We start from the raw sequence: 72,089 nt of genomic DNA, 5'->3' as shown, positions 1-72,089 counted from the left end.
ATATCTCATCTTTGTCCTACAGAATGCATGTGAACAAAGACAATGTTTGCAAAGTGAGTGAGTGGCCATATATTGATAAACCTGAACGTATAGCTTATTTAACACCTAATTAGTTGGAGTAATGTTCTTACAGCGGCGTAAATCCAAGAACAAAGGATTACACTGTTGATTTTATTGGCCCCTTTCCTTTTCAAGTAGACTAAGAGCAAATCCAAGTTGATAAGAATTAGTAACCATTTATGTAGGAGGAACTGACCACCATTGTCTATTGCAGAGCAGCAGCAGAAGAGAAGCTTCAAACATATATCTTAGATTTATCTTGGTCTCACATGATATCTTTCCAAGGGATGTGGGCGATCTTAGGGCCAGTCCTCACCGTTTGGACTTCGGCACTGCTCCTTCAAGACTGGGCACCCAGATATTCTAATATCGGTCAGTGACTTAGGAAGATCCGGCGGTGACAAGATGCCAGGGCAATTCACAAGTAGTAGATTGTTGAGAGACTTGGATAAATGTACGGGTAATGATTAGATACCATGGCAATTTCGAAGCTCTAGGTTGATGAGAGACTTTGGTAGACGCTCCGGCAATGACGAGATACCAGGGCAATTCCAAAGTCGTAGGTTGCTGAGCGACTCAGGTAGATGTATTGGCAATGATGAGATCCTAGGGCATTGCCAAAGCTTTAGGTTGTGGAGAGACTCAGGTAGATGCTTTTGCAACGATGAGATATTGGGGCAATTCCAAATATGTAAGTTGTTGAGCGACTCAGGCAGACACTCCAGCAACAACGAGATATTAGGAGAATGTGTAAGCTCTAGGTTGCTAAGCGACTCAGGTAGATGCTCTGGCAATGATGAGATACCACGACAATTTACAACCACTAGGTTGTTGAGCGACTCAGGTAGATGCTCCGATAATGATAAAATACCAGGGCAATTCAAAAGCTCTAGCTTGCTGAGTGACTTTGGCAGATGCACAGGCAATAATGAGATACTAGGGCAAGGAATGATGCCTAGTATATTAAGCGACTTACAATTACTTATCACTAACTCCTTAAGACTTTGAGGAAGCAAAGAAAATGTTCTGAGGTTGGGGAGATTCAAAATTTGTAGCTTGCGGCAATAAGGAAACAAGTTGCTCACGGGTGGAAGAACTTCCAAGGAGGTGCACCGATCAAGCGTGAGAGACTGTAGATTTTGTAGGTATCCTTCTTGTAGCAACCAATTGGGGAACTTGCAAGACTGGCAGCCATGGATAGTCAGTTCTATTAGATTAGGACATGGTTGAAGGCTTTCAAGCACCTCCATATCCAAATCCCTTCGGTGGTCACTCGCGTCGTTGTAGCCCCACTCCGAATGCAAATTCTAGAGATGTTTCTTATCTTTGAGATTGGCTTCAAGAGCCTTGCCCTTGCCTTCGACGTTCTGCAAATAAGAAATAGTTAGCGATCCTTGGAGCTCATTCAGGTCCATCAGCTGACCTATATCATACCCTTTGGCCTTCTTTACATGAAATTACGGTAATTTTTGGAGGGAAGTTAAGCGCTCTATATCGGGCAATGTTGTTAGCACTTTATCATCTCCCTCAAAATGTCGCAAATTGATAAGATTTTTCATACTTCTTGGTAAGCTTACATTACCAGAAAGACTAAGAAGTTGTAAATGGTAAAGCTTACCAAATGTCATAGGCAATTCAACAGCCTTACTCTGAGAAAAAGCTAGGAATCGTAGATGCTTTAGATTTGCTATAAGCTTCATTGTTTCTTTGCTCACATCAGGTAGCATCAAAACACGTAGTTTCTTAAGCTTCCCAATTGCTGCAATAAGATGATCAATGGCACTGGGGCTAAGTGAATCATCCATGATAAGAGTATGTAGGTTTTCCAATTTATTGAAGCCCATGTTGTTTTTCCTTGAACTTTCATATGAGATATACATATGACGAATTGTTGGAGAGATTTCTTTTACTTGATCATTTTCTATTCTCAAGCAATCTTCTTTTGAAAGATTTTCAGCCAAATCATGAAATAAATCATGCATATAATATTGTGTATTATCCTCACCATGTTGTAAGAAAGAACCAGATACCAACTCATGAAAGTAATCCATTCCTATGTCCTCCATTCTCTTACTATCCTTCAATGAGCTGATAAAACCTTCAGCCATCCATAGGTGAATCATCTCTTCGACTTTGAAACTGTGACCTTTAGGGAATTAGACTAAAATAACTGCAAGGGAGCATCTAGATGTTGATAACTCCATAGTAGAGCTTGGTGAGTATGATGCAAATTATCTTCCTTAAGAGCATTTCTCCAAAATTTGACCTCCAACCTTTTACTCAGTTGACCACCCACTGCTTTTGCTGCCAAAGGAGATCTATGCAGTTCTTGTACAATCTGCTTTCCTATATTCTCTAGCTCCTCCTGTAGATTTGAGTCATTTAATTTGGTGCCACCAAAAGCATGAAGCATGAAAAGAGAAATAATATTACTCTCTTCAAGATCCCCTAACACCATATTATATTGGGAGCGCCACTGGCAAATTATCTGTTCTTGTAGTCACAAGAATCTTGCTTCCCCTCTTCATAGATGTAGCTAGAGGAGCAAGAAATTTCTGGTCTCATTCATTGATTTGTCGAACCAAATATCATCTAATACAAGCAATACTTTCTTTGATTTTAGCATATCAAAAAGATTACTTTGTAGTGTGTCCAGAAACTCAAGAGGGGGCATTCGAGCTTACTTTGTAGTGCAATAGACTCTATCATCTCCTTTGTTTGCCTAATAATGTCGAGCTTGCGATACACGCAGACCCACATCTTGATATCAAAATGGTTGACTACCCTCTGATCATTGTAGATGATTTGTGCAAGAGTAGTCTTGCCAACCCCTCCGATTCCCACAATATCAATAGCTGAGTAACTCTCTCCAGGTTTAGAAGCTTCAAATGGATCCAATAAATACTTATCTATTATCTCGTCTCGCTCTTTGTCTCGACCGAACACTTTGTGCAAAATGAAGGAAGTGGTGATATTTGGTTGTCCTCCATTCCTCAAATCAGGAGTGATTGTGCCATCTTTAATTGGTATTCCTAAAAGTTCACGGAAAATCTTGGCTTCGTCAATAATTTTCTCTAACTTATTAAGACTTCTCCATAGCCCAATCTTTTGAAGGGACAAGATCCATAATCTAGTGTTTACCTTTCGTACAACTTTCTTGAATTGTTTGAGTGCAGGATGAGTGTTGAGATCGGACACCTTCTCTTTAAGGAGTTGGTATTTGTTCAAGTCCAGCACATCCTCCGCCTCATAAAGAGAATCCTTGAACTTTCTTAGCCACTTCTCCATCATGTTTTTGTGCTCGCTGCTCCTCTCCACAGCTTGGATCATGAGCTGGAGCTGGGGAAGGATGATAGTCTCTAGATCTTGTAGAGTAGTTGAGACACTGACGCCAAGGTAGGAGGAGGCGTAGTTGAGTAGGCTACTAACGATGGGAGAAGCCACCAATTTCATTTCCTCAACTATTAATTTCTCAGCCATAATATTTGGTAAATACTACAATGAACAAAGTGGGAAGATGGAAACACGGAGAAAAGATGGAGAGAACCAAGCAAAAGAAGGTGGTGGATTTAAAGAGAGGGAAATGGTGAGTAGAGCATGAAAAGTATAAGGAATATTCATTGCCAATGATGCTTGAATTAGTGAGGAATAACGTTTTTATATACTTTGCTTCTTTCTTTCTCAAGGAATTAATTGCAACAGTAAGAGTTAGTAAGGATCAGAGGTGTTAGAGGTTTTAAAAAGAATAAAGTTGTGCACATGTGTTCTTTTTTCTTACGTGAGTTACTTCTTAGTAAGGGATAGAATTTTGTTTGCTTCTTTCTTATGTAAAGTTACTCCTTAGTAAGAAATAAGTTGTTAAAGAGGATAAAGTTGTCTACTTGTTTGCTTCTTTCTTCTTGATCAAGGATATAATAGGAATTAGTAAGGATAAAGTTGTTTCACAGAATAAACTGTAATTCCATTAATATGAAATTCTAACGTTTTTGTGTGCTAAATCCTCTATTTGAAACCATAAAGATTTGAAATTTGAAATCGATTTCTTTGAACTTAGAAAAATTGAATAGGTATAATATATTAGATTTTGTAGTTGGCAAATTAAAAATTAAACAAAGTTAGTCATAATGTACTTCTATCTAATTTTTACTGTATGAGTTGTGGCATAACGTCCTATAGAGTTTGAAAGATAAATAAAGTTGGTGCAGCAAGGATTGAAGTTCATTTGAAGTTTGTTCAAAGTAAACAAACTTGTTTGAAGTTCATATGAAGCTTATTTGACCAACTTCAAACGAATTTTGTCCAAGAGTTCTAGAAGATAAAACTGAGTAGTTTGTTCGAACAAACTTCAATTATTCTAACAAGACTTGCTCAAGAGCTCCAAAAAATAACATTATATAGTTTGTCTGAAGGCAAATAAACTTTGAAACCCTGAGAGCTTCAAAAGTCATTCAAAGCAATTTTTAATAGGCTTGTTCGAACATGTTCAAATATGTCGAGAAAAGTTTTCTATTTTTGTCTAGATTAGGGTTTGAAAAGTCTTAACTTTTGGGGGGCTATAAATGGAAAAGTCTTGAAGAATAAAAGATACCACTCGTAAAGGTCAAAAAATCTCATTGGAGATCATTCAAATGAGGAGTTAAAGAGATTAATGTTTCATCTTGTTAAAGTTTCATTATATTGAAGATTTCATTAAACATTGTCTCAAGTGCTAAAGAGGCAAGACTATAACTTTAAAAGTTACCAATGTTCGATACCAAGCATAGGAAGCGGTGCATTGAGGGCGGAGTCAAGTAAAGAACGGTCAAAAAGGCTGTGGATAGTAATAATTGTTCTAGTGCTTGGTTTGCTCATATATTAGATTCATGGTTTTTATTACACTTGATTGATAAAGGGGTTTTCACGTTAAAATCGTTATGTTTGCTTATGCTATTGTGTTTCGTATTTTTTTTTTGTCTCTTATTATTCTAAGTGAAATAGATCTTCTAAAATAATTAAATATTTTTATAATAAAATTCAATGATTTGAGATTGGCTTGAGCAGAATGTATTTCTCACTTAAATTTACCTTTTGTTACATCTTTATTCTTACTGATGGTGAAAAATAAAGTATAAAATAGAACATATTGAAATAAATTTAAAAACCTCTTTCTAGACAACAAGATTGGATGAGTTTCATTTTTATTCCATTATTTGACATATTCATTTCCTAGGGAATCAACTAAATTTTTATTTGAATTAAGTAAAAGAAACGAGGGGTGAAAATAAAACGGATGCGGATCAGATTGTTGTAGCATCATGTTTATATCCAAATTATTTTTTCTGAATTCATATATGGATAGTGAATTTAATCACTATATCTATTAAATACAAAAAACAACATTTGTAGGATATCAGACCTATCCATATTTATTTTTGAATCTGTAAGAACTTTTAGTATTACTAAAATCTATAGCATGATTGATAAATATACAAGAAAAGTAAAGTAGAGATTCACAAAAATAGCGCTTTGATTTGGCTATCAACTATCCATCCAAACTTGATTGCAGACGATTTTAGTAGTTTATGAATATACAGTAGATGCATGAAGTAAATCTACAATTCTAGAACTCAAAATACTTATAATAAGTGTATGAGGTTTTCCATAACTTAATTTGGAGCTACCAAAAGAATAATACACAAAAAGTGAAACAATAATATTCTCTTCAAGATCCCTCAAAGTAATACTATATTAACAAACTATGTTCTTGTAGTCTCCAAGATCTTGCTCGCCTTCTTTTCGGTAGCAACTAAAAATAGCAAGAAGATTCTCATATTCTAACTAATTCATCAATTGGTCGGGGCAAATGTCATCCAAGCATTACTTTCTTAGATTTTATCAAATCTATAAGCATACCTTGTAGCACGTCAAGATTCTTGTAATGGACGCGTTCGTCGGTTGCAGCAGGTTTCTACCATCTTACTTGTGTGGTTAATGATGCCGAGCTTGCAAAACATGGAGACCCACCTCTTAATATTATCGTCGATTACTCTTTGATCATTGCAGAGCTGTGCAAGAGTAATCTTGCAGGAGTAATGGACGAGTAGCTCTTTCTAGTTTGAGAATCTTAAGCTCTTGGTCACACCTAAACACTTCATCTAGAGGTAGGAAGGTGATGACATTTGGTCATCCATCATTCCTCAAATCATTGATTGTTACAGACCGAATATAGGAGATCCACAACAAGAGAGTGTAGGCTTCAATTAGGGTGAATGATGGTAAATTGAGAGGGTGGAAGAAGGGATGATGGCGATGGTGATGTTGAGGAAGATGATGGGCAGCAATGGCGATGATGAAAGGAAATTAATTTACTTCTACTCCTAGATTATCTTACTCTTACTCTTAAAATAAACTCTAGGTTAGAATAATTTCTTAATGCTTGGATGCTTAACAAAATAGCCCAATCTCTCTATAAGAGGTCAGATATAATGAGTCCTACTAAGAATAGCCCTAAAGGCTGACATGACTCGAATTAAAATTTATCTTAAATACTTACATGACTTAATTGGACTTACCTTAAAAGCTTACTTGACTTAACTAGACTTGTCTTAAGAGCTATCATGACTTATTTGGACTTGCCTTAATGACTCTTATGACTAAACTAGACTTCTCTAAAATACTTATATTATAAAATAATTAAAGGATAAATAGATTTGATCAATTCAAAATGTCTTCGTGAATCGATCCTATTAGATTCGGATCACATCATTGATGGTTGTGTCATTTCCTCGCATTCTTAAGAGTTCACACAAGAGTCTTTGTTTTGGCAATAATCCTCTCTAACTTATTCAAACTCTCATTAGCTTAATTTTTGGTGGGGACAAAATGCAAAGCCTAGGGTTACCTTTCATAAATTGTTTGAGCTCAAAAGGACTTATAAGATCCAACACCTTCTCCTTAAGGAGTTGGTATTTGTACAAATCCATCACGCTCTCCACCTTGTAAAGGACATTCTTAAGCTTTCTTAGCCATTTGTAACTCTCCATCGAAATTTTGGTTGAAACCAAAGTGTCAAGAATGTCCAAAGGCCGAAGTAGCATCGTATCGAAGATAGACACAAGAGATACTACGATAATTTGGCATGACTTGAGCTTATCTGTTGTTGAATAAGACTTGAGTTTATCTATTGTTGGACTGATAAGGATAAGTGATAGCTAATAATCTTCAGCTTATATAAGGGCCTAAGCACTTTACTTGTATAATAATTGAAAGTTAGTGAAACGAGATAGAAGTGAGGACTTCACAAAAAAGCGCATCTTCTCTAAGTTATTGAAATCATTTCCTTTTTTTATTTCTACAATATCTTTACTTTGAGACTTATTTCATCTTGTGGAAAAGGTGGAGTGCCGTGTAGACTAGCAAATTGATCAAAAATATTATGTTTATAATAAATAGTATTAGAGACATCTGTGATCCGTTGAAGTGTTGCTGCAATGTTTTCCTCTAAATTTGTTTCATTGATGTCGTGCCCAAGAAGAAGAAGCACCCCAAGCAAGACAAAAGCAAGAAGCTTCTAAGGGAGTTTATACCCACAAAGGATCGTATGTTCACACTTGAGGGCTACTTTTGGCTCGTTGACAATCGGCTAAAGCTATTGGAGAATCTTGACTTTAGCTTCAAAGAAAACATGTAAAGAAAGCCTCGAAGCTGTAGCAACTATCTATGAAGAGCTTTGGTCCAAAGTCAATGAGGTCGGTGATCTCAAGTTGAAAGTAAGTCTTCTTGATGGGGCTATCGCACGTGGAGGTGATGTTGCAAAGAGCACATCTAAAGCCATGTATCTTGGAGCTGTGAGGATTCAAAGGCATGGGCAACATGAAGGAGGTTAACAACTTCCTTTGGGGTATAAAATAGTAACTAAAGGCATTGAGGATAAAGGCGAGGAGATCCAAATTGCATTCATGTACTTTATTGACGACGCCATGATGTGGTGGCGTCGATGACCAATGGAGGTCAAGAAAGGTCTTTGCCATATCGACTCTTGGGTGGACTTGAAGCACAAGCTAAATGCTCAATTCTACCACGAAATATTCCGTTCTTGGCTCAAAAGGACTTGTGGAGGTTGAAGCATAGGGGGACTCTTGCCGATTACGTTGAGGAGTTCACTTGTTTAATGTTGTCCATCTAAAATATGTCAAAAGATGATCATGTATTATTTTTCCTTAATGGATTCAAAAGAGTAGGTGGCTAGAGGTATTAATGACCTCAACTCCTCCATCTCCACTATTGAAAAAATTGCTTGAGTATGAGCAGAGAAACAACCACGTTGCCATGCCAAAATCGTTGATGTTTACTGATGGCAATGGAAATGGCAGCTAGGAAGTCAAGGAAGGTGCCAAAGAGATCTTCAAAAGATGCGACTGAGGGTTGATGCCTTAGCCCCAAAATGAAAAGATTTTCTTCGATGCTTGAGAATAAAAAATTGGGCACGCGATTGCCAAACTAAAAAATTGCATGCTATCCAAGTAACGAGAAAGAGGACATTGGAGAAGACATGATAAAGGAGCTATTTGACTCATCAATGCCATCCAAGGATAGATGATATTAACTGATCTCAGCTACCGACTCAAGATCGGGTGTAGGAGCATAGTCTGTGCTAGTCAGTGAATAATATTCATCAAATATTTGTTTGATGCTGGAAAATTATGAAACTAGTTCATTTTGTAACCTTCTGATCTACTTTTTATTTATTTATATTCAAGCAGTTCTTAGATTCAAACTGTATCTATGTCTAATATCGATGGAGTTATGGTAGTGCTGTTTGGAGGCGGTGGAGATGACCTTGGTTTAGATGGCTAAAAGTGGAGTTACAGGTCTTTAATGGAGTCAAGAACCTAGTGGAGCTGTGGTGGATGGTTTAGATGGTAATGATAGTGATCTATGGTAAGCGAGTGGTGGTGGACGAGGGAGGAAGGTCTAGGGATAAAATTGAGGCAGCGGTGATGCTTACTGCTCGGTGGTGGTGCTTGGCTTGATGGAGGTGGTGGCGGTGCAGACCTGGACGTGGTGGTTCCAAGTAGGGGGTAGCACATGATAAGTAAAGAAGTTTTATGAACCATATATAGACAAATCTGGACTTAAGAAAATTAAAAAATTTAGGTGGTGGTAGCCTCGTGAGCTAGAGTTCTAATGGCTTTAGTTTCACCTAAATCGGAGGTCGAGATGAAAAGATATAAATAAAATAGTAGAGCATTGTCAATGGGGCATAACATAAATATCCGATGTTGCGGTAGTCATCGGAGTGTGGTGGATGGCCATGTAGTAAGGTGGCCGTTGGAGGGAGATGGTGGCTAGGGTTTGAAAGATTGAAAATGGTTACAATCTACTCATAGAAAGATAAGGACATTCTAACGACTATATACAAAGATGAAGACGAAAAAGATAATTTGGCTAAATACAAATTCATTCTATGATTCTAATCAACACATGCCTATTCATATAGGAGTAAAAACCCTAGCGGATCGAATTCATATACAGATTATTTGATTTATTTAAAATTCAAAATAATAAGAAAAAGCTAACTAACTAATATGACTTAACTTAACCAATGTAGTCAAATCGTAACAATCCACCACACTTCTAACACTTTCTTCTTAAGGTGACTAGTATGTGAGTTGGATCTTTCAGTTTACATTATGCTCGTAGGCCCACGGGGTCTGCATGCAGATACGACTCAATTGGTTAACGCATGTCACTAGATTTTTCCACCAATCGTCCTTGGGCTTGAGGTCACGCACATCACATGAGGTGGTTGAATCGGATCACAAAAATTTAGCACGCATCAAGATACATGCACTTCGTCTCTCCTTCTCAATAGCCAAAAACCTAACCTTATGGGTGGCAAAAGATGTCTAGTATATGTAGAGATATTTATCTTTTAGCAATCATACAACTACTAAAGATGTCTAGTATATGTAGAGATATTTATCTTTTAGCAATTATACAACTACTAAATTAGCAGCATCATTATCGGTCATAATTTTAAGAACATTCTCCTCTCCAACTTCTGTGATACCATCAACAATAATATAATAGATGTATTCATTTGTATGTGAGACTTTAGAGCAATCAACAAAATGCAGAAAACAAACTCTCAACTCACAAATAACACATAAATTTATAACGCTTCTTTTTTTGGATATGTTCGAGCATAAGTCAAAATCGAGCAATCATTTCTTTTTCAAATGAAACCCTATGATTCTCTAAATTATCATTTGTTTTAGCCATTTGCTTCTTCAAAAGTGGATCACACAATTCATGCATAGTGCTAGTTTATACCCTTTGCCATACTGACCAACTACTTCTATCAATATATAAAATGATTTACTGTTGTTAGCATTAAAAGAGATGCCATGTTTGTAAACTTAGTGAGCTAAGTAGTTGCTCACTTTATCTCTTTCTTCTTTTGCAAAGGAATCGTTTATATTCGTCTATACCATCTTTTCCCTCTCTAACTACAACATCTGGATCTATAGAGGTGAATTTTTTTCCATATGACCTCTACTCCTTGGTCTGTTACTGTCAACGTTTGTACTTTCTAAATCTTCATTCTACATATGTTTACTTCTGCTTTTAATTCTGCTATCTCTCTTGATTTCTCTTCCTTTTTCATTTGACTCTCGTGTAGATGATCTTTGATAATTTTTTTTAGCCTCATCACTAGCTTTTGGACAAGGCACAACATCATCTCTAATGTGAGCAGTATGCTTCTTAAATTTAGTAATTTCTCCCTTAGTAACCTTCCCACAGGATCTACATTCACTAGTTTGGTATCATTTTTATTAAAAAGGTATCCATATTTCCACCCTGGATCATTGGAGCCAATAAGCACAAAATTCTCAGATGAGTAGACCCAGCCATAGATATTGTTTAAGTGAAATTAGTTGTCATATCTGATTATTTTTACTCTACATATAAAATTGAGGCCACTAGGCAATTCACAAACTAATTAGCAAAATAATATATAATTGAATAATTAATTATTTCACAAACTAACTAGCATATTAGATTAACAAACTAACTAGCATATCTATAATATTCCCCCTCCCCCGCCCTCCCAAAAAAAAAAAGAAATGGTGCACACGTTCACTGAGCCTAAGGGCACGGGGCACATGCGCTTCTTTTCCTCTCTTCCCCTATTTTTTTCCTTCCCCGCCTATAGCCTTTTCCTCCTTTCTTCTTCTTGTCGCGCCGAAGCACCATAAGAACAGTCGACCCCCTAGATCGAAGCGACGTAGCTCCATCATCCTCCAAGTAAGTTTGATTTGCAATTTGTTATTTAATAATGTCACGACCCAAATTAGGAATCATGACCGGCCATGCATCTCAATATGCTTGAGATGCACGAAGCCTTAACAATACTCTCTACGTATACGATGATAAGATAAATAAATAAAATGAGAATTTGCTTATTAAAAAAATACTTTATTACTAAATGCAAAAAAATAAAGTAAACAATGTTAATGTTTTTAAGTCTCTAAACTAAAATAAACTAAAATAAAAATTCTATATCTAAAGCACAAAATCTAAAAGAGCGGAAAGGTAAATGGGTGGATCCTAAGTGGAGGTGGAATCTGGGTACATCACGCTCAGGCGCCCCGCTGACTATTACCTGAAATAAATAAACAAATACAAAAAAAAAACAATAGAACTCGTGAGCCAACAACTATAGCTCAGTGAGTGGAATCCACTCGAACCAAATAAATTTTACTGAGTCTAAAATGCTGAGTAAATTAAACAAAAAGTAACAATATCATAATATACAATAGGCATGCTCTCTAAATAATAACAAGATAACAATAGAGAAATGTCACAATTTGTAACCTTGCATGTTTTCCACATATCAACATCCTTTTGATATTTAAAATGTCATATGTCTCAATGGGTCTAAACCCTGTGGATCCACATCAACTAGAAGTCACCTCGAGATGACGCTCGGGACTTTTCTTCATAGCTGATCCGGGTAGGGTCATCAGAGGGTATCACCCTGTGATCAACACACTCTGCCTTTTCCTCTAACCGTTGAGAGAAGTTAGAGTCACCTAGGAAATTTTCTCATTTTTTCTAGGACTGTTCCCTAACCCCGCCAGAGTCACCTAAGAAAGTCACCGCAGTGATCTAATTTAGGACTTTCCCCTGGACTTCCAAATAGACTTGAGTCACCACGGAAAAACCGGGACTGTTCTCATAGTCATATCAATACTAGTCTCATTTTCTTTTCAAAATTCTCAATATTAGCACGAAGTATGGTGACGCACTGAATATAATAAATTAAATGCACATAGAAAATAAAGCAATTAGATTTTCGCACGTACGGATGAAATAAATATACTTGCACACAGAAATTGCAACGGTGGTCTGCATGTTTTTGTATCAATTGCTCATATCAGAAAATTAATACATATCTATGTAGGAAAATGATAGTAAGCAAGTTGCATTATTTAATGAAGCTTCTTAATTAAATGTTGTCTATGCGATCTCTAGTAATTTTGATAATGGTGATTTAGGCAATAATTTGAGGAGAATATTTTTATTACATTTAATAACACATTAGGCCTTGATATAGTTGTGTCAGCTCTACCTGATTAATAAAGGTAGAAATTGTGAGATGGATCTACCTAAGCCTATAGTGAATGTCATTAAGATTATTCAACTAATTAGTGATATGAATATTGTGCTTATGCTTTTTATTTACTTTTGTTATCAAGGAGGACTCTGTACCCTATGGTGTAGTTGCAGCTAGTATTAGGAAAGTAGTCCAGGCAAGTGAAACTTCTATAATTTAGGAGTAGTGTAGAGAATGAAATAACTTACCTTATGACATCATCACATTTATAGCATACACATATGTACGTTTTTTTTACTGTTATTATTGCACGTCATGCATATTAATCTTATTTTGTTGTTTGGTAAGATTTCACATATCATGATTTCTACCATATTTATCGGGCATGAAGTCTTTAGTCTGCGGCAGTAGACAATTGGTCATTCTGTTCGCCAAATGATGGGCTTGCCATTTTACTACTAGGATCCACCTTCTCTTGGGGGTATGCGTGTGGTCGGGTGTGAGATGATGATGTAGCCTATGGGCGTAGCTCTACAAGAGCCTAAGTTACAGACATGATAGTCTGAGAGGACGATGCATGTTATATGGTGTAGCATTAACATGGCCTCTAGGCGGAGCTTAGTGTGAGCTCAAGTTTGAGGACTGGAAAGTCCGAATTGATGCATGGTAGCTTATCAATTGCTAATGTATGTGCACATCGGATGAGCATGACAAGTATGTGGTACTAATGCATTCTATTTGATCATGATGCACATATTCATATTTACTTATTGTTGTATCTTTTGCACTACTTTTAGACTATAGTAGTGGATACTTGCTGGGCTTTATGCTCATTATCATTTGGTGGAATTATTTTTTAGATTAGTAGCTGACCCCGGGCTTGTGGAGGATCTGGCGAAGACTGGCTTCTAGTCTTCTAATTCTTATCTTTATTCTATTCATGTAAATTAAGTTAGATGGCTTATAACTCCTGCGTGAGCTTTGACTTATTTTTTTATGGATATATATTTTGGGCTTGTTGTGGCCTTAGTATTATGTGCTTCTTTTGTCTGTATTATTTGTGAAAATATGAGCTTTTCGTTTGTATATTGTGTTGAAATATTGACCAGCAGGTCACGTGGTAATCATGTGGATTCTACCCACGTGATGAGAACGTGTTTGGTGGTGGGTGTTACAATATCATATTAACCGTAAAAAAATTTATTAAGGGTAGAAGTAATTTTTTTGAATTAAGATTCAAAAATGTTCAAGACAATTCAAGCTAATTAATTTCTCTAGCAAACTAACTAGCAAGTGATTCCTCTAGCATAATAGATTAACAATAATTACTAATTAAGTAATTAGAAAACTAAAACAGTGATAGTCAGAGTGTCCGATAGTGAAAGAATTCAAAGAAATCTACATTTAAAATACTTATAGTAATTAGAAAACTAACACTATCGACTTTCTTCTCTAGCAATTAGCATATAGCAAACTAATTAGCTCAATAATCATTATTCATTAATCAACTATCACTAAGGAGTAACGAATCGATCACAGTGAATTAGTGAAATTATGAAAAAAATTAAAGAAAACTAAAGGAGAGAAGCAAAGCATTCCTTGTGTCTTTAGTTAATTAAACAAACCCTTTCGCTGCTACAATAATTAAGGTTAATTACGATAGCAGTTAAGAAAGCTAGCGTTGAAAGGGAGAAAGAGAAGGAGAAAGGGAAGAAGAAGAGAATAAAAAAACCTCGACGGCTACCGAAAGTGAAAAAGGAAGAAAGAGAAGAAGAAGAAAATAGGGATACTTCAGTTTGCTCGCTTGTCGATGAGTTAAACTTAACCAAATATCTTGGTTAAAATAATTATACCAAAAAAATTACAAAAATACCCACAACCAAGTCAATATTAAGGGTATTTAAGTTATTTAAAAAATAAGGACATTTTAATTATTTTAGAAATAAAATATTTCTCATGGTATTAGTTCAAATATAATCTAGGGTGTTTTCTACACATTCACCAAATCATAGGTTCGATTTACAAATAGTGAAAATGTAGGGTGTAAACCGTAATTTCATTAAAAAATAGGGTGTTATACACAAATTTCCCTTTCTATTTTTTAAAAGAATATCTATAGACCGATAATCATATTTAATTCAATTATATTTTATAATGCACAAAGAAAAGGGAAGATATTTTAAAGAGATAAGAAAATAACATCAAGCCCTAAGGGCACACAAGGTTTAAATAAAGAACACCCAACATATTCAACCACATAGTAAACAAGCTAACTTAAGCTTATTTTCAATCTCGAATGGATCTTAAAGTGGTGTAGCTACAACCTGCACAAAGATAAAATAACCATCACCGAGGAAACTATGTGACCCGATGGCCACCAAAAACCATGGCAATCAACCTCTTTGTGAGGAAAGAGAGAGGTAGGCAGCATGCCAATAGTAGAGGTGGTAGCGAAGGCGGCAACGACGAATAGTGACGAATTGAGTGGAGGTGGTGGAGGAAACTTCTAGAAGAACGCGGAGTTGACAAAGTGGAGTCACTCGCAAGGGCATTACAACAAGGAGGTGGGTACAAATAGAGAAAGAGGAAAGAAAATGAGAGAGAAGGAAAGAGATGAGGGGATGGAGGGAGGGAGGGAGGGAGGGAGAAAAAGGACCGTAACCCATCCGGAGCAACTCTGGCCTCAACGTACATGGTTGCGGTGGCCCCAACAGTGGTGACCTTGACTTTCTCCATATGCACTCCAAACTCTTCAAAATCTACCATGATCACTTCCCAAAATCTTCCTTTTTATACCTCATTTTTGGTTCAATGACGTAGAATTGTGACCGGGCAAAGATGTAGTTTTTTTTCTTAGGAACATTTCTTCTTGAACTAGACATGATATCTGAACAATAATCCCCATAAAATACCATGATTTTACAACAAAAAGAAAATCTAAGAAAATCCCAAATAGAATTCAGGCAAAATCATTATGAAAGAAACAAAAAATGTGAGTGAAATGCGCTAAAACTTGTGTAGATTACCTCAAATATGAGTGGTGAGAACTCGGAATTTTAGATTGGGAGTTTGGATGAAAAGAAACATAGTTCTCAGACTAAGGATTTTAAGTGCAGTTTCTGCGATCGATTCGAACCAAATTGAGGGCGATTCAAACTGATTTCAGAAAATTTAAATTCTAAAATTAGTTTTCAAATAGATTTCCAAGTAAAATTCTGAAAGCCTCATTAGTGTAGATGACTCCAGATGATGAACACTAACATGAACAGCTTCATAGATCACAGAAAATATCACATAGTATCAATTCAAGGAAAATTTAATAAGAGGCTTCAAAATTTGCAACAAAAAAAAACCCACAATTTACTTATGTGCCAAAATTTTGATCTATGATACTTTGACTCAAATAGAAACATATTAAACTCATGACATAGGTGTCAAAATCCATCTAAGCATTAAAAAATCTACCACATACCAAAAAAAAATGCAGGATTTTAAGTATAAATTTTCGCATAAAATCCAACCATACACAAATTGATTTACATAGGTAAAAGATAATCAACACTAGATGTTAAACCAAATTATGCAATGAAGATATTCTTCATATGGTAATTTTTGAATGGTAACAACCCAAAATTTATAACAAATAAATAAGAAATTAGAGATAATCATTTAGATAATGAGAGATTTAATTTTATCCTATATATTTTTAAGATTTGGATTAAATAAGAAAATAAGAAATTTTCTTATACGGGGTGAACGTAACTAAACAATAATTTAACTTCTTCTATATACTAATTTATCATTCCCTCTCCTCTTATTTCATACAATTTTTAAAAATTAATTCAATAATTTATATTTTGCTCCTAGATTAGATAACACATAATCACCACTATTACTGTATATCTAATCAAAAGTATTTTCATTATTTAGTTTAAAATGTATTTCTAATACAAATTCACTATTTTTCGTTACTTTAATATCAACTTTATATCACATTAAATTTAATTATTACTTCTTATATTAGTATTCAAGAATAGCTTACTATTAGCTTTCTTGTTCTTGTATTAAAAGTTAAAAAAATATTTTTAAATTGGCCATATTCTGCAAATGAATAGGGCTTTATATAATATATCCCAAATACGATAATATTCATATTTATTATCTATTTATTATTTGTATCCATATTTGTTTTCGGATTTGTTACTGCCGTCTGATCTATTTCTGGCATCCTCAAGATTAATATCTTTGTATGGACCAACTATACCTCTTATTAATATATCATAATATTATTAATTTTTAAATAAAAATAAATTAAAATAGTAGACATCTTATATTTTTTTCTCTCTTTCGTCGGGAGGGCGACAACTGCAAGCATGTGCCACCCTGGTCTTTATCAACTATCCAGCATGATTATATGACTTTATCTAGAGATGATTATAGACAAACATATTTTTATCATGCATGTGATTAGACTGATCTTGGATATAAGTATGATAATGATAAATAGAGATGATTAGAGATAATTATACTGTTATGATTTTATATCAAGATAATCTTTAGTATGGGTGTGCATGTGATAGACTAGCAGGAGTATGCATATGTTAGATACATAGTTGAGTCTGCATTACATCATTTTTATTTTGATTCTTGTTCTTCCTAAATTCTTAATGTGCATTGACTTATTATCGTACTGGATATATGCATGTGATATGTTATTTAGAAGGAAAGCATGCAATGTAATTAATAAGATAGTTGATAGAAAGTGTGAGGATACTCGAGTGGGCGCGAGGGTTAGGATGCGCTTGGTGGATGATTAATCGTTCGACATAGTCGTGATCTGTGGCCTTACGTTCGAGGTCGTTAGTCTGTGTGCGCAGTAGACATTCGGACACATGCCGTTCGCTAGTGCATATGTGGCGAGTTATCCTCACGAGATTTATATTAGCTAGAAGGGTGTTCGGTTTGCCTGGATGTTAATACCCTTAGCGGATGACAGGGTATGATTATATTTGAGATACTCCTTGTAGATGGCAGAGTATGCTCTGAGCCTTCGAGCATGATGTTGAGATCGGGTACCGGGTGTTGATTGTGAACAGTTGTCTAGTATGATGATATACAGAGAGACATTGATGACTGATATGTTAAGAAATGTATATGATTTTATTTTCATCTGATTATCTAAGTATCAAGTGGTCAATATACATCATATATGATTGCATTTGATATCATAGCATGGTCGTAGCTAGCATGCATCATGTGTCATATTTGAGAGAGAGTTATGATAATAGTATAACATGGAGATTTGTTTATTCATTATCAATGACTATATACTTTTATCAGTTATGACATATTATTTACCTTTCATTTATGTATTATTGAAGACACAAATATATACTCATTCATGACATGATGCTCTTTCTGATTTATATTATTTAGTACATGATTTACTCTCTGTTTGGCATCACTGATTTGGAGTAAGGTCTATTCACTAAGTCTTTTGCTCATGACTCTCTTTATTGTTTTTCTAACTTTCTCAGATATGTGATATGTAATAGCGACTCTCGAGAAGATATTTTAGATTGATGAGGTGAGTTATAGGTGTGAGATGGTATAGATGATAGTTTGTATAGAAATTGAATTGTATCGTTGTTTGTTCTATTTGTACTTTATTGTATCAGATGATGATTTGTATAATACATGTCAAATTATAGTGTACTCGGGTATCAGTTGTTTAATAATATCTTGATAGTTTGTTGTGACCTATGTGGGTCCTACCAGATTAGGTAGTAATCTAGTGTATATTATTGTGGACTTGGATATTCATATGTTAACAGATTTATTTGGTTGATAATATGATTTATTTGGTGTTATATTACGTGAACATGAATATATTAGCAGATATTATTTGATGATGTCATGATTATATGTGCACAGGAGTATATCTGTGCGTGACGGGCCCTGCCCGTCCTGTCGCGTGAGCCGCACGTGCCGTGTGGGCGCGTAGGGGTGCATGTACCCGTGCCGGGTGGGGGCGTTACAATTCAGGGGGTGATGGTGAGGGGAGGAGATTTAGATCATTTAGAATTAATTACGTCCAATATAACTATCATATAAGCTAAGTCGTATAATTTTTCTAACTATACACTAACGGAAGTGTGACATTGAAATTTTTTTAAATTTAGGGAAGACATTATAACCTAAAAGAAATTTAAGAGGTCTCTATAAAAATCTAATATAGTTGAGAGGGTGTAGACATAATTAACCCAAACTTAAATCCCCCCTCAAAACCAATGTTTGGTTAGACAAAGGATGATAGAAGGGTTCTACAAATTGTAATTATTATTATTATTATTATTATTATTTAAATGGAAATTTGGCTTTGGTCCTTATGCTCGTGGCATTATTGGCCATGGCGGCGAGTACACTCTGGCCTACCAGCGTGGCGTGAATGTGAAATGTCCCCATATGTACATAATTTTCAAGAATGCAGGGTGTAAATCATAAAATCACTAAAACAAAGGAAATTTTTAATATGCCCTACTGTTATTAATCCAACCCTATTATTTGTGTAATTCTATCGATTTATCCCACCAAGGATAATTAAGATATTTTAGAAATTATATTTAGTATTCTAATAGAACATTCTTAGAGTGTTGTATGAAAATTACGTTAGAATAAAAAAAAATTAGGGGTCTGATTACAAACTTCTCAAAGACGGGGGTGTTTATGGGAAAACGATAAAAGATAAGGTATTATCTGAAAACTTTCTCAACAAAGAAAAAGAAGGTATTCGTAAACTGGGTTATTTAGCAGATCAGAGCAAAAGGGAAGCAATTTTGAAGTCGTTTTCCATTTAGATTTGGTTTCGGCAATCTTGCAGTGGCGAGATGGAGGCGCTGAGGAAGCAAGCCAGCAAATTGAAGGAGCAAGTGGCCAAGCAGCAGCAGGTCAGATCCATTCCCCCGATTTCTCTTCTCTCCTTTGGTATCTTTCTCTTCATTAGATCAAACTGTTAGATAACAATTAAGTAGCCAAGAATCGCGTGATTTGGGCACAGATTGAAAAGAAAACGAACGACCCAATTCTTGTTTCCCTCTTGTTTTAGGATTTGTGGTGGTTCTTGGATTTGTCCTGGAACTATTCACGATTTCTCTTCCATTATGACTCGGAAGAAGTACACTTCAATAAAGAGTCCACTTTTCGTTGGTTTTGATATTCTTTACTTGGAATACTTTTGGGTTTTTCTTTTCAGTCAGTTCATCATTGGTGTTTCTCATACCTCATGGAAAATTACCAGAGTTTTCTTTACTGCAGTTTTTTTTTTCTTCTGTTAGAAATAATGTGACTGCTCAGAACTTCTTTTTTTTTTCGTTTCTTACTTATTGCAGGCAGTGATAAAGCAGTTTAGCACTACTGGTTACGAGAGTTCAGATGCAATGGTTATAGATGAACTTGAATTACAAAGACATCAACAGCTAGAGAAGTTATACAAGTCTACACGCGCAGGAAGAGTAACTTTCTGGGACCTATATATATATATATATATATATTATCTTGTTTCTTGCTTTATACTGATTTTTTTTTCCTTCAACATGGATGTCTGATTACTTGGAGAATCTGACTGATTGACTAGAGTTGTTTGGCCAACTTACATGGATTATTATGTATATGGAAGAATACATAGGCTGCCTGTGTGAACTAGTGACTTTTGAGTGGCTTTGATTTATTAAAAGATATGAGGAGTTCAGAATCACTAGATATGACAAATTAGTTAAATTTCTTGATAAGGTATAATGCCTAAAGATTGAAGTGCTATTGGCACTACCTGTTGCTAGCTTGTTTGCATGAAATGTTCTGGGTGACATTTTCAGCCACTCAGGCACAAAGCCAGCATGCCATTGGTATGTGTGTGTGTGTATATATATATATATATATACAGAGAGAGAGAGAGAGAGAGAGAGAGAGAGAGAGAGAGAGAGAGAGAATATCGTAGGATAAGAAACACATCTATACGAGGAAACATAACTGTGGGTCACTGGCTTGTGGGTAAATAAAGAAAGATAGCATGGAATGCACCACAAACTAGAAGAGAGAAAAAAATAAACCACTAGAATAAATTTCATTCAATATATCATGGCAAACTATACTATGAAATTCCCCTCAACCCCATATAAAGTGATGAGGAGATAACATCAAACTGCAATCTAAAAGAATTAGCCAAAATCTAACAGAACTTACAATCATATCTGCTAGATTTTAGAAGTCTTATACCAAATAAGATATGCTAAAAATGAAATCGTATTTGTCAGGTAAATATGCATCCGAAATTTAAAAGAAGATGAATATATAATCGATTATGTTAATGATATATCATATCCACTTAGAGCAAAGATAAAAGAAAAAAAGTCACTAATACAATTGTAGGTATCAAAATATGAATATAGCAGCTAAGCAATTAGTCTCAATTATTTGTGGTTGGTTATCCAAATGGAGTTGGAAGAAGAAAAGTAACGATAAAAAGAAAAAGAAAACATAAACTCCCAACATATGGTCCCTGTCTATCTATACACTAGTCAAATTAAATATATCATTCGTTACATATTTTTATTGGAGTATCGGTACAAAACTACAACTATATAAGAGGTCAAGAAGCTTATTTGTTTTAATAGGTCTAGAGCAGCCATAACTTGGCATTGCAATTTCTATAACCTACCATGGCTGATGCAATAACCTACCTCTGCCATATTCCGTTCTGTTATTTCATACTGCCATGACAATAATGTGAATGTGAGAAGGAATATGCCATACGGACTGCTGCGGTAGCTGCCAGGGCCATTTTTTCTTTTTAGAACAGGTCTTTGGGTCTATCCAGTCATTTCGTTTACTAAGGGCAGAGACTATCGTAACTTGACTCGAAATGGGTCGATATAACTATACCTTGTCAAAACCAGTGTAGATGTCAGCAATTTGATTTGGGTTGATATTGACTTAAATCAATCTGTCTCAAGCTTTTGAGCAAAACTTCCTTCCATTCTAGACTCATTGAATAAGACGATATCACTTGAAAAGAACTAGCGTCATGGAACCTTGAATAGTCCTGGTAAGCTAATTCATGATCAAAAGGAATATTTACATATTTACAGGAGATTCCTGTATCTCATTCCCTGTAGTCCTAACTGTTAACATGAATCATTGCTTAATTATACATATTTAATTGCATTGCAAAGCATTCCTTTCCATTTCTAGAACTCATGCTGTTACTTGCAATAGTTTGACGTCAGCCTTTTCATTTAATCACTCTTTCCTAGATTTCCATAGAGTTTGTTCCAATGATGAGATTTGCCACTTACAATTTTGAGATTGTTTGTTATGTTCACTGATATGAAGAAGAAAACCTACTGTCATTTGTGTATACACATTGACATTGTTGTATTGACTATAATTTGTTTAAACCAATTCAAATTTATTGTTACCATGTCTTAGCAAACTAGCTATGCTAAAGTATTTGCCATTTTCACATTGATGAGAGTTGAGATATGGAATTCTATTTGATACTTTATCCCTTTATTTTATCTCATTATTCTCTTTCTAAAAGAATGGGGATTAATTGACAGTTATCTTTCTCCCACATATCTTACTGATTGTGTTCTATTTGTTTGTCCATAAAAGTTAGACATGGTAAATTTAACAATTTTTGTACAAATTATTGGGTTAGTTAGCTTTCCATGTTGGAGCTAGTTCTTTCCTTTCAATGGTGTTAGCTTTTCAGATTAGCAACAACTTTTAGTTATTGAACTAGTTAGCCTGAAATGAAGATTCCCTTTGTGCATATGTAACTTCAGGTCTACATGACATGTCAAAATCTAGCACCATTTTCTTTGCCACCTATGTCTTGCACCTCTGCCACCTATGTCTTGCACCAGATTGGAACATGCTGCAATATCCAAGTTTATGAATCTTCAGTGCAACAACACTTCTAGTCCTTCTTGATGGACCATGTATGGAGTATGGTGCATCAGTAAGGGTGGAGATATTACTTTCACTCATTATGATATGCCTTACGGCTATGTTTGCTCTTATATGCTTTTGGCAATGGAATAACCAACATTGTATTGACCTCTTAAAATTATAATATCTTCATATGTTGGAATATTGCATGCCAGCTGATGGTTGAGATTTGCAAATTATGTCCATTCAATTGACGATCTTCCATGGTTTCAGGATTTCCAAAAAGACATTGTAAGGGCAGGCGAAGGCTTCATATATATTGGAAATAGACACATTGAAGTAGGTATGCAGATCATATTTTGTCCTTCACCTTATTATGCCTCAATTTGAATTTATCGCCTTTGCTTTTATTAGTTTATCTTCGGATTTTGAATTATCATCAATTATCACTGTTAGCAATTTTATAAATTGTCATGCATCCGAATTTTGCTTGAAAGCTAGGAAGCACTGATACGTCTATACTCTATACCCTATTGCTATCATATCAGATACCGTATCATTATGATACTCTCTGGATATTTTACAATTACGTGTCAAGTACTTGCTTTTCATATCCAATTTTTTTCAAAATAAAAATAGAAAGGGAAGATAACCCTAGTACTTCTAGGATACTTTTTGGATACTTCCAAGAATTCAAACTTTGCTGACAAGTCTAATTAAAGATTTTCTACAAGGTCTAGAAGGATCTATTTAAAAGTTAACACCAAATGGTAATTTATTAGGTACAATATATGAATGTGACGAAGACCCAAGTTAGAATTTCATGCAACAATCAACTCATGTTTTAATTATAATGTCTCTTTCTAGCTGATGATATTAGTAACTAATAAATTGATATAAATTGCAGGCTTTGTTGTTGAATAAATTATAGATATGATTAGGTATATGCTATTATAATTAAATACAATGATATTAAAAACAAGCATACACAAGTATGTTGAAAAATGTGAATACTGAGGTATGCTTTGGTACTAAATGAAAATTTCGGAGGAGATTGGGATTCCTAGTTCCACTAGGTTTAAAGATATGAATGTACAAATCCGAGTCGAAGTCAAAAAATTAAAAACCAAAACTGATTTGGTTTAGGAAAATTGTATCCTACTAGGTTTAGAAAACCGATTAGGAACTGAACTTTGAAAAGTGAAATTGAGTAGGAGATAAAGGCTTAATACTATTCAAACTAGGAAAAGCGAACTCAATTCAATGAGTGAAAAAATGAGTAAGTATAAGAAGAAAAACTGACAACAAATAGGAAAAGTAAAGCATGAAAAACAACGACACATTTTTTTTAATGTGGAGAACATCTCTCGTTTAAGAGGAAAAAATTATGGACCCACTCGAAGTCGATTGATTTATTTCAACAAGCAATAGAGACAAGACTTTCTTATAACCCCTCCTGATATTTTAATGCCTGAATGTTTAAGTAACCTCTTGAACATGAGTATGAAGTAGGCCTTTCTTGAGGTATGAATTAACTTGAAATACTCGCATCATTGCAGTGGTAGATCTCGATATAGATAATGTTGGTTTAGTTCCACCAATGCTTTTGGATCATCCTTTGTTCAAGGTCAAGCATTCAAACTCCTCACAATTGATAAGAAATATACTTCGTGGGGGATTTTAGGACTCGTAAATGATTTGTGTGAAATTCTCTTGAGTTGAATTACTTCCTTTAAACCTCTAGATCACTTATATAGAGGCGAAGAACATTTTTACTTCATACTAGGAGAAACCACCAAACGAATCTCCAAATTTGAACAAGTCTCAGATTTTCTTGTTATTGTCCTGCCACTCGGGTGCACACTTGATTTATCCAGTGCGCATTCTATATTTTATTCTTGTCCGGGGTGTGCACCTAGCTTACAATGCTGAAGTGACTCCTTTGATTTGATTTCTCATTTGTTATTCGATCTTCATAAATTATGTCTTACTCTTATATTGAACCTAGACCATACAACATCTTTCAAAGTGTTTTGGGTTCACGAATTTATCATTACACAAAAATTGCTCTAATATATATATTTTATCCTAGAGGCTATACATCTACATGCTACACATCTTTAATGTATCTTATCCTTACTTTCAAGATTATCGTGTTGACTTATTTGTATTGTGTTCTGGTATCCCTATGCCGTATCCTTATTCATGCTTCAAAGCTCTTAAGTTACCTCAGTTCTGAGACAATCAATCCCTTTGTAGTGCATCAAAATACATACTTGCCCTCAAATGGTAGCATAAATGGGCAAATTTTTTTTCTAACTTATTTAAAACTGTTATCTGTTATAGCATACAAAATTATTTGCTGACTAAATGACATCCTCTATATCATGATTTCCCGAGTTGTACTGTTCGGGTTGGTTTGTGGCTGGGAGAAAATGGGTACAACTAACTTAAATAAGTGAGCTGATCAAATGCCAATTGTCTTAAAAGTCATAATTTTGTTCAAATTAGAAAAAAGAAAAAAAAAAAGAGGCTACTTGAGGGACTTTGGTAGATTCCAAAGTAGAAGTTACATAAGGGGAAGAGAAAACCAGTTGCCCTCCATTGAGACTGATTTTATTTATTCATTGGTACTGACTTGGTTGCCAGGTAGCTAGATGATACTTCATAATAGTTTGAGTCTTGGTGGAATTATTATTACTAATATTAGTATTAGAAAACGACTTTTTTTTAGTGGAAAAAAAGGAACACAAGATAGTACATCAACACTTAGAGGTGGCTTAAAATGTTTACTTATAACTTTTACAAGTAAATACATCTTTATTTTTCAATTTTTTCTAGAGCATCAGATATGTTAAGTAGTACAAGCTGAACAATGTGAACATATCTGATGATACTTTTTTAAGGTACCAAACTGTCTGAGGACTGCTTCAAGTATGGAAGCGAAAATATTTCTACCGATGCAATTTTAGCCAAAGCAGCATCATTGTACGGTGGCGCATTGAGAAATGTCGAGAAAGAGCTTGAAGATTACAACAAGCTTTTATCTTCACAGGTTTTTCCCCTTCTTATTTGAACAAAAAAAACATTACTGTCAGGATTGAATGAAATAATTGATAAATCTACATAGCCTATGGAGGTGTGGACATTGGACTTTATGGTATTTATATTTATTATAGTTTTTTACCATTTAAAGATGGTTTGCAAGATTATCTAGTATTGAGGGATTCTGGTGGATACTTTTTTTTCATTATTTCCTGATAAAATTTGTTATTTTGACATCATTATGTCATTGTGCAACAAATGATTTGAATTGGCAATCATAAGCTTTGTGATATAAGAGGATGTCTTTTTCTACTGATTCCTTCTTAGTCAAGCATAATTGATATCTAGGTTCATAACTGAATGCACTGTTGTTGAAAACATATTAAGACAAAAATTCAGCAGGCACTGCTGTCAAGAGTCAGCTTTTCTATTAAGTTATAGCCCTCTGAAGACTATATCCCTTGTATGAAGCCACAAATTTAGTTTCTAGTTGCTCATTGCTCGAAACTTTTGTTGCCTAGTACAGAATGGGTTGACTTACCTTAATATTTTGGTTTCCTACATGCTGACAAGTGTTCCCTTATAGGTACAAATTTACACTGGGAACTAAAGCTTGTAATAGTATGGCTTTGTTGTACTAGAGAAACTTCCGACTTTATATGCTTTTGTTAGAGCCCACATTGTTAGTCTTATGAGTTTTCAGAGATGAAATTGAGAGTAAGTGAGAACTTATGGTGTCCCAATTAGGCCACCAAGGTTGAGTGGGAATCATTGTACTAGAGAAACTTCCAACTTTATATGCTTATGTTAGAGCCCACATCTTTAATCTTAATCTTAGAGAGAAAATTGAGTGTTAGTGGGAACTTATGGTGTCCCTGATAAACCACAAAGGCTGAGGGGCAATCGTTGTACTAGAGAAACTTGCAACTTTATATGCTTATGTTAGAGCCCACTTCTTTAGACTTTTTGAGAGAGATAATTGAGAATTAGTGGGAACTTATGGTGTCCGATTAAACTATAAACCAAGGTTGGGGGGGAACCAAACTATCAACCTTTCAGTGCTGGAATTGGTTGCCTCAAGACTCTCAACCATTGGAATACCAATCAAAGAAATGAGCCCACATCTTTAGGTTTCATTGATTATTTATCCTCATTGAGAGAAAAGCTTAGACAATGGAAGATTCTGCACAAGATTGGACTTCATTATGTAGAAAATGAAGTAATTCTGACTACTTACAAATTTTAGGCATGTAATTATATATTGTTAATGCCTTTGTGGTTGTACCAAGCTAAGATTTTACTTATGAAAGATTAGAATATTTAGGCAAGGGACAGAATTTGGATCAAAATTTTGATTTTCACTTACTCTTGCTTTTGACATGTGATAGCATATGTAATCATGCTGGTCCACACCATAGTGTACTAAACTAATAGAAAGCCTGTCTGGTACATCATCTTATAGCAGACTGGATATTCCTATGGTTATATAATGTTGGCGAAATCTTGTGGAACAGTTATTATTCACTAATGAGTACTATTTAGTTTAATTAACAAAAATTGATGAGCATATGTTAATCACAAAATGCATCCTAGGATCTCTATCTACTTGCTAGGGTAATCATGCTGGTCCACACCTTAGTGTACTAAACTGATAGGAGCCTGTCTGCTACATCTTCTTATATCAGACTGGATATTCCTACACTTCAATGTTGCCGAAGTCTAGTGGAACAGTTATTATTTACTAATGAGTACTATTTGTTTTAATTAACAAGATTGATGAGTACTTGTTAATTGCCAAATGCATCCTAGGACCTCTATCTACTTGCTAGTATTCTTCTACTTCACAATTCCTTTCATCATTAGTTCAAGTCATAATAATTTTTTGGAATCTTAGAATGCTATTGTTGGACATCTGAACAATTCTCATGTTCTACTATTGCTTCATTCCTAAGAGATTCACATACATATGGATAGACTGCAAACAGTAAATCTTTGGAAAAGCTTGTAACACTTCTATAGCCATCGATTTGTAAAAAAGCATCTCAGGATGAAATATAGTGGATATACTTAATCTCTCTCCAATTTTGGTTAGCTTTTTGCAATCCTGAGGCACAAATAATAGCTAGAAAAGTGTCAAGACTTTTTGGAAATGTTTTACCAGAAAGTTTGTAGTCAATTTGTATATGTATATATATAATGTGAGAGGGCGTCACTTGGGGTGACTGTAATGCATGTCCTTTTCATCCAAGAGTCTTGCGTCAATTCTTGGAAGCAACCTCGTAAATGAGGACAAGGCTATATACATCTTCCCACCACATATATTGCATAATCAGAAGCCTACTGCACCCATATGAGTTGGGAGAGAGATGGAGCTCTCCATGAGGTTCTTCCTCTATGTAAGGTGGGTATGCAATCCAAGACAATGATCCAATTGGGTTCAACTACCATTATTTCAAGAACTATTAAAGATAAATGTAGATACTGACACTGTTTAGATTTAGGGTAAGTCAGTATTTTGAAATGAAGAGTAGTCTACTCAGGATTTAGAACAAAGGATGTCTGTTCAAATTAAGCAGCAGAAGTGGAAAACACAATTGGGATTGTAGGATTCTACGAAGAGAAGAAAGAGAAAAAAATGTCAGCTCAGTAAGTTTAGACTTTGGTTCTTCACTTGTAGTACTCACAAATCAGATTTTATTGTCTATGTTTTTCTTCAAAGTCACTTAGCTCTGGAAAAGAGTATAGACCTACTTATAGTTTACTAAATGAACATATTATTTTTTGTTTAACTCAGATTATGGAACCATTAAGAGCAATGGCTACTGGTGCTACCTTGGAAGATGCTCGTAATCTGGCACAACGTTATAGTCGGATGCGACATGAAGCTGAGACCCTGGTAAGGACTTGACAGTCAATCATGCACTGTGAACAATGAATTTGCTGTAACTGCTCCTTTCCTTTGGCTTCTCTGGATCCAACTTCAGATTCATGCATCTCTTGTAGCTTTAATTGACTCCAAAAGATTTAACAGGCTGCAGAAGTTTCAAGAAGGAAATTACGAGTAAGAGAAGCTCCAGTTCTGGAGAATACTGCAAAGTTACAATCATCTGAAACTAAAATGCATGAACACAAAGCAAACATGGCAGTGCTAGGAAAGGAAGCAGCTACTGCACTAGCATCTGTTGAATCTCAGCAGCAAAGGCTCACTTTTCAACGTCTGGTTGCCATGGTATGGATTATTCACCGCTCGCCATAAAGGTACATCATTTGATTGGACAGGATTATCATGTTTTGGTCCCATGACTTCTTGAAGGTAGAAGCAGAGAAATCATGCCACCTGAGAATAGCTGCTATTCTTGATGATGTTGAAGCTGAGGTAGTGTTCTTTGGAGTGTTGATAAGTTAATGACATCGAAGCAAGGTAGAGTTAATGCTAAATTTTATTTTCTTAATTTTCTTTGTAGATGAACTCTGAGAAGCAAAAGAAAGACTCTGCACCTCCTTCTGTTCCAACTCATAAGCGCGCTGAGAAGGCCTTATACTATCTTGCTGAGGTAAGTTAAAAATTAAAATGTCATAACAATAATACATCTGTTAGCATGAACTGCTATGTTTTATCTTCTTATTGTTGCAGGCAATGTTTAACTTCAATGCTACTTCTGAGAAGGAACTAAGCTTAATTGTAGGTGATTATGTTGTTGTACGACAGGTTAGTCTATTTACTCTTATTGGATTTATGCCTCAAGTTTCTGCTTTTTAAGAAATTTATTTTCCATCTAACAAACTGTTAGACACTTATATTAAGAGGAAAAAGTATTGTTCTGTGAATCATGAGTTGATTAAATTTATAAGATGAATTTTAAATCCTCATTTTAGTCCCATAAAATTCATAGATCATGCATATTAAAATAACATCCATGGTCAACTTTGTTGCAAGTAAAACCGTTTGACTTTAGAAATCCTTCAATTTCACTTGCCTTTGAACTCTCAAAAGTCCATTTGTGAAGTACCCGCGCCAGAGGAGTATCCAAGAGTTCTTTTCTTTTCCAAATGTCAGATACATAAAGTATCTGACATGTACACATTAAGAGAATCCAACAAGTATTTATCCCATACATCAAGATTTTAAAGTATCTATCTTTCCTAGAAATGTATAATATTTTTAATATTTTATTTTTAGACCATAAGGTGTATCTGACATGTACACATTAAGAGTATCCAATGAGTATTTATCCCATACATCTAGATTTTAAAGTATCTATCTTTCCTAGAAATGTATAATATTTTTAATATTTTATTTCTAGACCATAAGGACACCCCCCTATGCGCCCTTATACTGTATAAGCGCGATGAGGTGGCTTGACCGCTTGCATACTGTGGGTATTTTTCACAATTTTGATGTTGCTTATTATTCCAAGAGTTAAAAAGGCTAATAATATTATGTCGGCATTTTCTGTGAACTTAAGTAAGCCACTTAACCTAATTGTTTACTATTAGGTTATATTTTGGGACCAATTCTAGATGGAATTTAATTGATTTCATTTGGAAAGAATTCATTTGCAAATAATGAAATTGAAACAAATCCATCTAATCTTGTTGTTTAGAACGAGGTAGGGATTCATTTCATATTGTTCTTTTTTTTCTTATTTTACCTATGAGCTTCAATAAGGATGTAATAAATTAAGGTTTAGTTTTCAGATTTAAAAATGCTAATCAGGTGGCAAATGATTTTCATCCAAATCCAACCTCAAATCATCAAATTTGATTACATACACTAAAATCCATCCAAATCCACTAAAATGAATTGAAATCTCATCACTTAATGCTTCCAAATAGCAAATTTGATAAAAACTAGAATTCCAAATCAATTGAATTCTACTGATAAAAAATAGAATTCCAAACAGTGTGCTACTGTAATGTGGTTTTTGTTTTATTGGATGGAAAGAACAAGGGAAATTTGCATTTAACAACTTATTAAAAATGCATGATGTAAACTGCAAATATGGAAAAGGTAGGATGTTAAATGCAAATGTCCTATTTTAAAGAAGAAAACAGTCCATCAGAGTGAACAAATACTCTGTGATATCTCATGTAATACGGAGACTTCCCTTTGATATCTAATATTCTTTTGCATTGGTTACTGAATCCCGTGAAGGAAAAAAAAAACAGATATACTAAAGATGATATCCTTGGAAAATTCAAGATGAGTTTTCATACATTGTGCTTTGACAAAAACTTTACTGATGATTGAAAAAAGAGAGAGCTATCTTATAAGCATCTGTCTTGTTTGTGTTGGAAACTTAAAAATTTACTTGGCATGAGATGATTCTCAAGAACTTTATTTTTCTAGATATTTTTGCCATTTTCCATATCCTCTTATAGAGGGAAGAGAAAAATAAATAATAAAATGCTATCTTGTGTGAAATGCTAGACTGGAAAATGCAGCTGTCTCTTATTTATCTTTGAATTTTGTTTTTCTGTGTCTAAGTTGATCACTGAAAACACATTTAAGACTGGTATTTATTTATCTATCTCAGGTCACTCCATCAGGATGGGCTGAAGGAGAGTGTAGAGGGAAGGCAGGGTGGTTTCCAGCAGCTTATGTGGAACAACGTCAAAATATCCCCCCAAACAAAGTCTTCCCCCAAGTGCAGTGATATTGTGATGGTTTTGTTTCTATCTCTACTTGGTTTTCTTCTTAATTCCGAAGCACAGTGCAAGAAAAGCTAAGGGTGGTCGCACTTCGTTGCAAAGACATAATATAAAACACCGGAATTTTGTCACTTTTCTTTATTCTTTGGCAAGACCTGGAAGTCTCCATCTGTGAGAATTTGTTGTATCTCTATATCTAGTTATTCCAAATTATTGGACTGCTTTCTGTAAATTTCAGACTGGAAGACTTTGTACTTTATGTAATCTAACTGACTTGGAACACATAGACTTTTGTACAGTTCTCTGCTTTGAGCTTCTCTAAATGACACTCAGAACTGCCACTGTAAAGTTTTAAGCATTCGTGATGTAGGATTTATAGTACAGGATTATAGGGCAACTTACAAAGTTAACAATGCTGACCATGGGTAAATGGAGGATTTGGGTGCATTACCAAGTCTGGCGTGCTAAAAGATAGAAGAATTACCAAGGGAAGGTACGATTATGTTCAAAATTCTAATTACTACAATGTCATTCACATCTTTTAACTGTGAATATGGAGATGTGACATTCATAATGACTGCATGAAAAATTTACTGCATTCCTGGAGCTACTGCAAGATGTTTTAAGTCATGGCCAAATTTTGAAACTGCCTGCCATGTAGAATCATTCTTTTTCATAGTAGAATCGTTCATCGAAGTTAGCTTATCAGATGGCATTCAGATGGATGAACAGATAGAACCATCAAAATTACATCTTGGAATCCATGTATGTTGCAAATCCCAGGAGTCTACAGCCCAGACAGAAGGATGGCCAATGATGATGTGCAAGCTATTTCGCTTTTCTTTTCTTCTTTTTCTTTGTTCCTTCTATTGAAACAGAGAAATAACGAGAACTTATGGATTAAAGCTGACAATCCGATGGGAACTGGTGTCTCATAAGGAGCTTTTGTAATTTAATTATATTTAATTTTTTAATCTAATATATCAAACCGAGTATATATATTTTCTATAGTCGATAGATATATATTTTGTTATCTTAGAGTACACACAATTTGAGTCTATTATTACAAATGAAAAAATTAAATACGATAAAATTGCTTTAAAACCCCGTGTCTTAACCACTCAATATCAATCAAGAAACAACATATCAGTTGTCAAATTTTGACATAGCTTCCATTTTTTATTAAAAAAAATGGGGGGGAGAAGTAGTAATGGATTAGAAAATAAGGGAAAGAGCGGAAAATGTTGCCATTTGATCATCGTAGCAGCTTAAGGGACATAACATTGATACATAATATTTGATAACGAAAACCCTGTAAACGAAAAGAAAAATAAAAAAGGGCATGAACCAAATGTCAGCTTTTTAGTCAGTGTCTACCTGCATTTGGCTGATGGCATCCCAGTTTTACTATATCTCAATGGAATCAAAACGCCAATGAATGATTTAAAAGAAAACATTATGTTCACTGCTACAATGGAGGCTTCTTATCATCCCTCCAGGATGAGAGAGTCTTCTAATATGAACTTGATCACCAAGTAGCGTAAGCAGGTTTCATTTATTCAATTCTCATTACCTGAACGCCAGGCAAAGTATATCAAACTGTGATAATCGGAGTGTCAACAGTGGAGAAATCATTGTAGTAAAAGAATGACCAAGAACGTGTATCTGTTATGAAAACCATAAGATGCTTCTGTCTGCAGAAATTTGATATGCTTTCTTTCTCACCAACAAAATACGAGGAAGAATGAGAGGCAACAAATTTTCGTTAAATGTAGCCAAAAAATAGTGAATGCCCATTTCATATTAGGGTCATGGATAGAAACATGTAAACTTTCAATAAAAAAATCATAATCTTACACCGTTCATAATTAAAACTGTGTTCACTTGTGAAAGAAGTGAGAATAGGCATAATTATTCTAGTTTTTTATACTAGAAGAAGAGAGCTAATACTAGTATAAGTTATTCTAACGTTTAGTTTAATATTAGTATAACGAGTAATAATTATATTTGATGTGAGATAAATTTGATATTAAAATATTAGGAATTTGTGATGTTTTAAACCAAATGACGAAAATACCTTTGAGCCGACGAAAAATAATATTTTAAATTTTTTTCCGCATTATATGGATATGCGAGATTATAACTCTGCACTCAATTATAAGGAGTATACCCCACACTACGTGAGTATACGAGGTTATAATTCTATACTGCACGAGTATAGAAAGTTATAACCCCGTATTCGGGTGTGCAGGTTAATACCCCGCACTCGGGTGTGCAGGGTAATATCCTGCACTGTGCGGGTATGCGAGGCTGTCTTTGAAGAGGAAAGAGAGAAAGGAGACAGTTACTATAGCTAATATGACTAGTAATTATGTGTTATCATTTCAAAGGATAAAATGATAATCTTGTATTATTAATAAATAGTTTTTAGAAATATGTATGGAATAAAATGAGAGAAATTGTTGAATTGGTATACTAGAATAAGATAAGATGTTTAGTTATTATACCAAAATAAAGAGGCTTATTCTAGAATAAGTTTATTCTTATTCCACAAACAAGTTAACTGGGGCTAAAAGTTTAAAACTCGTTGAGCTTTTTCCAACTCTTTGGGTCCCTGTGTGGGGATTCCAACTTTAGATCAAATTCTCCTTGGAGGACTCAACTTGTGCCAGGGAGACAGCCCTCTTCAACAATTTTATTAAATCCATGGGCCTATTTAAGTGTCCATGCACGGGGTATTTATTTACCTTGTCCAACCACCGGTCTCCCCTAGCCTTCTCTAAGTTGGACAGGACGATTCTCTCTTGTTTAGGACTAGGCCAATCATCCCAAATTACTCTTGCTCAGCTCTTCTATCACGATCTAAAATCGGAATTATGGCCGGCCATATATCTCAATACACTTGAGATAAACAAATCCTTACTAATATTTCCTAAGTATACAATGACAAGAATAAATAAAAGAAAAAAATTTATTTTATTTAATTTAGACCAATCGTAATGCAAGTAACCAATGTCATAATTAATGTGCCTTTAAAAGAATTGAATTAGCAAATAGTCTAAAACACAAGACCAAAGAAATGAAAGGGTAAAGGAGTAGGTCCTAAGTGGAGGTAGGGTTATGGTGCATCTCGCTCAATCGTCACGTTGACCATTACCTCAAATATTAGAAGAGAAAAATCTATGAGTCAACAACTATAATTTAGTGAGTGAAATCCACTCGAAAACCAAATAAATCTAAAATTTTAGTATTAATAAAATCTAAATTTAGCAATATAAAATGATAATTTCTACTAACCATGCTCTTAAAGTAACGACAATAATAATAATAATAGAAAGTCATAGTTTGTAACATTGCTCAGTTTCAACATGTTAAAAATTTTCTCAAAAATAAAAATATTATTTGTCTTAAATGGATCTATACCCTGTGGATCCACATCAACTAGAAGTCACATCGAGATGACGCTCGCTTCTTTTCCTCATAGAAAATTCAGTTAGAGTCATCAGGAGGTGTCACTATGTGATAAACACACCTTGTCTTTTTCACTAATCGTTGAGAGAGATTAGAGTCACCTTAGGAAGTCTTTCGATCTATCATGAGACTGTTCTTTAACTTCGCCTAAGTCACCTAAGAAAGCTACCGCAATGATCTAAAATAGAATTTTCTCCTAAATGTCCAATTAGACTTAAGTCACCACGAAAAGTCACAAACGATCTATACCGGGACCGTTCTCTAAGTCATACCAATACTAGATATATTTTTTCCCACTAAAATGAAAAAATTTGCATGAAGTATAGCCCCACACTGAATTATAATAAATAATTTTGCACATAAAAAATGTAATAAATAAATTTGTACACAAAGAAATACATGATTTGATAAAAGGTACGAAATATAAGATGAATAAATATGTGAGTGAATTCACTCACCTGAGTCTAGATAAGACCTGAAATCTATAATCTCTAGTCCACATGCTAAAAATCACCAGATATCTTTAATAATAATAACAATAAATTTTAAATTAAATAATATTAAGATTTTCTATAATTTAAAATCAAATATTACCTATTTGAGCCAAAACAAGCTCAATTGGTTGGGCTGGGCTGTAGTTGGCTCGCAGCCTACCCAACCATATACTTACATGGATTGGGCTAAGGCCCAATCCAATTAAGTTAACTGAATTGGGTTGGGTCTCTTGGATTCGAATCCAACATAACCTGAATCCAACAACTTAGGGGATGAAGGCGAGACTCGAGTTGCCCGAGTCTACCTTCTTCATCCTGACAGGACCGATGAGAGAGAGAGAGATGTCGGCGGTCTCTATCACTAGCAGTCAACAGGCCCTGCCTACATCTTCCTCACACCCTCGACGACTTGAAAGAGGAGAGGGAGATCGGCTATGGTGACCGGTGGTGGGAGGTCTTCCACCCATGATCGACGGCTACCGGAGCCACGAGGGCTCCAAAGGTGAACATCTACGACACAAGGCCAACAACACAAAGCTTCCAGTTATGGAGCGACAGCGTCCCAAAGTCGCTAGCCAACATGATTAGCCAACAAAACCGCAATCCTCTAGATTAGGTATTTATATTTTAATTTATTAAACTTAAATTAAATTTGAGGGGTGGGAGAGGAGTTACGGAGGAGTCACGTGATGGTTTTTTATTGCTCCAGCGGCGCTTCGATAGTCTGATTCCACGGCGACGACTTCGATAGTAAGGAAAGAAGAAGAAGAAGAAGATAGATAGATAGATAGGATTAGGGTTTTTATTTATATGTTAGGTTTTAATCCTAACCCTTAATCAAATTTTGATTCGGAATGGCTAGAAATCCCACAGTTATTCCCGTTGCGTGACTGAGAAGGAGAGGGGGGTTGCACGTGCGCTCTCTTCTCTTAATTTTTTTTTCAGTTCTTACACCTTCCTTGCCGGATCTCAAACCATGAGGCGTTATGCATTGATACCTTTTCTATTCCGCTTTGAGAAGGTTTGGTTGAGCGCCTCAAGCATCAAGTAGCTCTTTTAGGAGATGGTGGTTGAAGACACCAACTTCCTTAAACTCATCTACCTCCTTCCTCATCAAGCTTATAGATTTGTCAAGCAAAGAATATCCTCCTAGTGTGCCTTCAATATTTATAGTATCAAATTGAGAAAGAAGTCCATATTGGAGGCCATCCTCTCTATGACCGAGAATATGAGGTTACTCCTCTCTTGGCTAAAGACATTGTCGGGCATTCTACCCTAAGATACAAACTCAGCAACCCCTTATACAAGAGGAGACCCTTTCAGTGGTAACATTTACCAACTCTAGGTATTAAGAAGACTTTCCACCGCCACTGTAAATCATTCCTTTTCCCCTCACCCTGCCACCAATGGAGGTTGACTAATTGAGCTTCTACCTGAACTAGAGAGCCCTACTTGCATTCTTAGCCCTTTCCAAGAAGAGGGGATCTTGGATGCGATTTTTGGCCTCAGTTCTAAGCATGGCATTGAAGAGAACTATATGTCCATTATTAATAATGCATTAATAATGGACCTTGTTAGGTTTTCAATGCTTTCCACAACTATGAAGTCCACCTTCGTGGTGGAATAAATCCTTCTTCATTTCATCCCTAAGAAAAGGGCAAAACTGTTATTAGATTTCTAATCGATTAGCCTAATCAATCGCAATTTTAAGATCCTCACTAAGTTATTGCTAATAGGATAAGGCTAATGATGGAGGATCACATCAACTATGCTCGTTGGCCCACAAACTACTTTCTTGGGCTCACTAAAGCAATGCAGAGGCCTTCAACTATGCTCGGTGGCACACTCTTCTTTGTATCATGTCGGCAAAGGGCTTTAGGAACAAGTGGATTTGATAGACCAAGCTTTGTCTTCAATCATCGCAAGCGACAACCTTGGTTAACGATTTTTCTTCCATCTTCTTCGATCTCAGGGATGAACTCTAGCAAGGGGACCCTAGCCCCTCTCATGTTCATCCTAGTTGCAGATGCTTGCTAGGTTCTTCCACAAGGCATACAGTTGAAGCCTTATTCGAGGAATGGAGCTTTTGACTAACATAGAAACCTCAATCCTTTAATTCGAGGCAAATATGCTCCTCATGTCCTAGTCTAACAATGACTCAATCTCCAACCTATATCATTGTGTTGTTTGAGCTAGCCATGGGGTCTTACCACCAACCTAGGCAAATCATGCTTGCTAGCCCTATCTCTATATATTTTAGCCCTTTTTGTGTTAGTACTTTTTAGCAACTCCATGGGTCAGTTTCCAATTAAGTATGTGCGTCGCCTCCCCTTCAAGCTAAACCCCATCACCTCGTAGAATTAGTTATTATCATGGTTAAGTGTGAGAAGAGACTAGCTACATAGACGTTAGAATTATGTCTTTAGGTATCATGGTTGTTATAGTGAATCTAGTGTTGTTAACCCTCCCATCTTACTTAATGTTGGTCTTCTAAACTCGAATAAAGTCATCTCCACATTAACACCATCAAGAAAGCCTTCTCTAAAAAGACCATGCTACAAATCTCTGGGCTCCATTGTCGGGTCGCTTGGGGCAAGGTACATGCCTCCCAATGATCTTAAGTAGTCTAGGGCATATGTTTCCAAGTACAACTTAGAAGGTTAGATGTGTTCGCCACGATGATTAAGACTTTCTCATGTTTAGAATCTACCTCAGCCACTGGGATAGCATATTTTGGAGGTTGACCACAACAAGCGCTTTCCCTACTTGCGTCTGGCTGATATCTTTTACTATAGGTGTAAACGAGCCGAGCTTAATCGAGCATGGCTCTTATAAAGCTTAAATTGATATTGATTTCAAGCCTAGATTTGTGAGCAAACTTGAATTGAAATCATTTCAATTCGAGCCAATTTTAAACTCCAGCTTAAACAAGTTGCTCAATTAGAAATTTTCAACTTTATCAATTCAAGACATTTTCGAGCCGGAACAAGCTTGAATCGATTTAGGCTTGAATCAAGCTTGAAATAAAGCCTAATTTAACTATAATGAGAGGCTAATCTATTCGATCAAAAAATCTAATAGTTCGCGCGTGTGTGTGTATATATATATATATAGCATTATCAAGTCGACATAAGATCAAGCTCATATCGAATCTAATTTCGAGCCTAAACTTCAAAATCGAACTTGGCCTTATCGAGCAGGCTCGATTATTTTGACAGCCCTATCCTTTACTCGGGCATCACCGCTATGGATTGGACAGGTAGTTTGTGGAAAATGACCCTTACCTTCAATGTGAAGGCATGCAAAGGCTTCAAAGGATTGGCCAGATCCCAGCTTTGTGATGGTGTGTAAAAGTCTATTCACTTGCTCCTTAAGTGGCCCTTTTTCCCCCTCACTTCTAGGACTCCTTCCATTCGATGGCAGAGGCCCCTAGCCTTCCAACCTCAATTCAAGCGTACTGATCTCAGTGGAGGCTCACCTCGGTCTGCCTCACCTCTGCAAGGTGTTTGACCACTTAATGAGGGGATCTTCTAGCGGCTCCTTTGTAAGGAATACTAGAGGGTTTTCCTGCGTGAGGCTAAAACACCTACTAGCCTTCGAATCTCTCTCTATGAGATTTGGAAGCTGCAGTTGTATTATATTCCACCTTCCTCCTCTGTCTCATTTGAGGATTTTTTTTTTTTTTCTTCCATCCTCTCCTTATTACTATCTTTGTTCTCTTTGTAATTTTGATTTTCTAATAAATCTATCTGGGTCGAACAGTGAATGCCACCATAGAAGAACAGTGAATCTCCCAAATTTCAGTCATTCGCATGAGAAACCAAAATGGGTGGAAATTCCAATTGGTAAACAATGCATCTCAAATTAATCCTGGCCAATCTTAAGGCTAATAGCAACATCTACCAAGAAAAGGAAGGAGTCATTTATTACTTTCAAGTCGAACAAATAGCCTGCAAATTCTCCAGCTAAAATCAGAGACCAGACATTTTCTGCAACTGTTTGAAGTACATAAGGCAGTTAGTTATGTGGTGTAACCAGCCAAGGTGTTGCTTAGCTATCTTACACAAGAGGGGCCAATGTGGGTGCATATCAAGTGCAAGATAAGTACAACTTAATGCTGGACGTATGTGAGAACTAAAAAGGAATAAGAAAAAAAACGAATTTAAAGACATCAAATTTACATTATATTGAGAGCTCCACGCAGTGTGACACTAAGGCCTCTCCCATGCATCCAAGATTTCATGTGTCCAAGTATTGCCTCCACAGAAATAAAAGTAAAGTTGCATACATTTTCCCTCCCCAAAACCTGCGTAGGTGGGAGCCTCATGCATTAAGATGCGTTTATATTAGAATTTTATAACCTTATTACTTCAAAAATTTACAGTCAAAGTGTCAAGTTAACTCAATAAATACTCTATACGAGCTAACAAAAGATGATTAACCATATATAGGCATTTTAAAAAATCTTGATGTCACAATGCTTATAGCTAGTTATGTAGATTGCATCCTTAATTCACTAGTAACTAGCTATAATATGCACCTTGACTGCAGACAAAATATACCTGGTCCTACCAGGTGTGGTTGACAGAGCATCATAGCATATGCATATAGTGGTCAAACAGACCACAAGTTCCAGAATATCCTTATGGAACTGGTATTCAATAATAGAAAACTGGCAAGCAGTACAGGCAGTGAATACTACAATCCTTGAAGGCTCATCACAGAGCTTAAGTAGATAAAGAGGGCAACACATATAAGAACGGAATCCATTTCTCATGACACTATCCAGGATTTATTGGTTCCATGAACCTTAAGCAAGTAGCCGAAACTTTTCCAACTTAACTAGCCAGTATGACCTTCTCAAAAGAAGCTTAACAAAAACCATCTATACAAACTGCCACTGGTAAACACTAATCACCAATGGCTGGCTATGGACTTCTATTATAAAAGAAATCACTACTGGCAACTTATGAAGCCTGTTCGGTCCAAGTTACTTTCCACCACTTCAATAAAACTCTAAACTGTAAAATAACTCTAATTTGGTTATGGTTGAGAACAAAAATATTTTAGTTTATGGTTATGAATTGCCACCCAAAAACCAATTGAATCAACTGATTCAAGCCACTCACAAAAGACTAATGATTAACTCAATTCTACAAAAAATCAAGCTTAACACGATGCTAAATGGGCCAAGACTCCTCTTTGAAATTGGGCTTGAAATTACTTTCAAGGGAGTAGGGACATTAATTAGATGTGAAAATGAACTATCCTATGATATGACATTAACTACTAGGAGAATTATGGTTACTCAGAGCAACTTATGTTGATTTTCTAAGTCAATTTCTGATCGAAAATTTTGTAAGGTTTTATATAATTGGCAATGTGTTTCAAAATACTCTAAATGTGTAAAAATGTCTAGAACCTTTGTATGAGCATATGCACAAGTCCTATGAAATCCTATGAAGAAATTCAAGAGATAAACATACTTTCAGAAAATAGTTCAAATCATAAAGTCCAAAACTTTTTTATGCATGGGTGTTAGAAGAATGGTCCTAACCATTTTGGGAATGAAAATTGAAGAAAAGAAGTTTAGGCCATCGGGCGTTCGAACGCACTTACAAAACACAGTTTTTGAGCTGATTTTGTAGACAATCTTTTAGGGCTATTTGGACTTTATATGGACAATCTCTTCAATTATTATTTGAGCAATTATTATTTCCACATATTCTGTTTTTTTAAATCTTTAAAGACTTCGTCTCGAAGGTCACTGAGACGATAGCATCAATTTCAAGGGTTATCAAAATTGGGAACCGATCACGACAAGCAGTACATTGCGGGTTCAAATGAACAAGACCTTATAAATAGAGTCCTGAGAATCAACAGATAATAAGTCTATTTTGTAACTACTATAATTATTTTAGTGAATGGTTTGGTAATAGGATTTGTGATTTTTTTCCCGTAAAATCTGTGTTTGTGATTGTCTTTCTTTGCTTATTATTTGCATTTTATTATTAATAGCATATGGTGGATCCGATATCCTAGGGCATTTTTATTTTTTCAGAATTGTTAAAACATTATATTCCAAATGCACTTGATTCATCTTAAGCTACCTTCAAATTGGGTTCTCATTGAGATTGGATTTATTTTTCCTGATTTTTTTGCTTCATATTATCCCGCCACATGGTACAGTCAGTTCAAATTAATCTCAGATTCTCAACCAATATCAAATTACTTACAAATGAGCTTTGATGGAGCCTATTCTTGGGATTGATAAAATTCTTTAAAGTAATTGTCGACACAGCTTAGATAACAAAGTTCATATTAAATACACCCTAACAAAGATGTTTTTGTATCCAATTTTGAAGTTCTAGATACAAATTCAGACTACAATACAGAGCCAGACGATTTAACATGTAATTGGGCTTGTTTCCATGTTGTTATGCTTTGAGTTGAGTCAAAAGACAACCATTTTTAACTAAATAGTCTGAACAAGTTGGCTTTGTGCATTTTTAGACATATATTTGGTTTTCATATTAAATGGCTTAAAAAAGAGTATAGAGAATAAAATCTGAGACTGGAGAATAGCTTTGACAGAAATAATTAGATCTTTCCATAGATGAACAAGTGATTCATTAACAGGCATAGCATGTTTTAAGCGATGAGTTATAGAATATAACAACTAATACTTATCAAAATAATGATACCAAGAATCCAAGATACACTCGTTGTGCAATATAAAAGAAAATCACAGTCCACTATAATGGCATTATTATCTAATATAGAAATCAATATCTTAATCTTGTAATACTAGCAGCAACAAGGTAAGGCTGCATACCAAGCTTACTGCATCGAATAGATCACAATGAGCTGCCAGTTGTTACTTCAAGAGGTCAGAGTGAGACGTGCCTATCTAGCTTTTAGTTTTAGTCACTATCTGCATCTATTATTGTCTTTCATTTTATTGCAATGAGTAGTTGAAGCATCTTAAAAGAGAAGGGGATACTTGGGCCTATTTCTTTAGAAAAAGGGTGCAATTGAGTTGTATTTAGAAACAGAATGAAAATCTCCAGCTTGTTGAAAAAAGGTGTCCATCTATGGGTGTATGTATGCATGCGAAGTACAAGTATATGCTTTCTAATTCACTTGTTTAAATTTGAGATTCACAAAGTCCACATCACCATCCAATGGATGTGTCTGTGTTTGCTTTGTCACATCTCATGATAGTCTGTTTTTCCTTGATTCTAACATTCTATGATGCAGATCTGATCTTCACGCAGAGGATGAATCTCTTTAACAAAGCCAAGATAGGGCCAAATAGAAACTGAGCCCATGTGCAATCAAAACCACTGCTTCCAAGCTATATTTGATTCAAATTATCTGAATAGCAAATATGATCATTCTATTAAAAAGCTTCGGCGGTAACATTACTTCAAAACTTTTACTAGATCATTTTTCATTATGGTAGTACTATCGGCTCATAGGTTGTTGCTGGATTCTACAGAAGACAAAAAAAAATGTTGCTTGACAACCTATTACAACATTAGGGCCCTAGACTGGCCCCAATTTAAGCATCAAATGAGTAAATAAATAAACCAATAAAGATAAAGGTAAAGAGATTAAAAGAACTGAAAACAATTCACAATTTGAAAATCACTCATTCGGCCAAAGCAAGATTTTCTTATGAGGATGACCATAACGGGTGTCCCAGTGCACAAGGCTCCTGCCTACACGGGTTTTAAGGAGGGTAGATATACGCAGTCTTACCCATAGCAAAGTATATTAGTAATTGTTCACAAAGAGGAAATCATGAAAGAATTACCTAGGGCAGATCTTCAGAAATTGTTGTGATTCTCAATCGAGGAAAAGAAGGGCAATGAGTACACACTGAACATGCATTAATAAACATATGAAAAAGCTCAACATCACAAAAAAAGACTAACAGTTATAACAAAAGCACAGGGGCACGACACATGGAAAGGATCACCATACCTCAACCTTAGCATCTCTTCATGCTACAGAACTTTCAAAAGAGCATCAAAAGCCAAAACCTAAAATATGGAAACAAAAACCAAAGTCAGAACAACTGACAAACAAAACAATGGTCTATGTACAAGTAGAAACAATGAAACTTATCACACTCACAAGGATACAGTTTTAGATATAAAAGTTATATAGGAAAATGCAATAACAGAGCCTTCATTAAGCCTCACAAAGCATAAGAATAGAAAAGGTTCTATCATGCCTGGTAAAAATAGTTAGAAATTACAGGATGACAAAAGTCTAGCAGTAATGAAGAGATTGAAGCGATAAATAAGACCTAGAGAATAATAACAAACTCTATTTGCTGGAAGAGGCTACCAAATAAGACCAGGACTCTATCTCATAAATATTTTAGGTAGAATAAGGTGTTGCACCAATTACTCTACAAACATCAGAAGTGACATAACTATGAAATATGGTGATACACATCATTTGACACGTTTACCTTTCTCAAAACTATCATCATTCAAGCAATTTCCTAAATATATGAGATATGCTGGGCCACTAGAGCAACTCAGCATGAGAAGATCAATGTAGAAGAGATTTTAAAACCAAGCAAGGTTTTAAAAGGCCAAGGAACATGGGCATAGAAGGGGTTATGTAGCACCTAGGCAGTAGGCGTGTGCCTAGGTGGGCACCCAAAATTCAAACAGTTTAATAAATAAATAAAGGATATAATAGTTAAAAGAAAAGTTAAAATTAATAATACAATCTAAAATAATGCATACTTGTTACTAAGCCATTAAAATTCACTAATTTATCAACGTTTACAAAATTTTGAGTTTCAAAGTCAACCAACATATTAAAATATGATACAAAATAGTAAGGTGGGACTTAAGTAGAGTCTAGTTACATTTTGTCTAAAGCGGGAGCCTAGGCATTAAAGGCAAAAGTTCTATAAAACAATGAAACCAGCTAACACATTAAACATTAAACCTTTAATACTGGCAACCAATTTCAACCAAATTAACATCAAGGAAAGACTTCCCAGAAAAGTTGATAGTTGCCAAGTAGAGTCCACCTTACTATTTGTAGTTTAGGCACATGCAACTGTGGACAGACCTAAATAATTTAATCTAGACTTGACACAAGAGACTAAACAACATGAATACAACATAAAAGGACATTATCTAGGAGGACAATATAGAAGTGTGCAATCATAAGATCATGCAAAAAAATTTCCTAAATAAGAAATTTAAGATTCACGGAACAAAATGAATTTTAAAACTCAACAAGCATGTTGTTTTAATCATAACGATTGGAAATTAGCACTCCTTAAATCTCAACTTCTGTTCCATTATGGCTGACCTCTATATAAGTGGAGCTTTGAGGATGTGTTTAAACTTTTTATACATCATTACATCATGATGATTTCGCTAGGGAAGAATCAAAAGGTCAAAGTGCTTAAAAGTAATATCAACAGGAGGTCGAAATGCAGGCCAACAAAATGGTTTGATCATGTTCAAAACACAAGACGGAAGGAGCTCTCAAATAGACCTATGTAAAAGAGGGCTTTTCCAAAAATGGCCACAGATAAAGTAGTGCACAAAAAAAAATCAATATATCATTGGCTTTTGGTCTGTTATACAGAAAGAGAAGATATAGTTGTAGATGTATATACAGATGATCCTTCTGTGTCTAGCAGAGCGAGAAAAGAAAAGGGGTGATGATAAACTTTGCTTTGTCTTTAACAATGACATTAAAGAACTGAAACTGTAAACCTAAACTCTAGCGAGGACTGCAGCTGGAAATGAATCTTTCCATAAGCAACTATTACAGAAGTCGTACTCCCATAGTACATAACATCCACCAAGTAAAAGTTCCATAATTCTTGTTTTCCAAACTTGCTGAGGAACTAGGACAACTAAAATATGAAAGAGGAAAGCATCTAACAACATACTGTGTCGGGTCAGCTATATTGATCTTTTTCCTCCATTCAGCTCCATTTAGTAAAGATTCTTTGTTAAGTTGTGGAAAAAAATATCAAAGAAAAACCAAACTCCTATTAGTCCATTAGTGACAAAACCAAGATTGATCAGGAAAAAACAAGATATGACTTACTTGATAAAACTGGTCCACTGGGGCTCAATTGCGATGCGTTGCCAACAGAAAAATCTTTCCTCATAACAGTTCTCTCATGCGCCAACTATGTGTTCTAGCACATATTTCTCCATTTGAGCAAAGGTTATGTCTGCATTCATGTAACAGAAAGGACAAGACCTATTCTACTTTCTAAGCTTCCTTCTCCTACATGAGTTCAACCTAACAAGCAATTCTAAATTGTGTCAAGAACATCACAACACGATTGGACAACTAACTAGGGATAAAGAGAAGAGTAATATAACAAAAATAAACAGATGGTCAGCAGTTCTCCACATACAGGTGGTTGACTTAGCAGCTACTTATATAACCACACTAGATGATTCGATGGCCGAGCTTCAGTTGTGCAAGTATTCAGAAGAATCTAAATTCCGGAACATCTAAAAGAAAAGTAAGTTATACAGCAATACAGTTTCAGCAAAATACAAATGTTTCTAATGAACAATAATCTACAACGATCTCCTCATTTCTTCAGGGAATTATATAATTGTTGCCCAAAATGTGCAGAAACAAGGATTGCCATGTTGATGCCTGGAGACCTACCAATCAGTGCTCAGCATGGCTTGCCATGTTGTCAGCATGATGTCCTCTTGATTGGCAGAGCCTATATGACCTACCACACCTCAATGGAATTTCTAATGCCCCCTTTTACCTAAAACTATGGTTTAACACTTAACATAAAAATACACAATCAACAGATATAAGAATACCTTAATTTTTTTATGCATATGCCTGTCATTGTGCAGCCAAACTGCCAATAAGGCAATTAATACTTTTCCACTGTATCAAACTCTTGCAGTAAATTTAATGTGAAGAATGAAAGAAAGGTACACCATTACATCTACAATCCCAGGCTTTCAATTGTTATCAATTTTACTCATTTACACCTTTTGTTCATGTTATCCTAATTTTGAATAAATGAAATTGGAGGTATTCATTTTTCCTTATTTGACCAAATTTCTGCTTTAAATATAGAGGAACTTATATGAGTGGCCTCATTAAAGGGATTTTAATTATTTGACCTTCATTACTCATTAATCTCACTTAATGCTAATTCCTTTCAATATTTAGGAACATAAAATGGAAATTTTTTCTTTTATCCTAATTGGATCTGAATAATATTTCAAACTTAGAGAAATGGTCTCAGATGACCCATTGAAGCAAATATCTGCAGAATCTACCCATCTCTGATTGTCAACTATTCAAGCCTTTCCTTGTTTTCCTCTATAAATCTCTACCAAAGATTTTGCAAAATTCATTTTCCCTCAATTTTACCTGAACGTCTGATCTCTCACTACTCTCATCCAACACGATTTGAATACTTCATGACCTAGGAAGCGATTCTCAAGCTTATAAGCTGAAACCTAATAGCAAATGCAAACAAATAAATAACTTTAAAAACACCTGTATCAATCAATATACGGCGAGCGTAATTCATGTTGCACAGTGCCTGCACAGTTCCGACCGCCACAGGGGTCAAACTTGTGTTAGATATCAACAATTTCTATATAAATATTAAAGGGCATAAGAGATAAGGTTCCACTAAATTGAAGTGTGCAGGAGCAATTGGAGCATCTAAAAGTGTTCCAAGTCAACTATCTAACTCATCAACAGAATCTGAGACTTATTAGTGTGTCCCAGGAACACAGAATAAGATTCTCAGGAACTTTAATTGAAAACCCGGTAGACAAAAAAAAATGAAGATCACAATCTCAAGATTCTGACACAGTTTGACAACAGAATAAGTCAGTCACCAAATCTCTCTTCAAATAATAAGATCAGTAAAACCACAGTCCCACACTAAGACCTATGAAAACAAACAATTTAGACTTATAACTGTCCAAATACCAAAGTGCAAACCCCAATAGCAAGAACAACGAAGGCAAATAATTCAGTAAACTAGAATGCTGAAGAACAAGAAACCTAGCAGGCAATGATGGTCAGAAAGGACATGTGCCAAGGAGCAGACTCATGCATGTATCAGGTATATCAGGCCAAAAGACACCTGCAATGCTGAGAAGCACACCAGCTATAACCATTTCCAAAACACACATTGAACATCTTAATAAGAGGTAAGCTGGAACTGCCACATATAATAATGTCCATAAAAACAATCATCCACCAGAGATGGACAATATAGTGAAACAGTTAGTGACACTTCATAAGGCATGGAGATTGCCTACATTAGGAATATAAACTGCCACCTGCTACAAGCTTATAACTGTAGAAAGCTACAGAAAGTATTTTCAAGAATAAAAAATTGCTGCAAATCTTAATGCATCTAATCAACAGCAACAGCATTCCAAATGACTCATTTCCAGTATAGGTACATTAACCCCATAAAAGGAATTCTAATAGCTACTCAACAATGGATAAACATTCCAGATTTTGGTAGGAATTAACCACAAGTAGAACTTTGGTAAATGCATCAGCTAATGAGAAAGATATCTCAATTTTTTAGAATTAAAGGTTAGATGATCCCAATCACAGACAATTATGGCACCATATTTAACGTTGAATCACAATATAAACAGAACTAATTGCGTTAATCAAGCGAATAGAATGTCATTGAAAAGACAGCTGATGCATATGACTGGAAGTTACATAGTAAAAACTAGGAGATCAAGTACCAAAAGTAACTAGACAGGGATCCTACCCACCCCAACATGGTATCTGGTTAACCACACTTCAGATGTAAACTATGTAGCTACTAGCTGCAGCAGAAAGCTTATGTCTATGCAAGTGAACAGGATAATGCCAACTGAGGCCATGTTTTTTTATCTTCGTCCATAAGCTCGCTGCATATCATAAGAACCCCAAGAACCAGGCCCAGAACCAGCTCCATACTGGGTACCAGCATCAGCACCTCCAGGTGCCTGAATCAGGAGAAGACTGTAAACAACAAGACATATACATAAAAAAAGCTAGCTAATTAATAGCAGAAACAAAAGTCATACAGGGTTCATGCCATAGCCAGGAGGATAAGCATTTGCTGCATAACTGGTTTCAGGATTCCTATAGTTTGCATTACAACCTGCAGCTAAAAAAAATACATAATAGTTTGATCACTACAGATCGTACGATAATAACATGTGTAAGTCCAGAAATAATGTTAAGTAACTTGTTTTAAATAAAATCAGATCACATAATTCTGCTTCTGAAAGAAAAAATATAATAGTAAAGTTAACAGCCAGATATCAGCTGCGAAATGCAGGAAAAAGATTATGTGAGGCAGAATAGTATGTTCATATATGAGAATTCCCAGATGATACACATAGTATATTTGCATAAATAGGCAGATTGCCCATTATAATTTGCAGAATCACAAATTGAATGAATATCTATAGGATACCATTCTCAAGCTTGAACGATTTCATCTTGGTATGCAGTAAAACCCCACGAAAACCACCATAGATATCATGATCATTGACAACTTCCTAATGAGAGAGAGTAATCACAGCAGCACAATCCTAAAACTGGAATCATGATTATACAAGTGCCCACCAATATTTCATTGTATGGCTCCGAGAAATATGAGCAAATATCATGGATTTAATTCAACTGGAATTCATCCTTTTATGCAATGATTGTCTTGCCGGCGCAATATTGGCACGTGGTACAATGGGTGCCACACAACAACCCTACTCTCACTTCCTAGCAGTGATCTATCATTATGAAGTGGCTCCTAGAGGCAATTAATGGTGGAGAGCAGCCGGAGAAGGCGATTAATGGTGGAGAGCATCGTTGTGAAACCGTCGTCCTCGTGATCCACTACTTTAAGTTAGAACTACAAAGCGGATCCTTTTTATTTTTCTCATGTTTGCCATCGTCTTCTCCCATCTCCACTACTATGTCATGCAATGAGGAGACAGAATGGCGATGACAAGTGTTTGACCAGCTCATGAAAAAAATTACTATGACAAATTTGTTTCGATTATGTACTAGAGTTGACTAGATTCTAGAAAAAGATACATGTCAAAATGATGTTAACATCTTGTTGTTCATAGTTTTGTGGATTTTTATGGGAATTAGATTTTCATTTATTTTTATTTTCGGATGTATTTTTTAGCTAAAATTTAGATTTGTTTTAAAGTGCCATATTTGGAAAACTCATAAAATCTAGAATATTTGCCTGTTAGTTTGTTTTTAGTTAAGCTTTATTAGAATATAGTTGATTTTTAAGTTAAAAGAGCCCTAGTCAAGTTACCGATAAAATTAAGACTGATTTTGATAAATTTAGATTATGATTTTATGTAATCTACTAATCTCCTTGACTCCTTATATAGGTATTAAGGGGAATTCCGAAAATAAAAGAGAAAAATCATGGAAATTTGGAAATTATTATTCTTGTGGAGGATTCCACATTTACCTTTTTCCCATATCCTTCCACTTCTCCTTCTCTTTTTCCCTTGTCCTTCCTCCTCCTTTTAGTGGTGAATTACATGCTTTATCTTATCCCCTACAATCTAGATGGGCTTTCCTTTTTTCTCACAAACAAAGTAGGTTGCCTTCCTTCCCCAACAATCAGGTGAATTTGATCTTCTTTTCTTCATGGTTTCATGAGTTATCTTCCTCGTTCTTATCTATCTAGCCATACTAGTATGGAAAAGGTACTTGTAGACAAATAAAGGGATTCATTGAATCCCTGTGTTTTCTTCTTATGCATCGATCTATGTACATCCTTGTCCTCCCTGATATCATCATGTTCTCTCATCCCTAGGCCACATAAATTATATAGGTCTACCTAAAAGGTCTTATTGATTCACCAAAAACACCTTTTCACCAAGAATATCACATTCTAATATATGGTTCTTTTCTAGTTATTGAAGGCAGAAACTTTAAATCTTCCAACTCTATTGATACCAAAGAATCCCATCAACTTCATGAAGAAGAGGTAGAATTTGAAGTATGTAAAATAGGAAGATAACATCTCATATTGCAGTGGATCATGCAGTATTAGAATAGCAGTGATAACTCTCTTGAAACCCTTTGAGTCAGCATCATTTTGTTCTTTGGTCATACCTTTCAATGATCAAGAGATCTAAAGACAATAGCTATTTAAATAAAGTTCTATGATCCAAATCCAAACAATAGGGAAAAGAAATAAGATGAATTGGCTTGTTATTCAAATCTTCTGCCAGCACCTGCTGTGAACATATCCTAAATTTCCATTCCTTTTCAAGATACATGAACATTATATAGCTTAAACCTAAACTGCTTATTTGATACCATCCATATATGATTTAGAGTATTTAATAAGTTCTATTGACTATCTTCCTACTTAACCCATAGTTAATTACCTCAAAAGACAAGTATACATATTGATGGAGCAATGAAGCGTAAAAGGCTGATGAAGACAAAAGGCAATTGAAATATTGAATCTAATACATAAAAAAATCCTAAATAGGGTAGCTATAAGCTGAAAATCTAACTATAGTACATCGGCATTAGCTGCCTTCAAAGATTAGCAAATAATATTGCAAAGCAATAAAAGCAAACGAGATTCACTTATATCATTCTCAGTCCTCGTGTGCAGTTAAAAATAGGCGAGAAACTACATGCGCAGCTAGTCAGTTACCTTGATTGCCAGCAGCAGCTGCAGCTCGTGCCCTCTTCTCAGCATTTGCAACCTCAGCACGTAGCTTCTCCACTTCACGTGCCATTGATATCAAATTCTTCTCCATCACTTGCCCCTGCTCAAAATTGTCTCCATATCCTTTCTTTTCAGCTTCAATTGCAGCCCTACAAGTTAGTGCCATGAACAGGGTCAACCTTATATATTGCCTTATAATCTGAATAAAATAAAAGAATATGTTGAACTTAAGTATACGATATCACAAACTTTTTGTATTTCCATCCTTATTCCCATTAACAAAGCATTTCTGGCTCATCTATCCTATCTTCAGTAAATCTCGCTGGGTGGGGCCTCGTCATAAGGACTCCCACTTCAAGTAAATATTTCCTCTCTCATAAATGGATTAGAATATAAAGAGAATGGTATTTAAATTTGTAGGAGAGCTGCTTCATGGGAGATTTGGGTGCCATGAAGATCCTCTATCTAGTCATTGGCATTAGCATTAATGTTCATATTCCACAGATATGTAGATCCTCCCGTTCAAGTAGTTTCCCTGTTACTCTTTCTAAGACTTCTTTCACATACTATTGTCTAGCTATGGATGTATAGATTTTATGTATCAATCGTTATTAGTGTGACTAGTACACAAATGTAATAGTGGATTATCGTTTGGACACTTCTTAAATTTTTAAAAACAATTACAGTAAAATAAGAAAATATTAACCTCACATATGAAGCCTAAAAACTTTAAAAAATAAACACTTACTCAAAAATAAAAAAAATAAAAAATAAAAAATATATATATAATATATAACAATATATCACGTATATAAATTTTAATAATAACTTACCTCCATAACAACAAAAATTCACAAATTAACTATGTATATATGTATATATACACACATAAAAAGAGAGAAAGTGCATGACAGCTAAGTGGGGTGACATTCACCCACCCACTAGTATTAGGTTCTCAACGCAGAGGAAAAAAAAAGGAGATAAAAGAAAAGAAGTAGAAGCAGGAGAAGAGAAAGAAGAGAAAAATGAGGAGGAGCACATCCTCTCTCGCATTAGGTCTTCTACAGGGATATCAAAATCGACTGATCTCGACCCGATGTTCAGCTGATTCAAATAAAGTATCAGCTGATACGACTGATACCCCTTCGATATCAGCGAATTGATTGATACCAAACCTTGATCGAAATTGGTGATTTTTGGATCCATGCTCTGTTGCTTAGATAATAGCTTGTTGTGGCTCCATAATTTCTTTCATTGAAATGAGATTCTTAGAGTCAACTCTAGTTATTTTACACCCTCTAATAGTTTAACAATATCCTACCAACCAAAGGTTATGGGCATGCTCCCAACAAGCAGTAGGAGAGTGTTACTATAATCCAACCAAATAGTATTAGAAATTGAATTAAATCAGAACTATGAGTAGGTCATGGAGAGTCAAGTAAACAATAAGTGGAGAAAGATATCCTACTACGAACCATCAGAAATAGACCCAACGGATGGTAATAGAGTTTGGATTAAGATCGAAATTAATCAATTATAATTAGGTCATGGAGAATGAAGTAAAAAATACAAGTGAAGAAAGATATACAACCACATATTTAACACTAGATACGTAAGAAATCATTAAGCAAAGGGGTAGACTTTTTCATACATTGGAAGAAGAGATAGTTAGGTGATAATTCTCCTAATTGGATTACAAGAGATTGAGGGAGGGAGTAAGGCATTTAAAACCTTCAAGAGATCTTTGGGAATTAAGGTACCCAAGTGAAAAACTGAGAGAAGAGAAAGAATAATGAGAAGAGAGGAAGAAGAGATAGAAAGAGATGAAGAAAGGAAAGAGAGTTTTTAATCCTCTGTTTTATATCTCAGTTATGCCAGTTATAAATTTACCTTCAATCGTTCCTCTGTTCCTGATTGTGGAGTCCACAGTTTATCAATGCACCTTCTAGTTGATCTTCGACATCAAAATTAGTAGTGTTTGAACTTTGTGATTATATATGCCCTCTTACTGAAGTGAAATATCCTCTACAAGTTCTCCTGTAACATTGCAATCAATCTTGTGATAATTCAGAACTAGTTTTCTATGATTTACAAAAGAATTGGACTTAGGTAATTCTAATTTACCAAAATGATACCACGGTTGAGCCTCTAGCAACATTATTTTATCGGGGATGACAAGAGAGATGGTGCAATCAATTTATTGTGGAGCCTCTAGCAGCATTATTCTATCAGGGATGACAAGAGAGATGGTGTAATCAATTTATAGTGGATTGCTGTCATTATTTTGGTTTTGTTTTCTTTTTTCTTTTTTATTCTTTTTTTTCTGAGTTTCATGTGTTCCTATCACTCATACAAGAAAACATGTTCTCCAACAAGTGATTGACAGAAGTCACAGGATTATCATGGGCACCACAAATCCAAATTAGAAGCATTCAAGAGATTGTTCAATCTATATAGGTGTTCCTTATTAGAATCAAACAAGTTGTAAACCGGAAAATTTCTTGACATAAATGACTCCAATAAAAAGAAGTAATGCAGTACGTGGAATAGAATACTACACTACCTCACACGCTGAACCTCCTGCTTCATGGTCTCAATCTCAGCTTTTATCGCTGGAACCTGCTGCAAGTCAGCTGAGCCCCGAGACAATTCCTGAGTAAGTGCTTGAGTCTGGGAAGTAAGTTCTTGCCTTGCAGCATTGAGCTTCTGTATGTCCCCGTGGACCTGTATAAGCTCCGTCCGCATGCCCTCAACAGCCCGTAGCTCTGATTCCACCTTCATTGCCTTCTCATAAGCCTACAACAATAAATTTTGCCCAAATTATGTATCAGGATACGATATTTCACAAAGACCGAGAACCCAACAAACAAGATAAGGTCCAAATAAATGATTTAGTAGGCAAAAAAGATCTTCTTCTAAGAAGTGAAAGCCCCAAATAAAATCGGGTGTTGCAAAGGATTCAATAACAAAAAAGATCAAGTACAACATAGGATTCGCTAGCAAAAACAAACAAAAGCGAAGTCCCAAAAATAGAACCGGGTATTACACAACGTTCAGTAACAATGGAAACAATCTTTTGCCTAGATAGTTAAGAACACAATAATGGAATCGGGCTATACAGAGGGAAAGAACAATCTTCACCAAGTTAAAGGGAAAAAAAAAACAAGATCAGCAAAAAACTAGGGAATTCCACAGAATTCGACGAAATTTCACCTCGCGAATTTCAAGGTCCTTATCGGCCTGGGCGGCGGCGAATCCATGGGATACACGACGAAGCTCGTGTTGCGCCGCGGAGAGCTCCTGCTTGAGGGCGACATGGGTAGCGGCGAGTCGTTGGTTGTCGACGAGAAGGGCCTGGATCTCCTGGAACTGGGCGGCGAGGCGCTCCTCCATGATCGCGGCGGGGTGGTGAGGCGGGGGCAGCATCGGGCCTCGCAGGTCGTCGAGGAGCGCGGGATGCATCGGGCCGCGAGGATAGTCGTGGATCGGAGGAGGAGGAGGAGCGCCCTTCATGGAGTGTGGTGGCATTCGATTTCTCCCGGCCATGGTTGAGGAAACCCTAGAACAAGGAGAGGAAAGGGAATGCGAATTAGAGTGTAGAGAGAGAGAGAGAGAGAGCTCCCAATTCTACAGTATACTGTGGAAATTCCGGTTCCTGTAGGAAACGGTCAGGATAGAGAGCTCCCAATGAATCGATACTCGATAGTGTTATACTTATTTTTATCCATAATTAGAGGAGAGAGGGGGCTTTTGAGATTTAATTGCATTTGATATTTTATTTATAATAATAGAGTATAATGTGCATTACAAATATAAATTATGTACATTTTAATATAATAAAATGTTAGTTTTATATGCTAAATTAAAAGGCTAAATGTAATTAAATTGCAAAAGCCCCTAGAGGAGAGTTATATTTTTATATTTTATTACAATACAAGATAGAGAGTTCATCTCCATTATTCAACTAAATAAAGTAAGGATAAGGAATCTAATATACATAGTATTAATAATATTACAGAAATATTAATTATGGTATTACTTATACTAGATTTGGTGATGTTTAGCTACAAATAAAGAATAATAGATTCCTAATTAATAGATAAGAGCCCTTCCTCAAGGTGATGTTTAGCTACAAATAAGGAATAATAGATTCCTAATTAATAGATAAGAGCCATTCCAAGCACACAGGGCTAGGCCGCAAGGGAGGGGAGGCCATTAATGGCCACTCAGCGGCCGGCTTCTCGCCGACGGCTCGATTTTTCGATGATCTTGATAAACTCTGATACCAAATTGATGCGCTCTTGTAACGCTCCCGCCCGGCACGGGCACGCGCACGCCCACGCGCCCACACGGCACGCACGGCGCACGCGACAGGACGGGCGGGGCCCGTCACGCACAGATACACTCCTATGCACATGCAATCATGACATCATTAAATAAAACTTGCTAACCTATCCATATATGATAATCCATCACCAAATAAATCATACTCTTAACCAAATAAACATGTTAACATATGAATATCCAAGTCCACAATAATAAACACTAGATCGCTACAAAATCTGGCAGGACCCACACAGGCCACAACAAACCATCAAGATACAACTAAACAGCTAATACACGAATGCTATAAAATCTGACATATACTGTACAAATCATCATCTGATACAATAAGGCACAAATAGAACAAACAACGATACAACTCAATGTCTGGTTAAACTATCTTCTATACCGTCTCGCATCAATAGCTCACCTCATCATCACTTTAAAATATCTTCTCAAGATATATCAGGTCGCTATCACGTACCACAAATCTGAGGGTTAAAAAAAAATAAAGAGAGTCATGAGCAAAAGGCTCAGTGAATAGACCTTACCCCGAATTAGTGAAGTCAAACAGAGAGTAAATCATGTACTGGATAATATGAATCAGAAAGCAGTATGATGTCATGTATGAACATATATATATGTATCCTCAATGACATATATATGAATGAAATCAAATCTCATGAATGACCATATTATATCCTCAATCGAAATTATATAACATGATGAAATTACCATATAACATCACCGAATATAACACCATATCATGTATAACAATTATGATCCAATGATACTAGTCACATCAATGATGATGCATGATGCATGCCACCACTAGATAACCGTATATGTCAAAGCCAGATATAATCCACATATCTCTCACTATCATAATTATCCGTCTCAACTCTGAATATCCTCCACCATGCTGGACTACGGTACCCGGCCCCCAAACTCGATACACATCATGTCACAAGCTCAGAGCATACCCTGTCATACGCTAAGAGTATCTTTGTAGATAAATTATACCCTGCCATACGCTAAGGGTATATCAATGATAGTTGTACCCTGTCATACGCTGAGAGTACAACTATCAGCCATCACCATACTCTGTCATACGCTAAGAGTATGTCTAGTACCAGTCTGGACCAGATACCGTTCCAGCCATTACATCACATCACATCACATCACATACACATATACTTTTATGATTTCCTATACATGATAAATCACATACATATATCCAATACGACAACAGATCATGCAACTCAGGAATTTAGGTGGTAAAGAAGCCGAGAGAAAAATGATATAATGCAGACTCCAACCATATATCTAACATATGCATACTCATGCTAATCTATCACATGCATACTCATGATAAAGATCAACCCGACATAAAACCATAACAGCATAATCATCTCCAATCATCTCTATATATCACCAATGTACTCATATCCCAGATCAGTCTAATCAAATGCACGATAAAATATGCTTGACTGAAATCATCTCTATATAAAGTCATATAATCATGCTAGAAGCCAAATTATGCATGTACATAATATGTAATATATCCTAATTTGAGAAAGGGATTTAGGGGATAAGACTACTCACCGTCTGATCAGAAGACACAAACCACGCATCTCTCACGCCCGTCAATTAACCGAGTGACACTCATCGCTAGCAAAGTCCACGGGGTCTCAAATAAAGGGTTTGGGATCTGAAAATATTTAAGTAGTATGATGTTAACCGTTTATCTAATTAGAATTAATTCAGTTAAAATATAAAGGTTTATTAGATTTAGAATCACTTTTCTTTATTTTTGATTACATAACTAGGTCTATAATATAGATACGATTCAAATATTATAATTCTTTATTATTATAAAATGTTAGTTATAATATAAGGAGAAGAGGCCTGTTTCCTTTTATATAAGAGTATTTCTAAATATATAATTATAAAATAAAATAAAAGGCTAAATAAGTATAGAGGTGGTCTAATTTTAATTAATTTTATAATTCATACACTATCTTGATTAATTAGGGACAACGCAGTCTTTACTCAATAAAATAATAAAAAAATAACTAAATAAACTTAGTATTTTATTTGTTGCAGAATAATCATAAGATTAATAGAAATACTTAAAATATATATGATGAGGGTATTAGAATATAAATCTAATAATTATAATTTATTTAATCTAGTAGATATGTAAATAAATAAATAAATATAATTATTACCTATATTTATACCTAATTAATCATTAATTATAAAAATTATCATTAATAAAATTATATTGAAGGATATATAATATTATTAAAATAGTTAATGTCTAAATAATCTATTTGCATTAATTAAGAAGAAAAATACCTAAACAAATAACATAAATAAACTAATTCATTAATAAATTAATTACATCTCGCCATCGGTCTTTGGGGGCCCGGCCATTGTCTGTCTCTACTGATCTTTGCCGGGCCGAGCCCAACACTGTGTAGAAGGAAAGAGAAGGAGCTGAGGAAGAAGGAAAGAAAGAAAGAAAGAAAGAAAGAAGAAGAAGAGAAGAGGAAGAGAAGAAAGAGAGGAGGTGAGGGAGGAGGTTGCGGACCCGGGCCGGCGGGGAGGGCACTGGCCGCTGCTAGCCAGCCAGCGGCCGGCCTCTCGTCGGCGGCTCAGCTCCGACGATCCCAACCTCGACCAAGAGAGAGAGAGAGGGAGAGAGAGAAGGAAAGAGAGGGGGAGTGAGAGTTCTCACCGGCGGCGGCGACGGCTCTAGGGAAGGTGCCGGTATAGAGAGAGAGAGTAGAGTGAGAGGGTGGCCGAGAGAGAGAGAGAGAGAGAGAGAGAGAGAGAGATTTAAAGAGAGAGAGAAGGCGGTGGAGGAGGAGTAGTGGCGGCGCCGGGGCCCACCGCGGCTAGCTGGCCACAGCCGGTTGGCTGCGGCAGCGGCCGTAGGCGCGTGGTGCCCCACCAAGTTGCATGAGCAGCTGGCTTGGGCACGAGGCCGGCCATAGTGTGGCCGGTCGCGTCGTGCCCATGAATATTTTTTTTTTTGGGATTGGGTTGTTACAACTCTGATACCAAATTGATGCGCTTTGATACCAAATGATACGCTCTAATACCAAATTGATGGTTCTCGTACCAAAGATAGGCTACGCAATAATTCCTTTAAGATCTAGATATATTATAGGAATCAGTCCATGCACTCATGGAAAAATATTCGTCAAATATTTTCTGGTAGTCAAATTACGAAACTAATTGGGTTAAATCTGTAACTTACTGATCTATAACTTTTGTATTTACACCCTTCGCATATTCGAACTGAAACTAGGACAAAAACATGAAATAACGTGGGTGATGATGGTGGTGACGGGTGGAGTGGATGTTAGGGTTATGGATGGGTATGGAGATGAAGGTGGATGGTGGATGTAATTAAGGGAAGTGGATGAAGCGAACGAAGTGGTCGAGATCTCAAAGAAGAGGGTGACTCGATAGTCGAGGAAGATTAGAAGTTAGGAGAAACCTTGCCAACGGTAGAGGTGGAAGGATGGTGAAGCGAGAGGAGAGAGAGAGTCTAGAGATAAGATATGAGACAATAAATCAATAATCCAATAGCATTCTTTATCATCATACTCTAATTAAGTTTCCTCCATATATATATAGAGGCTTACCCTTGGGACTCATCAACTAAATTAAACAACTCTAATAAATCCTAACAAATCAACAACTAAGTTAAAACCCTAACAAACAAACTAAACAAGTCTTCCTTATCTTCTCTTATTAACTCTCAGATTAAGCTTTCGTTTTGTCACAGATAAATTCTGAATCTGGAGAAGTCTTGAATATCAAAGTTGTACATTTGGAGGTTGGCGACCTTATCCAATTAGTTTCATATTATTTAGATATGTGTAGAATATTCTATGAATATTTTTCTAAAACTGCATAAAGATGGATTTAACTAATTAAATAAAATCCTAACCTACTAAGACTCTAACTAAATCAAACAACCAAATAAGATAATTAGACTCAATCCATTGAGTCTAATCTCCCTTTGATGTGATCCGATCTGACCCGATTCATATCAGACCTCGAGAAGTAATAATGAGCAAGAAAGAGCTAGAGAGAGGGACAAAGAGGCTCACCGGCAGGTATGAGGGCCGACAGTGGATCTTCCCGAGGTCGGAGGTCGCTATGGAGCTAGAGAGAGATAGAGAGAGAGCTAGAGAGAGAGAGGTTGAGAGAATGAAAGGAGAAAGAGAAAATTAGAGAGAGAGATCAGGGTGGTTGCATGGCAGCGAAGGACTAGCTAGTGGCCTTGGTCCCACCTCCACGCGTCACCATGACACCAAGTTGGGAGGGCTCAGTGGAAGCGCGTGGCACCTCCAATTTGACCTTTGCATGCAAGGCATGCTGGGCACAAGATCGGCCACAGTGTGGCCAGCCGCGTCGTGTCCAGCTTTTTTTTTTTTACTAACTTAGGTTACTACAATTTAGTCTTCATACTCATGTATGATCACCTAAATGCTACACAAGCTACATGACCTCAATTGTTGGTTGATATTAATATAATAGTATAATACACTATGCTCTTAACTCCGGGCGGAATAAGTAGACGAGCAATACCAAGACGGGAGTTAACTACATGGTGATCCGTGTAAGTGGTGCAATGATTAACATTATTAATCATAAGACATGTGTAACAACCTAGCCCAAAAAAAATAAAGTAAATAAAAATTTATTTATTTATTTATTAATTTTGGGCACGACATGGCCAGCCACACTGTGGCCGGCCTCGTGCCCATGCAAGCTGCTCATTCAGCTTGCGTGGTGGGGCGCCACGTGCCCACTGCCGCTGCCGCAGCGGGCCCCGGCGCCGCCGCTACCCCTCCTCCACCACCTTCCCTTTCTCTTTAAATCTCTCTCTCTCGATCACTCTCTCACTCTACTCTCTCTTGCACTCCTTCCTCTCCTTGTTGCCGACGTCAGCCCGCCGCCACCTCCCCGAAGCCGCCGCTGCCGGTGAGATCCCTCATTCCCCCTCTCTTTCCTTTGCTTCCTCTCTCTCTCCTTTTCTCTTTCTTGCCCCGAGCTCGGGCTCGTCGGAGCCAAGCCGCCGGCAAGAGGCTGGCCGCTGGCTGGCGAGCAGCGGTCGATGCCCTCCCCACCGGCCCGGGTCTGCACTTCCCTCCCTCCCTCTTCTTCTTCTTTCTTCTTTCTTTCTTCTTCCTCTTCCTCAATTGTTTCTTCTCTTTCTTTTGTTCCTGCGACAATACTAGGCTCGACCCAGCACTATAGCAGGCCAGTGCTGGACCAAGCCCATCATACTTATTATTTTTATTTTATTTTTATTTATTTAGGCATTTCTTTCTTAATTAATACAAATAATTTTAATCATTAAGTATTTTAATAATAATGTATATTCCTCAACATAATTATTGTTAATTATGATTAATTAATGATTAATTATGTTATAAACTATTACACACAAATATAGGTAATACTTATATTTGTTTATTTATTTACTTATATGTTTATTAGATTAATATATATAGATCTGTAAATTATAATTATTAGATTTATATTCTAATATTCTTATAATATACATTTTAGGTAATTCTATTAATTTATTATGTATTATTATTTTGCAACAAATAAAATACTATGCCCATTTAGTTATTTATTTATTATTATATTGAGTAAAGACTACATAGTCCCTAATTAATCAAGAAAGGGTATGAAATATAAAACTAATTATAATTAGACCTTGTTTATACTTATAATTATTTAGCTTTTATTTTATTTTATAATCATATATTTAGAAATATTCTTATATAAAAGAAAATAAACCTCTTCTCCTTATACTATAATTAGCATTTTATGATAATAGTATAATTATAGTATTTGAATCGTACCTATAATATAGATATAGTTATGTAATAAAAAAATAAAAAGAAGTGAATCTAAACCTAATAAACATTTATATTTTAATTGAATTAATTCTGATTAGATAAACGGCTAACATCATACTACTTAAATATTTTCAGATCCCGAACCCCTTATTTGAGAACCCGTTGACCTTGCTAGCGATGAGTTGTCACTCAGTTGATTGGCGGATGTGAGGGATACGCGGGTTGCGTCTTCTTATCCCCTAAACGCCTTTCTCATATATTGTTGCATTTGATATCATACCATTGTCATGGTCGGCATGCATTATGTATTATATTTGAGAGAGAGTTACAATGCTCGTATGACGTGGTGACACGTTTATTCATTGTCGAGGATTATGTACTCTTATCAATTATGATATGTTATCTATTTTTCATTTATATATTAGTGAGGATACACTCATATACTCATTCATAATATGATGCTCTTTCTGATTTATATTATCTAGTACATGATTTACTCTCTATTTAGCATCACCGATTCAGAGTAAGGTCTATTCACTGAGCCTTTTGCTCATGACTCTCTTTATTTTTCTTTTCTAACCCCCTCAGATATGTGGTACATGATAACGAGTTGAGATATCTTAAGAAGATATTTTAAAGTGATGATGAGGTGAGCTATAGATGCGAGATAGTGTAAATGATAGTTTATATAGAAATTGAGTTGTACCAGTATTTGATATTTGTACTCTTTTGCATTAGACGATGATTTGTATAACATAGGTCGAATCATACTGTACTCTTGTATTAGTTATTTTAGTTGTATTTTGATGGTTTGTTGTGGCCTGTGTGCGTCCTGCCAGATTAGATAGTGGTATAGTGTATATTATTGTAGACTTAGATATTCATGCGTTAACAAATTTATTTGGTTGATAATATGATTTATTTTGGTTTTGGATTATGAGTATGAATTTGTTAGCAGGTATTATTTGATGATGTCATGATTATATGTGCACAGGAGAGTATCTATGCGTGACGGGACCCATCGACCTATCGCGTGCACCGCGCGTGTCATGTGTGCACGTGGGCATGCAGGTGCCCGTGCCGGGTGGGGGCGTTACAGTTCATGTGGTATCAGAGCTTAGGTTTAAGGATGATTTGGCAAACTATCAAGTATAGTAATTATTGATTTGGTTTAAGGTTACGCTAGTAGTTGATCTCGATGAGTTTGATATTAATTGGTTGAGATAGAAATCTTGGTTGTGATGTTGAGATTATTAAGTTTTGATACTTTGACGATATTGATAGAAATAATTTATGATGTTAGTATATTAAGAATTTATTTGAGCGACTAATGAATAAGAAAAGATATTACTAAATCATGCTTCCAAATTAATCAAACTCCAACTGCGTTACGGATTGTCCTCACACGATAATGAATTAAATAAATATAAGGACACGCCTAGCTAAAATAATTAAATAATCCACGAATAACTATTACAGGTTTGGGGTATGTCCACCTAAGAATCCTTACATTTATTAATCAAGTAAAGTTGGTATATTAATTTTGATGGTACGACGCACTATTAAGGGTTATTAAATACAAGTATCATCATGATCACTATTCCCCTAATAATTGTCGATTAAAAGTAAATCAAAATATACCATATTTAATTAACTTACTTATTGAATATTAAAGCATGTTTAATATGATTATCATTTATTAATATTAATTTATAATAATTATTAGGGATTTTTATAAATCACACCCTACATGTTGCCTTTTTTATGATTTGCATCCCGTATTTGGGGATTTTATAACGCGACCCCTCCTTTTCCCTATAATGTTCATTTAACACCCTGAGTTAACTTAACCTAACCATAATCAAACTGAATAATACCAGAAAGAGAATATTTTGTTATAATCCACTATGTAATTTATAACATTCCTAAATTACCCCTGTGCTTATTTCTAATTATATTCATAACTTAATTATCCATACTTGTTTTTTCTCAAACCATGGAGAACTTCACCTAAATGCCAAGCCAATCTTAGAGCTTCTAAACTCCAAGCCATTGAGATCTTCGAGCTCCTCAAATACAAAACCGATTTTGTCGCTTACGATCTCAGAGATGGGGAGGAAGATGAAGAAAATTTGGAGAAAGATAGATAAAAAAAAAGGGTTTGAGCTGGAGAGATGGAGAAAAATAGGTAAAGTTGGGGGAACCTTCTAAGGCTTGTCATGTGGTACGGATTTTGGTGTATTCTTGTGGGTTGTGGGTTTTGATATAATTTTGTTAGGTAGGGTTTAGTTATAGATAAGAGGATTTAAATTTTATGAGGTTACGGTTTATTTTGGGGAAGAAGGATTTTATGGGGACTTAAGTTAGGTCAGAAACTTTTAAGGGTATTTTAGTAATCTTTGAACTAGAGTCACATAAACTATATAATATGGTTAATGTCAGTTAGTTAAAGTAATGTTAGGGTGTTAAATGAACATTATAGAAAAAAATAAGGGGCTGCGTTATAAAATTCCCAAAGACAGGGTGTGAATCACAAAATAGGTAAAATATAGAGTGTGATTCGTACAAATCCCAAATTATTATAACTAACTAAAACTACCATCTAAATATGATTAATATTTGAGACTCAAGTTGACAAAGATAATTAAATAAAATGAGTAAATTATATTAAAATAAATTAAAGAGCAACTAATCTATTTGGGCTAGATTAACTCAAATACCACAACACTAACTCGCCACGGGGTTAGCAGTTTTAGTGACGCTCCGGCGCGGCAGGTTGAAGAAAAAGGGAAAACAAGCTGCGGGCGGGGAAAAAGATGGGGGAAGATAGGAAAAGGGTGCACATGCTTCGCATGTGCGTGCCCAAATTTTTTATTTATTGATGTTATAGCTCAAGAGGGAGGAAATGAGAGAGAGAGAGACTAAAAGAGAAAGAAATCGAGAGAGAGAGAGAGAGATAAAGATGGAGAAAAGAAAAAGGAAGAGGAGACTCACCGACGTTGCTCGGTGGTAGAGGTGGCGCAGCCGAATCTAGGAATGATATTGGCACTAAGGGAGTTCAAGAGAGACTGAACGAGAGAAAGTTTGAGAACAAGAGACAATTAGAGAGAGTTTGTGTCGGTAGTGAGGGAGGATGGCAGTGGGCCCGCCACAACAAGTTGGCCCGAGCCTATTTGGATGAGCCAATAGCTAGTGGGTTGAATGGCATGAGGCATGCAACCCATTTACCTTTATCCTTTTTGGGGGGTTGCTAGGTTGTTTCAATCATCCTTCACAAACTATGAAGACCACTTTATCATCTTTCTCGATCGCCTCTACCTCGGCTTATTGTCTCTCTTTTTACTCATGTCAAAGCAGCCAATTTTGTAATAACCCAAAAAAAATAAAAATAAATAAAATAATAATAATAATAACAATGTAATAACCTAGAAAAAAAATAAATAAGAGACAAATAGAAAGAAAAATAAAAAATAAATAAAATTTTAAAAGTTTTTGGGCACGACGTGGCCGGCCACAGTCGTGCCATGCAGCTTGCATGGTGGGGCGCCACGCGCCCACTGCCACTGCTGTAGCCAACCAGCTGCGGCCAGCTGGCCGCGGTGGGCCCCGACGCCGCTGCTATCCTTCCTCCACCGCCTTCCCTCTCTCTCTTTAAATATCTCTCTCTCTATCTATCTCTCTCTCTATCTATCTCCCTCTCGGTTTCTCTCTCACTTTACTCTCTCTCTACTCTCTTTCGCACTGCTTCCTCTCCTCGTTGCCGACGTCGGCCCGCCGCCACCTCTCTTGAAGTCGCCGCCGCCGGTGAGATCCCTTATTTCCCCCTCTCTTTCCTTTTCTTCCTCTCTCTCTCTCTCCCTCTTTCTCTCCCGCTCTCTTTCTTGCCCCGAGCTCGGGCCACGCCCTGCCAGCCCGGGTCCGCACCTCCTTCCTCTTTCTTCCCTTCTTCTCTTCTCTTCTTCTTCTTCCTTCTCCTTTCTTCTTCCTTTCTTCTTCTTCTTCTTCCTCATCTGCTTCTTCTCTTCTTATTTTTCTACACTAGTGCTCGGCCGACTCAGCCTAGCACTATAGCATGCAAGCCCAGCACTAGTACTAGTAATCCAATTCTTTTTAATTTTATTATTTATTTATTTAGGTATTTCTGTCATAATTAATACAAATAGATTTAGACATTATTTATTTTAATAATAATATATATTCATCAATGTGATTATTGTTAATTATAATTAATTAATGATTAATTAGGTTATAAACCATTACACATAAATATAGGTAATACTTATATTTATTTATTTATTTATTTACATATATGTATGTTAGATTAATATATAGATTTGTAAATTATAATTATTAGATTTATATTCTAATATTCTTATGATATACATTTTAAGTAATTCTAATAATTTATTATATATTGTTATTTTTGTAACAAATAAAATACTAAGCTTATGTATTTATTTATTATTTTATAAAGTAATATCTAATTAATCAAGATATAATTATAGTTAGGTTTTTATCTATATTTATATTTTTATTTTTATCTGTAATTAAAAATCTAGCTAGGTATAAAGATAAGTAGAAATTCTAAAACCTTCGAAATTATCATATATTACATTAACGGATTTTAATTAGATAAACTACTAACTTCATGCTACTTAAATATTTTTAGACCACAAACCCCTTATTTGAGAACCCGTGGACCTTGCTAGCGATGAGTGTCACTCGGTTAACTGACGAACGTGAGAGATGCGTGGGTTGTGTCTTCTGATTAGATGGTAAGTAGTCTTATCCGCTAGTCGCCTTTCTCAAAGTATGATATATTATATATTATGTACATGCATATTTTGACCTCCAGCGTGATTATATGACTTTATATAGAGATGATTTCAATCAAGCATATTTTATCATGCATTTGATTAGGCTGATCTGGGATATTAGTACATTGGTGATATATAGAGATGATTGAAGATGATTATACTGTTATGATTTTATGACGGGATGATCTCTAGCATGAGTGTGCATGTGATAGACTAGTAGGAGTATGCATGTGTTAGATACATGGTTGGAGTCGACATTGCATAATTTTTCTCTTGGCTTCTCTACCACCTGAAATTCCTGAGTTGCATGATCTGTTATAGTACTGAATATATGCATATAATTTATCATGTATAGAAAATCATAAAAATACATATATATGTGATGTGATATGATGTGATGGTTGGAACGGTATCTGATCCGGACTAATACTAGACATACTCTTAGCGTATGGCAGAGTATGGTGATGGCTGATGGTTGTACTCTTAGCGTATAACAAGGTACAACTATCATTGATATACCCTTAGCGTATGGCAGTGTATGATTACTTTCTTCTGATATACCCTTAACGTATGACAGGGTATGATTACTTTTCTTCTGATATACCCTTAACGTATGGCAGGGTATGATTTATCTACAGAGATACCCTTAGCGTATGGCAGGGTATGATTTATCTACAGAGATACTCTTAGCGTATGACACGGTATGCTCTGAGCTTGTGACATGATGTGTATCGAGTTTGGGGCCGGGTACCGTAGTCCAGCATGGTGGATGATATTTAGAGTTGAGACGGATAATTGTAATAGTGAGAGATATGCGGATTATATCTAGCTCTGACATATACGATTATCTAGTAGTTGGCATGCATCACGCATCATCATTGATGTGACTAGTATTATTGAATCATAATTGTTATACATGATATATTGTTATATTTGGTGATGTTATATGGTAATTTCATCATGTGACATATTTTTGGTTGAGGATATAATATGCTCATTTATGATAATTGATTTCATTCATATATATGTCATTGATGATACATATGTACATGTTCATACATGGCATCATGCTGCTTTCTACTTTATATTATCCAGTACATGATTTACTCTCTGTTTGACATCACTGATTCGGGGTAAAGTCTATTCACTGAGCCTTTTGCTCATGACTTTCCTTATTTTGTTTTCTAACCCGCACAGATAATATGGTACGTGATACCGACTCAAGATATTCCGATGAGATATTTTATAAAGATGAGGTGAGCTATAGACGCGATATGGTATAGAAGATAGTTTAATCAGATATTTAGTTGTACAATTATTTTATATTTGTATTTCATTGTATAGACGATAATTGGTATAATATAGGCCACACTATAGTGTACTCTTGTATTAGTTGTTTAGTTGTACCTTGATAGTTTGTTGTGGCATGTGCGGGTCCTACTAGATTAATTAGTGGTCTGGTGTATATTATTGTGGACTTGTATATTCACATGTTAACAAGTTTATTTGGTTGATAGCATGTTTTATTTAGTGTTGAATTATGTGATCATGGATATGTTAGCAGGTAGTATTTGATGATGTCATGATTGTATGTGCACATGAGAGTATCTATGCGTGACGGGCCCCGCTCGACCTGTCGCATGCACCGCGCGTGTCGTGTGGGCGCGTGGGCGTGCACGTACCTGTGCCGAGCAGGGCCGTTGCAAATTTGCCTTCCCTTACACCCGCTCCCCCCTCCCCCTCCCCTCACCACAAATTGTTTTAAAGGCTTGCTAATTAGACTTACTTTAATAACCTATTATGCTTGATTGTAGTCTTAACCTAAGCATAAATAGCCTATCATCTAATAGGTGGTAATAGACAATTGTAACGACCCCCGCCCGTCACGGGCACATGCACGCTCACGCGCCCACACGGCACGCGCGGCGCACGCGACAGGTCGGGCGGGGCCTGTCACACACAGATACACTCTTGTGCACATATAATCATCAAATAATACATATTAACATATTCATACTCACATAATCCAACAGCAAATAGATCATATTATCAACCAAATAAATATGTTAACATATGAATAACCAAGTTTACAATAATATACACTATACAACTACCTAATCTGGCAGGACCCACACAGGCCACAACAAACCATCAAGATACAACTAAACAACTGATACCCGAGTGCACTATAATCTCACATGTACTATACAAATCATCGTCTGATATAATAAAGTACAAATATAACAAACAACGATACAACTCAATTTCTATACTACTATTATCTATACCATCTCGTACTTATAACTCACCTCATCCAACTAACATATCTTCTCGGGATATCTCAAGTCGCTATCACGTAGCATAAATTTGAGAAGGTTAGAAAAGAAATAAAGAGTCATGAGCAAAAGACTAAGTGAATAGACATTATCCCGAATCAGTGATGCTAAACAGAGAGTAAATCATGTACTAGATAATATGAATCAGAAAGAGTATCATGTCATGAATGAGTATATAAGTGTATGCTCAATAATACATAGATGAAAAGTAGATAACATGTCATAACTGATAAAAGTACATAATCCTCGACAATGAATAAACATGTCACCACATCATACGATCATCGTAACTCTCTCTCAAATATGATATATAATGCATGCCAACCATGACAATACTATGATATTAAATGTAACCATATATGATGTATATTGACCACTCAATAATCAGGTAATTAGATGATAATGAAATCATATGTATTTCTCAACATCTCGGTCATCAATGTCAGCTCTATATGTCATCATCATACTAGACCACTGTGCACAGTCAACACCCGGTACCCGGTCTCAACATCATGCCTAAAGGCTCAGAGCATACTTCGCCACCCGCAAAAGTATCTAAAATATAACCATACCCTACCACCCGCTAGGGTATCAACATCCATCCAGACCGGGCACCCTTCTAGTTGATAGAAATTTCGTGAGGATAACTCGTCACATATGCTCTAGAGAACGACATGTATTCGAATGTCTGCTGTGCACACAGACTAACGACCTCAGACGTAAGGCCAACAGGATCGCGACTATGTCGAGGGATCAATCATCCACCAAGCGCGTCCTAACCCTTGCGCCCACTTGGGTATCCTCACGCTTTCTATCAACTATCCTATTAATCATATTTCATGATTTCCTTATAAATGATATATCATATGCATATATCCAGTACGATAACAAATTAATGCATGATAGAAATTTAGGTGGAATAGGAATCAAGAAAAAATGATGTAATATAGTCTCTAACCATGTAACCAAACACATGCATACTCATGCTAATCTATTACATGCATACCCATACTACAGATCAACTGGACATAATCTTACAACAGTATAACCATCTCTATATATCACCAATGTCATATCTCAGATCAACTAAATAAATACATGATAAAATATCCTTGACTGAAATCATCTCTATATAAAGTTATATAATCATGTTGAAGGCCAAAACATGCATGTACATAATATATAATATATCCTAAATTGAGAAAGGCGTCTAGCGGATAAGACTACTCACCGTCTGATCGGAAGATACAAACCATGCATCTCTCACGTCTCTTAGTTAACCGAGTAACACTCATCACTAGCAAGGTCCACGGGGTCTCAAATAAGGGGTTCGGGGTCTGAAAATATTTAAGTAGGATGAAGTTAGTCGTTCATCTAATTAAAATCCGTTCGTGCAATATATGATGATTTAGAATGTTTTAGAATTTTTACTTATCTTTATAACTAGCTAGATTTTTAATTACGGATAAAAATAAAAATATAAATATAGATGAAAACCTAACTATAATTATATCTTGATTAATTAGAGATTACTTTATAAAATAATAAATAAATACATAAGCCTAGTATTTTATTTGTTACAAAAATAACAATATATAATAAATTATTAAAATTACTTAAAATGTATATCATAAGAATATTAGAATATAAATCTAATAATTATAATTTACAAATCTATCTATTAATCTAATATACATATAAGTAAATAAATAAATAAATACAAGTATTACCTATATTCATGTGTAATAGTTTATAACCTAATTAATCATTAATTAATTATAATTAACAATAATCACATTGATGACTATATATTATTATTAAAATAAATAATGTCTAAATTTATTTGTATTAATTAAAACAGAAATACCTAAACAAATAAATAATAAAATAAAAATAAGGATAACTAGTACTAGTGCTGGGCTCGGTCCAGCACTAGCCTGCTACAACAAGAAGAGAAGAAGTAGCTGAGGAAGAAGAAGAAGAAAAGAAGAAAGAAGAAGTAAGAAGAAGAAGAGAAGAGAAGAGAAGAAAAGAAGAAAGAGAGGAGGGGAGGAAAGTGCGGACCTGGGCCGGCGAGGAGGGCACCGATCGCTGCTGGCCAGCCAGCGGTTGGCCTCTCACCGGCGGCTCGGCTTCGACGAGCCCGAGCTCGGGGCAAGAACGAGAGAGGGAGAGAGAGAGGGAGAGGAAGAAAAGGAAAGAGAGTGGGAATGAGGAATCTCACCGGCGGCGACGGCTTTAGGGGAGGGTGGCGGCGGGCGACGTCGGCAATGAGAAAGGAAGTAGTGCGGAATAGAGTGGAGAGAGTGTAGAGTGAGAGAAAGACCCAGAGAGAGATAGATAGATAGAGAGAGAGATATTTAAAGAGAGAATGGGAAGGCGGTGGAGGAGGGGTAGCGGCGGCGCCGGGGCCTGCCGTAGTTGGTTGGCTGCGGCAGCGATAGTGGGCACGAGGCCGGCCACATTCACGTCGTGCCAAAAAAATTTTAATTTTTTTTCTTTTTGTCTCTTATTTATTTATTTAATTTATTTTATACATTTATTATTATTATTATTATTATTATTATTTATTTTTCTAGGTTATTACATTATTATTATTATTATTTATTTATTCTAGGTTATTACAACAATAGTGTAATGTCTCCTCTCGGCAAGCACGTGCACGCCCATGCACCCACACATTGTATCTGGCACGATGAGTAGGGTTGCCACACAGAGATACACCTATAATAACATAATATATCTTAGAGGATAAATTACACTATCAATCAAAACTTATTAACATATCAATATCCAAATCAATAATAATCATATTAAATTACTACATAATCTAGTAAGACTCACATAGGTCACGATAAACTATCAAGATATAATTAATATATGAGTAAAATATAACCCAACTTGTATTATATAAATTATCGTCTAATAAAATAGAGTACAAATATATCAAATAATTAGTATAACTCAATTTCTATATAAATTATCTTCTATATTATCTCACATCTAGTTCACCTCATCTTTGGTCTAAATCATCTCTTAAAGATATTTGAAGTCATCATTAGGTACGCATATCTAGATTGGTTACAAAAGAAAAACAAAGATAGCCATGAGTTGAAGGCTTGGTGAATGAATCTTATTTCGAATCAGTAATATTAAATAGAGAGTAAATCATGTACTGAATCATATAATTTAGAAATGAGTATTATACCATGAATGAATATATAAATATTTCTCAATAATATATAAATGGTTAATAAGTCATATGTTAAAAAAGAGTATATACATATGTCATCAACAATATATATATATATATATATATATATCTCTACTAATACAATCATACTATAATTTCCTTAAATATAACAATTCTAAGGTATGATGTATGCCGATCATGATGATGTTGTGACAATTTCAAATGAAACCATATATAATATATAATGCCCACTCAATAATCATGTAATCAACATATAAAATAATAAATGCATTTTTCAATATTTCAATTATTAATGTCAACTATGAATGGTATTGTCTTATTAAACTATAGTGCATGATCAACACCCAATATCCGATCTCATAATTTAGCCTAAAAGCTCATAATATACTCTGTCAAATCCTTAAAGGTATTCAATTATAATCGTACTCAACCAATTGCTAAGGTATCAACATAATCCAAACTCATGTACCCAATTGGCTCATAAACATCACATGAAGA

At 35.5% G+C, this 72,089-nt stretch overlaps 2 protein-coding genes and 1 long non-coding RNA gene across 7 annotated transcripts; 1 reads left to right on the top strand and 2 right to left on the bottom strand.

The window, feature by feature from the left end:
* Positions 1-57: 57 nt before the first annotated feature.
* On the bottom strand, positions 58-3,526 carry LOC140796585 (uncharacterized). Its single transcript, XR_012110476.1, has 3 exons — positions 3,202-3,526; positions 2,066-3,092; positions 58-1,819 (listed from the first exon to the last, which is right to left on the bottom strand). It is a non-coding gene; the product is annotated as an uncharacterized lncRNA (long non-coding RNA).
* Positions 3,527-19,415: 15,889 nt separating this feature from the next.
* On the top strand, positions 19,416-31,590 carry LOC140796138 (SH3 domain-containing protein 3). The gene is made up of 10 exons (XM_073149020.1): positions 19,416-19,608; positions 20,050-20,172; positions 22,883-22,952; positions 25,516-25,664; positions 28,449-28,550; positions 28,686-28,883; positions 28,968-29,030; positions 29,119-29,208; positions 29,289-29,363; positions 31,192-31,590. The coding sequence occupies exons 1-10, from the start codon at positions 19,549-19,551 to the stop codon at positions 31,309-31,311; spliced, it is 1,050 nt and encodes a 349-aa protein (XP_073005121.1). The 5' UTR covers positions 19,416-19,548; the 3' UTR covers positions 31,312-31,590.
* A 939-nt stretch (positions 31,591-32,529) lies between these two features.
* LOC140796139 (protein FLX-like 1) lies at positions 32,530-54,730 on the bottom strand. 5 transcript variants are annotated; one of them, XR_012110409.1, is made up of 8 exons: positions 54,218-54,693; positions 53,568-53,800; positions 50,990-51,153; positions 48,369-48,451; positions 48,072-48,287; positions 43,261-43,319; positions 43,091-43,155; positions 32,530-39,577 (listed from the first exon to the last, which is right to left on the bottom strand). XR_012110409.1 is itself a non-coding variant. In XM_073149023.1 (5 exons), exons 1-5 carry the CDS (start codon positions 54,548-54,550, stop codon positions 48,189-48,191), a joined length of 906 nt encoding a protein of 301 aa, XP_073005124.1. In that variant the 5' UTR covers positions 54,551-54,730; the 3' UTR covers positions 47,845-48,188. The 5 variants fall into 5 exon arrangements, 2 of the variants coding, with proteins under 2 accessions (XP_073005124.1, XP_073005122.1); XR_012110408.1 differs by having other exon boundaries at positions 43,091-43,319; XR_012110407.1 differs by lacking the exon at positions 43,091-43,155.
* Between the last annotated feature and the right edge of the window lie 17,359 nt (positions 54,731-72,089).

This window comes from Typha latifolia, chromosome 10, assembly GCF_019914945.1.
Source record: "Typha latifolia isolate L0001 chromosome 10, TyphaL0001v2, whole genome shotgun sequence".
Lineage (NCBI taxonomy): Eukaryota > Viridiplantae > Streptophyta > Magnoliopsida > Poales > Typhaceae > Typha > Typha latifolia.
The sequence above is the reverse complement of the archived record's forward strand: the minus strand, read 5'-3'. Positions and strand labels throughout refer to the sequence as shown.

What these genes read in the sequence shown, in the direction of transcription:
- LOC140796138 (XM_073149020.1), top strand. Translation starts at nt 19,549, where the DNA reads ATGGAGGCGCTGAGGAAGCAAGCCAGCAAATTGAAGGAGCAAGTGGCC. An exon ending in CCTTATACTATCTTGCTGAG is followed by an intron (nt 29,209 to 29,288) that starts GTAAGTTAAAAA and finishes TTATTGTTGCAG; the next exon opens with GCAATGTTTAACTTCAATGC. An exon ending in ATTATGTTGTTGTACGACAG is followed by an intron (nt 29,364 to 31,191) that starts GTTAGTCTATTT and finishes TATCTATCTCAG; the next exon opens with GTCACTCCATCAGGATGGGC.
- LOC140796139 (XM_073149021.1), bottom strand. Translation starts at nt 54,550, where the DNA reads ATGGCCGGGAGAAATCGAATGCCACCACACTCCATGAAGGGCGCTCCT. An exon ending in AGGACCTTGAAATTCGCGAG is followed by an intron (nt 53,801 to 54,217) that starts GTGAAATTTCGT and finishes TTATTGTTGTAG; the next exon opens with GCTTATGAGAAGGCAATGAA. An exon ending in CTGGCTATGGCATGAACCCT is followed by an intron (nt 48,288 to 48,368) that starts GTATGACTTTTG and finishes CTCCTGATTCAG; the next exon opens with GCACCTGGAGGTGCTGATGC.